The sequence below is a fragment of the Mytilus galloprovincialis genome, chromosome 11 (assembly GCF_965363235.1).
Source record: "Mytilus galloprovincialis chromosome 11, xbMytGall1.hap1.1, whole genome shotgun sequence".
NCBI classification, from domain to species: Eukaryota; Metazoa; Mollusca; class Bivalvia; order Mytilida; family Mytilidae; genus Mytilus; species Mytilus galloprovincialis.
Genome location: NC_134848.1, coordinates 83,567,245 through 83,639,333, shown reverse-complemented (window position 1 = coordinate 83,639,333; position 72,089 = coordinate 83,567,245). Strand labels below are relative to the sequence as shown.

Sequence of the window (72,089 nt, the reverse complement as noted above, 5' to 3'; positions counted from 1 at the left end):
AGATTGCCACCACCTTTTCTAAAATGGCTGCTTTTTCAATTACTAATTTTTTCTCGAAAACGCTTTTGAATTTTTATGATGTCATGAATTCCTTTGATGACATTTTTTAAGGTTATGATACACATATGTTTAACAATTTCGTTGATGCGCAAATTATTTATAAATAAAATAAAACTACAAGGGCACAATGATGCAAAGTGTAGTTCGTCTAACAGATGATGATTTTAATTTCTGAAATATATCGTGGTTTTTCATTCCACTAAGCATCTAGGCTCTTCTGTTCGAGTATAAAGTGTTACTTCTGTGATGCCACTATCTAAAAACACGTCATTTCAGTTGTAATGTAAAAGGTTAGTGAACTTTATAAATATCGGGCAAACATCAATGTTATCTGCAGATAAACCCTTTGGTATTGGTTAAGCAATTTCAGTTGAAATGGCAAGATTCGTACAGATAACATTTGTTTATCGTCATGTTTGGTGGGTTGTTCATGAAATGGCTTGTTTTAAAATTCTAAGTGATATATTGCGTGATAGTGGATGCACATGTGCCCTCACTGAAACCGATATTGCAACACCTAGAATGGCCGATGATTTTCATTATGTTCAAATGTAATTAGGATTAGACACGCGTATCAGAGAGCTGCATGTGTTATGCATGGTATGCTTGAATTGATAATGCCAGTCGTTATGAAAGCGTAAACACAGAAACTATAATGCATAACTCTGTGAAGTTCAAGTATGTGGTCAACGGGTGTAAGTCAAGAGAATCATATCGACCACAATTTAATTTCTGGCGTTGAATTATGAATCAAGAACTTCATGTGCTTTTGGTAGTGCGCTCATTTCACGAATCAGATATCGTACTTTAGTTTTTTGGTGGGGTTCGTGTTGTTCATTCTTTAGTTTTCTATGTTGTGTCGTGTGTGCTGTTATTTGTTTGTCTTTTTCATTTTTAGCCGTGGCATTGTCAGTTTGTTTTAGATTTACTAGAACACACCCTTGATATCGCGGGTCCGTGACTGAGTTAAAGTATATAACTGTGCGCAAGCCTTATCTTAGTATTAGTACTGTCATCTGATAAAGTCATGCCGATTATAAGATACACAATTTTCTCTGCTTTCAAATCTTTCTGTTTCAACCCGTCGAACTGGAACTGATCAATTATTGGTAATATTAAATATTTGGAAAACAAAAGGTCCTGGAATGGAGTATTGTTTAATCAACAGCATTGTCCTATAATAGTTATAAATAAAGTTGAATTCTTTGATTCGCTGTTTTACGTCATGCCCGCTAACAAATTGAAACTTATTTTTAGTCCAGATTTTTAGTATTCGTATTGTTATCTTAGAAAGTCTTACGGATTAAAATACTACAATAGGTAACAATTTGACAATTTAGTAGTGTCAACCCTGTGATTATGACTCGTTTATATAGCATATTAATCCTGAATACACCGTTTGGAGGTGCGCCTGTCAGATGCGGAACGTACAGATAAGGTAATAGGTAACAGGTGATTATACTATTGGTATCGGTATCGGACTCGACCCGGAACTTCCTAATTATTGGCGATATTAATTACGTGGAAAACAAAAGGGCCTGGAGTGGTGTAATTTTTAATCTACACCTTTGTACTATATTAGATGTATATAAAATTGAATTCTTTGATTCGTCGTTTTTACGTGATGACGGCTGACAAATTGGACCTTGTAATTTTAGTATTATAGATGAGTTTGACTGTCCCTTTCGTATCTTTCGTCCCTCTTTTACAAGCAGTCCATATCAAGCATGATACCAATCATGGTCTTGATCGTGAAAATTATTCTCGATGGTTACCAATCCATCTACAATATATGGCTTCCCGTCACGAACATCACCCACAAGTGGCTATGGCATTTGCAAATGGTAATTTTTACTGTACGTTAGAGTAGAGTCATTCTACAACAGATGAACAACCTCAAGAAGATTTTACGAAAACACAAAAAGATTAGTGACCCACTGTACAGGTTCATATATCGTCTTTTATGATGTGAAACAAAGGGAACGCCCTTTGAAGGAGCTTTATATACTTTAAAAACATAAAAAATATTGCAATGTACTATTCCAAATGTTTGTTCCACTTTGTTTCGTGATGTTGTTGCTAAGTGTTTTAACAGCAGCTTTGGTATGATTTACGAAAAAACGAAACTATCTAAAAGATACAAGTATGTTTTCGTGATCGATTTCTTTTTTCGTTTGCCTTGTTTAGCATGCACACGACTTACTTAAAGTAGTACAGTGTATAAACTGTTATTATGTAATAATTAATACCGGGTATGTAACCGTTATCGACTAAGTGCTGCGCAAGTTAGTTATGATATTGTGGTCTCTGGCGGACGTGTCTCATTTGCAATCACATCTCAGTTCATGTTAAACCAAATGTATAATTGATGCAGACACACGTTTTAATTTATACAAAAAAAGTAAAATCACAAAAATACTGAACTCAAAGGAAAATTCAATAGAAAAATTCATAATCATATGGCAAAATTAAATGACAAATCACATCAACAACGAATGGACAAGAACTGTCATATTTATTGAAAAACTTAAATTGTCATTTTATGGATAGTGTCATTCTACTCAGTTAAACACTGCTCTCCTACAAATTACAATTGTAATCTTATTAATAACAAACCAAAGTTAAACATTTAATTATTTCTTAATTCGAAAGACACAGTCAATATATAAGACAGTAAGTCTGCAGGTTATGAACAACCTCTAATGTATTTGGTAACATATGATAAAACACACTTTTATATCCATATTATTTTATTCTGAAACTGTAAAACAGTATATGTTGAAACTCATACGTTTTGTTTCCTGAGCAAGCCTATTATGAAGCGCAATGTAAAACATGTAATGGATTATAACGAGACACATCTACGACGACGTAACAAATGTCATTGCAGCCTCAACGATTGGCTAATTATAAGAGGAGTGAAATATAGCTAAGTAATGTGTATATACTAGCATAGCATTTTAGAAAATTATTTTTTCCAGGGTTACCAAAGGCATGATAGTATTCGTGAAACATTATAACTGTTGTAACTGTAAAAATAGTGTACTAGAATATGCCTGTGAAATGCCGGTACAAATGGGCAAGTTTTGAAACTATGAGTTTTTTTCCGACTGAGTAAGCGCATAAGCGTATACGAAATGACCACTTTCATAAAAATGGGTGTTTTCGAAGGAAAATATAATATTTCAAAAACAAATTGAGGAACTAAAAAGCACAAATGTATTCGTCATATTACAAATATTTCCTACTTTGTATGCGACTCAATGAAATCATTTTCTTCTTTCAGTAGTATAGATATGCGTGTAACAGTTGCTGATGCTACTACACATTCAAACTCGTCTTTTAACAAGTTGTTCTTAGCTTTCGAACTACAAATATCTGTGTGTAGTCTTGGAAATTTTCGGACTTTGTCCCTTTCATTTATCACTTGAAATAATAAATGCAGTAAACTAATCTCTTTGCACAAAAAAAAAAAAACAGTACAGAAGTATAGCATAGAGTCATAAAAAACTGTTGGCGTTATTTTCTGTTTGTTTAAAAGCGATAAAATCATGTATAGAAATAGATACATACTTAATAACCTATCTTTCCCTTTCCGTGTCGACCTCCGTATCGACCGCCGTCTCCTCCACTGATTCCTCTGCCAAATCATCCGCCTATTCTACCACTTACTCCTAATCCATATCAACCGACTAACCCACCGAATATTCCACCGACATATCCACTACCATGTCCACTTTCATATCTACTGCCGAACATTGACTTATGATATATTGATCAAGAAGGAATCTTTTTTATCCTGAACTATTAGATAATTTTCCAGTAATTAGACAGTAGACAGTGTGGGGTAAAAAATCGTGTTCAACAGGTAAACATTGACTTTTCGTCACATTTAAACATTTTAAAATTAAACTTTTGTTTACATTTGAGTTTTTCTACATGATATATATATATATAGTAATACAGAAGAATGATTATGCGCAATAATCAATATGGTTATTATCTTTTTTTATAAAAACACCATTCAAACATCTACCTGTTGTCTTATCAAGAAGTTTCATATTTTCATAATGTTGTTTAAATGCTAATTTAAATATTCTATAGACATCAACATTTTTTTGTTTAACTCTGATGGACATGTAGCCTTATGAATAGAGAATAATAATACAGTGAGAAATAGATTGATGTCATAATAGTTTTTATCATATATTTTGTAGTCTAGTATTAGATTTTTGAAGGTGATTATCTGTGTTCCCATTTTTATTTTACCAAGGAGTATTTTGACTTTTTCCCAATTTTTCTTTAAAAGTATTTGCATAGAATGAACAAAGGTTCATAGTTTTCTGATCGGTAGCAGATATGGCACTGGTCATCACTTTTCAGTTGCCAGATGTACAATAGTTGTTTACAAGGAAGTATATAATGAATTAACTTCCACCTGAATATTTTTAGTTTGTTCACTTGTAAACTATTAAATATAAAGTTAAGCATTTTATATAAATGGCTTGATGAATCTAATTTAAATTGTGTTTTCCATTTTAGAAAGCCAATTGGTGTTTTTTCTTGTATACAACATGAGTTAATGCTTTTATAAATTTCTTTTGATGGAAGGTTTTCAATGCTGATCAATTTTGTATTATTTTGTGTTTTTAAGTATAGCTTTTTATCTGTTTTAACTTGAGTATAACATGAGTTATCTGATTTCATTATCATTTGCCATTTTTTTTTTGGTATTGCAGCTATTATTCTAGATAGTTTTGATATCCAGTTAGATTTGAGAGTCAATTTATCTAATACTGCCTTTTGTGATATATTTCCTGCTTCATCTATTATGTCATTAATGAATAGTATTCCATTTGTTATCCAATGTGAAAATACTAAATATTTGTTTTGAAATTATATGTTTATTGCCTCAAATGTATTGTTGTCTTATATTAATAAGATTTGTACTGTTCATTTTTATTTCAGAGATATCTTTTTTTTTATCTTAAGCCAATTTTTGACTATTTCTAAATAGAAAAAAGGGAGAGTTTTACTAAGTTTTGGGATTGCTTTTATGCTACCTGGTTTCATGTTAAATAAAGAAAAGTTTTCTCCAAATTTATTAAAAAAGAAAGGGGGAATGACTTTCCAGTTTGCAAAGTTTGTTGATGTTAAACGTTTGACCCAGGATAATTGTATAGCTGATATAAAATCATCAATCTTGATCGTTTTAAGGCCTCCTTCCAAACAATCTTTACAAAGCGTGATCCGTTTAACTTTTTCTTTTTTCTTTGTTGTTACCCCAGATGAACTCATTTAAAAATTATTTGCAAATAGCTGCAACTGATGCCAAAAATTGATTTGGTAAGTTGAGAGATTTAATTAATAATCTACCTATCATTGTGAGATTTCTTCTGTTCAAGCTATTAATTGTATTTTGAGACTTTCTTAGAATTTTTTAAGTATTTAATTCGTCACATTCATTTTTGTCAAGTCCAAAGTATACACCCAGGCTTTTAATAGGTTCTTTATTCCAGTTGATATTTTCATATTTATCTTTACAAATTTTAAGTCTGCCTAGCCATATTCCATCTGTTTTCGATCGGTTGAGTTTAAACCTGAGAGTGTTCCAAATATTTCAATAATATTTCAAGCATAGCTAATTTCCTGCTTGCATTTAAAAAAAAAAGAGTTGTGTCATCGGTCAATTGTGAGATTTTCAGACTATGTGTTTTAGAATCTAATTTTATTTCAAATCCCTTAATACCAGTATTTTGTCTTATTTCTACTGCTATTGTAAAAATTAGAGAGCGGCAAGGACAGCCTTGACGCATCCCACGAGATACATTATAAGTTTCTGAAATCCACCCATCATTTAGCATGCAGCCTTCAAAATTCTTATATACTGTTTAATCCCATTTAATAAATGAGTTTGGTAGACCAAATTCTATAAGGGCTTCATACATAAAATTCCATTATAATGAATCAAAAGCTTTTGAAAAGTCAAAAAAGAGTACTCCACCATCTATGTTAAAAGTTTCAGCTTAGTCTATAATGTCTTGGATTTGGCGTATATTAAAACCAATATATCTTTTTTTGATATATCCATTTTGATCTCCATGAATTATTTTCAGCAGTATTGGTTTTAAGCGCTGGGCTATTGCATATGCAATGAGTTTAGTATCTAAATTTAATAGCGTAATTGGTCTATAGTTATCCAGTGACAAAGAGTCTTTTTTTTGTAAATTAAAGAGCTTATACTATCTTTTGTATGGTTGTTAGTTCTCCTTCTTTATAGCATTTATTAAAAACTTCAACTGTAAATTCTTTTAAATTACTCCAAAAAGTGCGATAAAATTAGCCCATTTATTCCAGGAGATTTATTCAATTTCATGTTGAATATTGCTTTAGTGCATTCTTCTATTGTTAAAGGGCCTCCCAATTAATCACTTTCTTTTTCTGATAGTTTGTGATCAATGTTGGTTTCATTTATATAATTTTTGATATCATTTAAATTTGGAGAAGTGCTTTTATATAAATTTTCATAGTATGATCTTTCTATGTGCAGGATTTCTGCGGAATCTGTTACTATTTTCCCTTGTTTGTATTTGAGCGCTGTAATGCTTTTTTTTTGTTTGTCTTGACTTTTTAAGGCCTAGGAAATATTAAGTATTTTTCTCTCCTTCTTCTAGCCATTGTAATCTGGATCTTTTTTGTGCACCTTTAACTTTATTTAAATAGAGGTGTTCAAGTTCATTTCCAATGGTTTTAATTTCTTTTTTATAATTTGGCTTGCATTTGTTTTCTTATTTAACTTTCTTAATTTTTATTTTCAGATTTTTGTTTGCAGTTAGTAAGAGTTGCCGTTCTTACCTCTGATTTAAACATATCCCAGAATGTTTTTAAATTTTTGGTGAGTATTTGTTTTTTTATAGTTTTTGATTAAGTTATTTATGAGGTCAATATATTTTTGCTCTTTAAGTATACTATTGTTTATTTTAAAGAAACCCCTGCCTCTTTCTTCTGAAGTTTGTCTAACTTGTAGAGAAATGGCTTGGTGATCAGTGTATGAGACCATTGCAGGTCGAATATCTGCTTTCATAACATGCGGTCTTATATCAGGACTAATCAAGAAGAAGTCAATTCTGCTTGCTATTTTTGTATCATTTTTCCTTCTCCATGTGAATTGACTAGTGTTTGGATTAAGTTCTTTCCATATGTCTGTTAAATTATTTTTCTTTATAAGTTTGTTAAAGCTATTTACTGGTTTGTAGTTTCTAGGGATGATATTAGTTCTTCTATCATTAATTGAGAGAGTTTCGTTCATGTCACCTCCTAATATAAGGATACCCAAACGATTGTTTTCAATTATATTTTGAACCTTTCGAAAAAATTATCTCTGTTTTTGTGTAGATTTGGAGCATATACATTTATTAGAGTAAAAATATTGTCATTTATTTCTATGTTTATCAAAATTATTCTACCTTCATTATCCTTTATTTCGTTTATTGTTTTACATTATAAATTATTTTTGACAAAGATTGAAACATCTCTTGATTGTGTATAACCATAACTATGAGACATTTTGTAATGTTTGTTCAATATTTTCAATAAAATGTTACTCTTGAAGGAAAAGAATGTTACATTTTTGATTTTTTGTCTATAATTGTAATCTTTTGCCTTTTTTGCCTAAACCTTGACAGTTTACTGATATTATATGAAGATTTTGACCCATTGTTTAGTTTGTAGTTTAAATGTGTAGTTGATATCAAAACTACATTTATAGAAGGAGATATATTTGTTTCATCTCATATTCACAAAGTACTTTCATTAAATGTTTGGTTTTAAAGTAACACAGTATACTATAAAAACATTGGTACATGTACATCATTATTTGTGATTTAAATATATACAGTACTGGTAAACAAAATATATACACATACTTGACAATGTTGAAGAAAGAAATTGAAATATAACAACACAAACATATATTAGCATGCATACATGTATTTACCCCCCCCCCCCCACCCCCAAGGGTGACTGGGGTGTAGAAATATGGTCACTTGGTCTTCTCCCGACCGGCAGTAAAACGCTTGCCGAAGTGGGGCGTCCGTTTGGCTGTGCGGGATGTATCAAGTTCGCAGTGACGTCCGGTCAGAAGGGGGACGTTAAATCCGATGCCTCGTGTAAAGAGAGTGCCACGCTCTTTGCACGTTAAGAACCCTTGCAACTACTATTTTGAGGGGTCCGTAGGTGCCCTGTTGCAAGGCAAAATTTCTGTCCCTATCCAAAATACCTCATTTTTCAGTGGTAGTCCAAATTTCCCCGACCATCATCCCGGATGGCCTCTATCGTATCAACCTACCTATTGTATTTATTATGGACTTGTTCTTGTCCTGAATATGCATGAAATATTTGCGACTGGACGTTAAGCAACCAACAATCAATCAATCATGTATTTAAACACATATTTTCATTTATTTGTTCCCATACATTAGATTTTACTATTGCTTTTTTGCCATAATTTGAGATTATAAATATATAATAAAAAAAAGATATATTTTTTTTATATCATGTATAATAATTTTATTTTGTTTATTTTTAGGTCTGTTATTTTAACAGTATAATGAGATTGTAGGACCATGTACATGATGTAGGAGTTTACCATGCTTACAATCATTACGGAAACAATCGAAGTAATTATAGTTTGCAGAATCAGTATTTGCATTTTTATACAGAGGAGCATGTTGAATGATGATATTTGACTTGTGAAAGATTGACAAAAGAATTTTATATTGTGGATTAAATTGGACATTTGAAATATTCCTAATTTGTGGATTACATGACATATCCAAAAGTTGTTTACATGATGTAAAATAGGACTATCTATAAGTTCTACTAATATAAGGATTAAAATAGACGGATAATTTGTTATAGAGCAAGGCTGTATCATGGAGAGTTTGTTTCGGTAGCTATTGAGATAAACAGAGAAATTGAATTCAGATATATGTGGATTAATGAATTGATATTTATCAAGGATAGTTTCTTTATGAACTTTAATTTTGTTGGATCTATTTTATTCATTTTATTTTATTTCTGACAGCTATTCTTTTTTTTATAAACAGTTCAAAAATATATTAATTTAATATGTTTATTGTATTGTGATTCTTTATTATTTGCGTCTTAATAAATTTGATTATCAATACAATTTTTCGTATGTATTTTTCTAAAACAGGGAAAACTATGTTTGTGATTGTTTTATGACAACTTGACTTGTTCTCATCTCTTGTTTGTTGGATCGTATATTGAGAGCAGAAACATTTATTCATTGATTTAATGAATGGGGTTATTTGAAAAACAAACAATATTATACACAGTTTATTACATATATATACATTTTCATTAATATTTATTTTAATACTAATTTCAAGGTGTATATAATCTAGAATTATATCACCCTCTGTCTTATTTTTTTTTTTTTTGCATAAAAAGAGATATAGACAAACAAGTAAAAAATATAATACAATATTTACAATTATTCATGGTTGTATTTTTATTTGTGATAGTTAGGAGTTTTCGGATGTTCTTGGTTTTGTTGAGCCAATCTCACGGTCATGCAAAGCATCGGTTGGTGTGGTGGCAGATCGTTTTGTTGTTTTTTGCTGCGGGGTTGTCCCAAGATATTTGTCTATTGGACCATGAGTTGTTTCCTTGGATTTGGATACTTTTTTCTTTTTCTTTTTTTTTTTTTTTTAATCTTGTTCAGACGACTGTTCTATGGCTGCCTCTGACTTCGAATTAGATAGGTTTTGTTTTGGTACATCTACTTTACTGGTAAATTTGGTAAGTTCGTTGATCTTACTGGTTTGTTCATCGTATGGAGTATCATCAGTATGTAAGAGATTTTCAGTCGATTGATATGGAACAATCTCCTTATCTTTCTCCGATTCATTTTCATTTTCTTCATCCGACTCTTCTGTCGAATCCTCTGAGACACTTTGACAGTTTTTATCAAATTCAGAAGTGCAGTTCTTTGAGATGTGTCCATTTGCACCACATGCATTTCCAATCATTGCTACAGTTTGTTTTTTATGACCTTTTTGTAAGCATTTGGTGCATTCAATGTCTGTGTTGTTGTCATTTATTTGTCCCTTCTAAAAAATGAGCCCACGGTACTTGCAAATTTTTACGTTTCTAGGAATTGTATGTAGAAAGGGTTAGCAATGAAAAATTGTGTTACCTGTTTAACAGTTTGTCACCAACCCATCGATCCTTAATCTCTCTTTGTGATAATTGAGTACGTTGAGGTGCCAATTTTGCAGGTATCTTAACAATTGGCCATCATCGGCTGATAGTGATATATTTTTCATCCTTATTCTCGCAGTAGTTGGACTTTGGATATTTTCTACATATTTCTGGTTTCTAGGGTATACCTCAATGCGTTTTTTCCTTACTGTAGTTGAATTAACCAGAAGTGTATCTCTGACTTCCTCATTGTCTGGGTATATGCGCCATACACCTCCAATGACTCTCTGAAGCCCGTTTAGATGGTTATCTGGTAAGGTGAGATCAATACATCTATACAATTCTGTGTGTATTAGGTAGTTGTTTTTATCGGGTTTTGAGCTACCGAAAATGTCTGATTCTAGAATGAATACAGGCTTGATGTTGAAGTATTCAGCATCAGGTTCTGCATTATCTTTGGAAAAGTTGTTGTTGTTTTGCTTCAGTGCCGAGACATAGGAGCCGGCCATCTTGTCATTGTCCGGATTTTCACTGTTTTGATTACTCATGTTGCAAAGTATAAAACTTCTGTGTTTTTTTCTCTAAAGATTATCCGACAGTTTCTGTATGTTAATTAGCGTTTTGTTTATTGTTTAAATGGTTGGAGTGACTTTCACATTTGTACATAACTTTAATTGATGTGTTATTCCCGAAGCTTTGGAAAACAGTGGTCAGCCATTCAAACCGGAAGTCATATCGTTATATATGGTTAACATGATTTATCCTAATGGTTATGCTAAATTACCATATTGGCTGTATATTTGACGACTAACTGAAATGATACATTCGCATATCTTTTTTTTATTATAACTGAATAAAGAAGACGCACTTTAACTAAAGAGAATTGGTCTATCTCTCTCAATTGTTATATGAAATGCGCTAAACAGAAACATCAATGTAACGATTTTGTTTTGTTCAAAATCGTTAAGCAAACATGTCATACAAATCTAAACTTTTTTGTTCCCATATATTTTTTATGTTGATGAAATCTTATGATAACTATTAAAACCTCTCTTTGAACACTAGGCTATTTTATGTACATACCTCCACATAACAAACCACCATAGCTTGCTCCGCCGATACCTGCACCTCCGCCTATAACTGCAACTACGTTAATACATGCACTCCGCCAATCCCACCAGCTCCGCCGTACCAGGAAACTCAAATAAGTATCATCTACTACCACCTTTCCGAACAGCAACGCCGTAACCTAAACCTGCTTCATAGCCTCCGTCAAGTTTGCCGTATCCGTAGACAGTTCTAACAATGGCGACCAAAAGTACAGTAAAAAAATCCTATAGCTTCTTTCTTTAGATTGATCTGACTAGTAGTGAGTATACACCAATGTTAACCACTATTTATATTGTCATGGTGTACAAAAAATGACCAAATGCATACATACTGCATTGATGGATGATAAATAATTGTAAATGATTGTTGTTCTGTGGTTTTAAAAGTGATGATAAGCAAATATATGACAATAGGAGACTTTTTATTAAAAATATATATTTTCAATGACGCATTATTATTAATCTTTTGTGCTTCATAAAAGTTAATTTCGTAAGTTACACCTACCGAATTCGACTATTTACCGGATTTGTAATAACATAAGCAACACGACGGGTGCCACATGTGGAGCAGGATCTGCTTACTCTTCCGGAGCACATGAGATCACCCCAAGTTTTGGGTGGGGTTTTTGTTGCTTAGCGTATAGTTTTCTTTGTTATATCAGGTATACTATTAGTTGTCTGTTTGTCTTTTTCTTTTTAGCCATGACGTTGTCAGTTTATTTTCTATCTATGAGTTTGACTTTCCATCTTGTATCCTTCGTTCCTTTTTTCCATGCGAAAAACAATCGTTCTGTTTCAGTCAATAACATTGATATTGATAGAATTTACTGTTGCAGGGCCAAAGGAATGTTTGAGATATACAGAAGAAAATAACACTTATGCTAAGGGTACGTGGTTCACTCACACAATGTGTTCATATAATGTTGATGTATTTAGTTGAAACAGTTGTAGCTTTAGAAATTGGTGAAGTATTGTTTATCTGTCTTAAAAGTAAAAAAATAAAAATAACGAACTCTTAGAAAAATCCAAAATGAAAGTTCCTAAGCAAATGATAAAATTAAAATCTTAAACACATCAAGCGAATTGATAATATCTGTCATATTTTCAACTTGGTACAGGCCTTTTTGTATGTAGAATATGAGGATACAACCTAGTTGTTAGCTTCCAATTAAGAGGTTATCAGTTGAAAACCTTGTATAAAGATACTATTGTGTATATACTGTGGATTTACTTACCTTTGTGGGTATTAATTTTTATAAATTCCTGCAAACTTGCATTTTCATAAATACTTGAGTTCTAGGTTCTGTACATCTCTGTTTACAAAGTCTATTCAACACATGTTATTCGTTGAACATTTGATCTTGAGGTTCAAATGTATTCAAGAAACTCCGAACATTGGTATCCAATGAATAATAATAAATCAACAGTATGGATATTAATTACTATACACAGCCAAATGATATTCTATTTGTTAGAACACTTTTAAAAGGATCAAATATAATTCAAATTATCTTTAGAATAAAACTAGCTTTTCAATTGTTAAGTATTATTATTTTCACTTTACAAAGCGGCATTTTGAGGGTTGCTCGATGCCTAGTTTTAAAAACTAAGAAATGGAACGCAAAATTTTAAGTATTGACAAATCGGAAACCTAGATCTCTATCACTTATGGTTTACCAATTACAATTTTAGCAGGAGAAATAACTCTTAACCCAGCAACATTTAACTACAGTTCATAATTACACCTGGAAAAAACTACACTGTACATGTAAAATCGTTCTAAATAACTTTTGGCTTCAATATATTGTACATGTATCACTATATAAATACACGCACAGGTATAAATACTGGGAAGGAATTTTGAGTCAAAATCCAGCAATAGTAATCCTCACACACATATGTATTCTTGTAAAAATCTTCAGCATCAATAAATCCAAGAATTTTAGTCTTCATGTAAAACTAGAAAATTTTTCCTATGATCAAATGGTGTTGATTGTATCCGAAGTACCTGCAAAAATAAAATCAAAATTGTTACAACCAACTTCAACCAATACAAAATATAACAATATAAGTGTATTATTAGAACCAATAGAATTTAACAGAACAAAAACAATAAATAGAAATTACATGAGCAAACCATTGCTATTAATAGATGTGGGAAAATCCCTATACAAATTATTTAAAACATGTACACCTTTCCTGAACTGGTTTCCAATTTTAAGGACAGATAAAATATGCATAAAAGATCATGTATTTATTATATGTATAGTTATTACAATCATGTTAAATATAATGTTGTTCTTAATGTATATATGTATTTTTTTATACTATGCATGTTATTGTTCTTGTATATGTTTGTCAAACGTATTTAGTTTTAAATCACTTGCTTTAAGCTGCAAAAAGTATAAGAAAAATGAATAAAACTTTACACATCTGTTCCTTAAATTGTCAAGGACTAGGTCAAAAAGAAAAAAAGAAATAGACTTTATACATGGTTAAAATATCAAAAAACAGATATACTCTTTATCCAAGAAACCCATTTTGTTGTAGAAATAGAAAATAAAGTAAGCAATGAATATGCCGCAGATATTTTTCAGTTTTGGCACAACACAATCAAAAGGTGTGGCTATATTTATTAAAAAAACACTAAATTCAAAGATAATTGATACTTTTACTGATCAAGAAGGTCGCTTAATTCTTGTAAATGTTGAAATAAACAACAACATATTTTCTTTGATAAATTTATATGCACCTAATGAGAAAAAAAAGCGAAACATCTTCTTTAAAAGTGTAAATAAAATAATTGAAGGACACAGTCTTGGAATTTTAGTAGTAGGGGGAGATATGCATGAAACACTGAGTAGTACAGATAGAAAGAATAATAAAAAAAATAGAGAACAAAAAATTACAAATAGTTTGAAAACTTTAATAAAAACAAATAAACTAGAAGATATATGGAGACAATTACATCCGAAACTATATCAATATACATGGAAACGTAAAAATAAGGACGATGAGGCAAGTAGAATAGATTATTTTCTAACCGGTAAGGAATTGAGAACTATGATAAAGTCTACAGATATAAGACCAGCCCTGATTTCTAGTACAGACCATCAGGCAATTTCACTGAAAATTAACATGTCCAATGATAATAAGGGTAAAAGGTTCTTTAAAATAAACAACAGTATACTTACTGACAAATCTTATAAAGATAAAATAGAAAATGTTATAGACTATTTTGTACTTAAAAGCAATTACACTGAAAATCTATCACAATTATGGGACCTGTTTAAAATTGAGGTAAGAGAATCAACAATACAGTTTTGCAAAAATAAATCTAGGCAAAGGAAAAATAAAATTCAAAATTTGGAAAAAAAACTTCAAATATTACAGGAAAGAAAGGATAATAATAAATTAAGTGAAGTGGAAAAGAATGAAATCAATTTATTAGAAAGTGAGATAGAATCTCTTTATAGTTATAAAGCAAAAGGTGCACAGATACGTTCAAGGATAAAATGGATAGAAGAAGGGGAAAAAATTCTAAATTTTTTCTAGGATTAGAGAAAAGTAGACAAACAAGAAAAAATATAATCAATTTAAAAAACGAGAAAGGGGAGATAATTACAAAACAATCAGAAATACTAAATTTAGAAAAGAAATATTATGAAAAACTTTACACTAGCACTAAACCAGATAAAAATTTTATAAACACTTATATTAAAGATACAAATATTAAACAATCATTAAGTAAAGAGGATAGCAATTCTCTAAATGGACTTCTAACAACAGAAGAATGTATAAAATCAATTTTTCAAATGAAATTAAATAAATCCCCAGGCCTAGACGGACTTTCAGTAGAGTTTTATAGAGAATTTTGGGACAAATTAAAGAATTATGCAATTCAAAGCTTTAATTATTGCTATAAAAAAGGAATGTTATCTGAATCACAAAAAATAGGCCTAATTTCTTTAATATTTAAAAAAAGGAGACCCCACTGAATTAGGTAATGACAGACCAATTACACTATTGAATGTCGATGTTAAAATTATTGCATATACATTAGCTCAAAGATTAAAACCTCTGATGTCAAAAATTATCCACAGTGACCAAAATGGATACATTAAAAACCGTTATATAGGTTTTAATATACGTCAGATACAAGACATTATAGATCATGCAGAAAAGTTAAAAATAGATGGAGCTATACTTTTTCTAGATTTCTCTAAAGCCTTTGATTCCCTAGAGTGGGAATTCATGTATCAATCACTAACAAAATTTGTTATTGAAAATTCTATGTTAAGATGGGTCAAAACCTTGTATGCAGATATCAAGGCATGTATCTCAAATAATGGATGGATCTCAAGCCCACTGAAAATTTTTAGAGGAATTCGTCAAGGATGTACTTTAAGCGCCATTTTATTTGTCTTTGCAGTCGAAATATTAGCCTGTAGAATAAGAAACGACAATAATCTTAAGGGAATAAATATAAAGTTAGATGGAAAAACACACAGCCTTATAATAAGCCAGTTAGCTGATGATACTACATTGTTTCTCTGCTCTAAAGATGAAATCTCTCAGTCATTTAATATAATTGAAGTATTTGGTTCTTTATCAGGACTTATTTTAAATCGAAATAAAACTGAAAGATTAGGTTTCGGTAAATTAAAACATATTCAGGACAATTTTGAGAATATTAACTGGAGCAAAGACACTGTTAAAAGCTTAGGTATTCACTTTGGATACAATAAATCTCAATGTATGAATTTAAACATAAAAAACAACTTCACAAATCTGAAAAAATGCTTAACTCATGGAAAAAAAGAAAGTAAACAATGATCGGAAAAGTAACTGTTGTGAAATCTCTAGTTATACCAAATATAACTTATATAGCTTCTGTAACTGATATCGACAAAGATTCTCTATTTAAGTTTAAAAAAATGATTTATGAATTCATTTGGGACCATAAAAAAGAAAAAAATTAAAAGAAAAACAATTAACATGAAAAAAACTGAGGGAGGTCTTAGAATGATAGATATTGACAAGTTTATTGATGCAATAAAAATTAAATGGGTGAAAAGATTAATAGAAGGTGAACAGTCAAATTGGAAAATTATTCCCACATTATACTTTAATCAATATGGATCAAATTTTTTAATATTTCACATGAATCTGGATAATTTAAAATCAATAAATAAAAAAAAACAACAACATCCCTGATTTTTACTTTGAAATACTTAAAACTTGGGTAAGATATGGCGGTGGTCAAACTAACAATCCAGAAAACTTTAGAACCATCAGACAACAAATTATATGGGGTAATAAATACATAAAGTTAAATGGGCACAGTTTAGTTTTTAATCATTGGATAAAAGACAACATAATTTATGTAAATGACATAATTGATGACAAAGGTAGAATATCAAAAGAAAAAATACTCAATAAGTCAAAATGTAAAAGAAATTGGATTGCTGAAATAATACAAATAAGAAAGAGTATGCCAAATCCTTGGAAAGATATATTACAAAAACAGAACTCATCAAAAACTATTGTAAAGTGTAAAAAACAACTATCTTTAAAACAAGGCGCAATTATATATGATTTACAAAAAATTAATAATAAAGATATTTATGTAATTCTATCAAATGTAAGTAAAGAAATTCCTATAGGGTTTACAAAATGGCGGAAAGAACTAAATATAGATAAAAATCAACCAAAAATTAAATACACATTAAATTTTATTTTCAATTATTTAGAAGACAATAAATTAAAAATGATTCGATGGAAATTATTACATTATATATTACCAGTAGGTACACATCTTTTCACATGGAAAATTAAGCACACCAATTTGTGTTCAGTGTGTGGGGTACCAGATACTTATCAACACAATTTCATGGAATGTACTTATTTTAAAGTTTTTTGGAATAAAATTTGTATTTTATTAAATAAGCTTCATATTGGTGAACATATAGTTACTTTAAAACACTTAGTAGTAGGATATAAAATAGAGAAATAACTCTCATATGGAGTTTCCGGACCGCTTCGGAAAAAGTTATTCCTAAGATTCTGAGGATATAACGAGAAAATGTGTAACATTAAATTTCTAATTATATTTTACGGTTGAGACGGAAATGCGTTCACAAGAAAAATAGTGTTTGGGGAAATAACTCTTAAAGTAAAAAGTGTTCGGTTGATTAGGGTCAGTTTCAATGTAAAAAAATGTAAGTGACATCTTGCGAAACGAATAAGCACCGTCAGACAAAAGTGGCGGATGAAGAAAAGAATAATGATCAGAAAAAAACTAATATGTCTATCAACGAAAAAGTGGGAAGCCTAAAAAGATATGAACAAAGTATTAACAACAGCATTTTTCTAGTGTATATGCTAAGATAAAGAAACAGATATCTATTATTTCAAATACAATTTAATCTGGATGTGACCCATGTTTTATATTTTTCAATTCTGGTTGTCGTTTTGTCTATTCAGTTCTTGGATCCAGCATACTTCCCCAATCGATTTTATTATACTTGAATATAAGTATGAATTTATTTCTGCAGTACCATATTATTTTTTATCGTAAGTCTGTCGCCGTCATACTAGGCCACGATCGCATTAATATTTGTGAAATTTGACGATCGAAGTGCGGTCGTGCATTTCGAAGTAAGGTGTTGATAAGGTCGTTTTTAGGTCTTCATGATCTTGATGAGCGTGGCCAACTTTGAACATGTTTAAAACATTTACCATCTTAGCGATTCTAGTCGGGGAGACTGCGCTACGATCTCAGGGCATTTTTATACGACATCACAACGACCATCCGTTCTTACCGCGATCCAAATATGCTTCTACGACGACTATATCACGTTTACAGTACGATTTTAGTACGTCCATGCCATCCTAATCACGTTGTTCTTAAGTTCAAACTACAATCATCATGCTCAATGTCAGTGTCATATAAATATTTAAAGCTCTCTAGCATTTGTTAGTCTTAATGTAATTTAGACCTCTTGTCCTTTAACGCCAACGACTCAATCATTCTTGACACATCTGTGTCATCCTTCCTATCGTTCACAAAAGCATCGTCAATTGATCTTAATGGACCAGCAATAAGTTGTGATTCAGGTTGGATTGATCGGTTCGACATATATCTTCTGGATTAAGATTCGTTACTATCTGATCTTCCTCTGTCTCTACCTCTACCTTTTTTTTATTTACGTAGTTGTTGGTAGCATGACTGTGTTGTTTCAGAGAACATCTACATATCAACGAAAAATAGAAGGAATAATACAGTACTCATATGGAACACGATATTGACGCTATGCTAGGTGCGTAGTAAGATCGATGTATGAACGCGTTATGAACGTAGTATGGAAGTGTTAAAAGCTTGCTATAATAGCAGTAGAAGCGTGGAAAGATCGTGTTGCCATCTGATAAATCTTGGTATGGTCGTATTGGGATGTGATTAACGCAGAAAGATCGTGATAATTGTAGTGAGGTCGCAGTGTAAATGTGGTGAGATGTGGTATAATCGTAGCGGGATCGTTGTAGAAGGTTAATGAGGACGTAGAAGCAACGTGATTGCAACGGAAATTTATATTTTTATGCCGCTCATACTGCGGACTTACAACAATCTGAAATTATTTTAGATGGTGGTGAGCGTGGTGCAATCGTGGTGTAGTGGGACTGGGCTCGTATGTATAGCCAATTTCTTTTTTGTCAACGTAGGTTTGTTCAACGAATGAAAATTAAATGGTTTGATACAGGCATCTCTTTATGTAGAAAATGGTAAATTTTACCTTGGTTTTATAGCTATTAAAATCAATCACTTGTATGACAGTCGCATATAATTGAAACATTAGTTGCCTGTCTTGAATTTTAACTGTATCTCTACTTTTACTTACTGAGCAGTCCGGTGTACCCGCGCACATAAGTCTTATGCCTTCATTTTAATAGATTGATAAAACTAATAATCGGATAATTTTGTGTGAAAATATTTGGAACATACATGTATGTTTATTTCAAATTTCTTCTGTATATGTGGTTTCATCCTTTTAAAAGAGGGACGAAAGATACCAAAGGGACAGTCAAACTCATAAATCCAAAACAAACTGACAACGCCATGGCTAAAAATGAAAAAGACAAACAGAAAAACAATAGTACACACGACACAACATAGAAAACTAAAGAATAAACAACACGAACCCCACCAAAAACTAGGGGTGATCTCAGGTGCTCCGGAAGGGTAAGCAGATCCTGCTCCACATGTGGCACCCGTCGTGTTGCTTATGTGATTACAAATCCTGTAGTTTAAAAGATGTTAAGTAAAATGAGACAAGAATTATTGATAGTAGTTATCAAAGGTACCAGGATTATAATTTAGTACGCCAGACACGGGTTTCGTCTACATAAGACGCATCAGTGACGCTCATATCAAAATATTTATAAAGCCAAACAAGATTTTTTTAAATGTACAGTGATTTTGAGCATGTTTTCTAAAAAAATAGATAATTTTAAAAACAGGAAGGAATTTGAACCGAACATACTGCCAAGGATGCCAAGGATGCAGAGCATTTTGTGTTAATCTGATTAAAATATGACACATTTCTCTAATTATGTATTTTTTTTCTATTAAAATTGGCTAAATTTAGTTGATCACCAGATTGTACTTATAAATTTACTCTTGCACTTGTCACTTTTAATATTTTTTTGTCCCTTCGGAATGCTTAAATAACAACAAAAACGAGTCTATTTCTGTAACTTTGCCGATATCATGAATTCATAAAAAAACTTCTTCAGAATATGTGCGTCTTGATGTATGTTTGATCCGGAAATATGACTTGGTTTTAAGTGTCTCTAGGAAATTTTGTCAAATTTCAATATTCAAATATCAATAAAATTGAGACTGGAAATGGTGAATGTGTTAAAGAGACAACAACCCGACCATAGACAGCACCAGAATGTCACCAACCGGTCTTCAATGCAGCAAGAAACTCAGTGCAACCGCAGCGTCCTTCAGCTGGCCCCTAAACACACACACATATATATATATATATATATATATATATATATATATATATATATATATATATATATATATATATATATATATATATATATATATATATATATAAATACTAGTTCAGTCATAATGAAAGCCATACTAAACTCCAAATTATACACAAGAAACTCAAATTAAAATAATACAAGACTAACAATGGTCAGGTGCTTCTACATTGGGACAGGCGTACAAATGCGGCGGTCTATCGAAATATGATTTTACAAGAAATTAAATGTCTTTATTTTTTTTCTGAATATACTTGAACTAGTCAAGAAGATATGGTTACAGCCTCTCACCATGTTCGTTATTCGTCAATAATCTTAAGTGACATAAACAATGGTATCAAACACGTGGTCTTAACATGACTAATACAAATTCCTATTTTCTAAGTGTGTGTTTTTCTGATCAATTATCTTTTTCTAAGCGTGTGTTTTTCTGATCAATTATCGTTTTCAAACATTTTTGTTTGTATAATATGATTATTTAAAACCACACGTTTTTCTTCACTTTTCTTTGTGGTTGTTCAGTTGTTAAAAAAATACAGATTCATGTATTGAATATTAATTTAACCACAGCTTTATTTTCTTTTGTAACGATTTCTTCTCAATATATCAAGGTTTATTTGGGTTTTAAACTATAAAAATAAAAAAAAAAGTCTTGCATACAATTGTATTAAAGTCAATAATTTGTGCCATACAATGTATGTGTCCTCGGTTTCATTTGTATGCACAATGAACAATTTCATATATACAATGCAATAAAAATACATGATTGTGTATAACAAAATATGTACAATAGTGAAATATTTCAATTAAATTACACCCGGCCAAATAGACATGTTGGTCACTTCATATAGATATTATAGTACAAGATTGTCATCCGGAATTTTATATACATGTCAATTATTTAAATATAAGTGTTGTCGTTGTTTTATTTGTGACTGTTCGAGCTGTTTTTCGAGGATATACTGACAATGATTGATTTAAATTTTCACTGTTATTCAAATTCAATACGGTTTCATTACTTGCAGAGAATAAGTGATTACGTAGTCCATTGTATTATCAATAATATAACCGCTAGACAATTAGCACGAGTTACTGGCAAGATTATTTCTATTATTCCCAGTTTTGGCAACATTTGCAGAATAATGTCCAGATATATGCTCATCCTTATCGCTGCTAGCGATTATTGAGATTTTCATATTCAGTTACTAGTAACCGACGAAGCAATCCTTGAATTAAATTTTTGGAAGAATAATTGCACATCACTTCCCAAGAAATCTTTCTTTCCCGTTTCAGTTATGCCAGATAGAATTGTCTTTACTGATTTAAGCGGCTTCGCTTGTGCGGGGTTTGCTGTTCAAACGTCAATTACAACTTAATATAAAATGTGGACTCCCGACGAGGCGCAGAAAAGCTCTACATTCAGAGAACTTTCATCAGTATTTATAACCTTATTTTCCTTTTTGCCCGACTTTCAAAAGCGTTTGGTGAAATTTTATACAGACCATCAAAATGTAGTTAAAATTGTGCAGGCTGGGAGCATGAGATCAGGATTACAAGAAATCGCTTTGAAAAATTTTAATCTTTGTATTCGCAATTGCATGTCTCTTGAAGTAGAATGGGTTCCCTGAGAGCTTAACACCACTGTAGATTTTAACAGAAAACTGTTTGACTTTAATGACTGGTACGTGAATAATGTGTATTTTAAGTATTTTCATTCTTTATAGGGTCCGTTAGATTGTGATGTTTTTGCCGACTATAACAATCACAAATTACCTATTTTTTTTCGGCATATTGGTGTCCAGATACATGTGGTGTTGATGCCTTCGGGTTTTCGTGGAATACTTATAACTGTTGGTTAGTGCCTCCTGTTCATCTTGCAGGTAGAGCATTCAATAATATGTTAATTTGTGACGGAAAGGGTACTATTGTTGTTCCGAAATGGGCTTCGTCATGTTTTTGGCCTATATTGTGGTCATCATCGAACAACCAATACAAATTTTTTGTAAAGGATTTGTTAGGGTATGTCAAACCATCTCTATTTTTTTTTTTTTTGTCAAGGTTCAGAAAAAAACAGCATTTTCCTCCATCTTCCATTAACATTCAAAGTTCTCGTATTAAAGATTGATTGTAGTTGAACCCGTTAGTTTATCACTCAATATCTATTTATATATATATTTATTTTTTTATTATTTTTGTTTGTATTTTTGTCTGTGTTATACTAGTAGTTTGCGATAAATCCCATTTTGGCATAGCATTAATATGAAAAAAATATTTTGCGGCACGCACTTGTTGAGCATAATTAGAATTGGAGTTGCATTAAATATTCATTTTAAGAGATGCAATCATTTGTACCATCTTCTGCACTTACTTAAGTCCCGTTTTGGCATAACCTTGGTTTATTTATTATATTCTATTCTATTTCAGAGAGATAAGTCCCGATTGGGCCCCTCGTATGCATATATGAGTCCCGTCTTGGGCATTATTTTGATTTATACCGTATTTGTTCTATAATGAAGAGATAAGTCCCGTTTGGGCCCTCTAACACACAAACACAAGTCTTGTTCGGCATTGTATTGTTTTATTTTGAAGAGATAACTCCCAATTTGGCACCTAGCACGCATACATCGAGGTCTTTTTTGAGCATTATTCTGTTTTATTTTGTTCGTTTCGATTCGACAGAGATAAGTCCAGCTTTGGCTTCTAGCACGCATGACTTATGTCCCTTTGCGCGTCAATTTATTTTACTATGTATTGTTGAATTTTACCGTTTTGGTACTCTCAAAATAACATTTAGTTTTAATGTTGTTCTATTTTTATCTTAACACATTTAGTCTGTTAGTATACTTCAAATCAAAATTGAGAGTATTTGAATACATTCTTTTACATATAGTGCTTCCCTATATCATTTTTTAAATCAAATCAATTTCATTTAAATTTATTTTTCAGTTTAGATTCAAACATTCACATTTGGAATCCTTAAAGCATTTTTCTAATTCTGAATTGAAAGATCTAACAGTTTCTTTATGTACAGTAGTAACTGCTTCATAAAGTGAAAATACTTTGACGAAATATAAAGGATATTTTTAAAGATTCAAATACAGGTGCTCAAAGTACAGTCTACCGTTTTTGCCTACCACTTTTTGTACGGTTGCTGTTTATCTTACATATTTGATTCAATCTGGAGTTTCCACTTCAGTTTTAAACGCAGTGTACTATTCAATTAAGTGGGAACATTATCTGGATTCATATGACTGTATATTAAATGAAAAATTACTAGACATGGTATTAAAAGGTGGTATAATATTGTTAGCTAAACCTGTGAAAAGGAAAGAACCCATCACCCCTACGATTTTGAAGAATATTATTGCAAACTTCTACAAAAATGACAACTTGCCCGGACTGAGAATCTGTGCTTTGATGTAGTTAAGGTTTTCCGGGTTTCTAAGATACGATGATTTGGCACACATCTGATCTTCTGATTTAACGTTCAACGATTCTCATCTACAAATAAACATTCAAAAAAGTAAGACTGATAGATATCGGCAGGGTAACACTATTTTGATTTCTACACTGGTACAGACCTTTGTGCAGTTTCTTTGCTACAGAAATATTTTCGCGTTGCAATTTGTCAGTTGGAAACGACAAGTACATCTTTTTTGTTTGTCTTTTTCATTTTTAGCCATGGCGTTGTCAGTTTGTTTTAGATTTATGAGTTTGACAGTCCCTTTGATATCTTCCGTCCCTCTTTTAACAGCTCTGTCATATTTCAAATCTATTGATACGCATAAACAAACCTGTAAGAATATGCCTCTATCTTATCTCGAACTATGGAAATTATTTTAGATGCGCTTTCTGAAATATGCCTATACATGTATATCTCTTTATTTGGCCTACATTTATGGAGCGGTGGTGCTACAGCAGATGTTAGTAATTCTGTTCCCGACATGCTTAAAATTTCTCACAATTTGGGATTTTTATTATGTGATTGGATCATTCTTCCTTCCTTCCTTTGTTTTTGTCGAAACTGACCAGTACAATTTCTCATCCCAAATTGCTTTTTGTTTTATTTATGTATTATTAAGGTAATTATGTTCGTATTAGTAGAGCGAAAAAGAACATAAATCTATAATTAGATATAGGAAGATGTTGTGTGAGTGGCAATGAGACAACTCTTCATCCAAATAACAATTTACAAAAGTAAATCATTATAGGTCAATGTAAGGCCTTCAACACGGTGCCTCGGCTCACACCGAACAACAAGCTATAAAGGGCCCAAAAATTACTAGTGTAAAACCATTCAAACGGGGAAACCAACGATCTAGTCTATATAAAAAAACACGAGAAACGAGAAATACGTATAATTAATGTAGCAGAGTGATTTTTACGATAATTTTATATATTGTAAAAATCATCTATTCAATTACTATATTTATTATAAAGCTTAATTCCATATTTTGAATATTGTATTTTGGTTAAATTATTACTTGCAAAACCTTATTTTTATGTATTGTAATATTCACATTATTTTCTATGAATATTCATAAGGGATTTACTTGAATTTTTGTATTTGATTGGTTGTTTAAATTTCGCGGTCAAGTTCAATTTCCTTTGTTTTGTACCTGTACATTTCCACGGGACGATAGCCATGACAGTCCATTGAATTTATATCTGTTTATCTTGACCACATAGTTTACCTTTAAACCATATATATTTTGGACAACATTATTATAGAATACTGTAAGTTACTTTTTTATTAACATTATTTATATTTCACGTAAATGAGATTCTGGTAAAGTTTCTATTTTGTTTTGTAACGTTCTCCTCATATCGCGTGTATGTTACACAAGTACACGAGATGTACAAGAGAGTATTTTATTAAGCTAGAAGTATATGATTTTATTATCTACGGTTTATTTGCCAAGGTAGAATTGTATTGTTTATTTGCGTACATTACTATTTGATTATTTGTCATGAATAGTCTATATTTTATAAGTGATGGCTTATTAAGTGAAAGACGGAAAAGTGTTTCCATTTATATAAAGTAATAGTTTTGTAGTAAATAGTTTTTATCAAGTACAAATATGAATCAGTAAAGAATATTTGTTACGTTGTATATTTTTATTATTAGAGTCCGTGTATTTATGTTTGTATTTTGGTTTCAGGACTCCATGTAATGTAATTATGTAGAACACCAGATTGTGTGATGTTTATATGATGTGTCGTTAACCGTATCAGTACAACTCACTCCACAAGTGGTAAGAGTATATTTATTTATAGGTTAGCATTGTTTATATTGTATTGTAAACATGAGTTACCTCCCGTTAATTTGGAGCTTTTAACGAATCAATAATATTGACATCATAAATCTTTATGATTATTATATTTGCAACTTTATGATTGTTGTATGATATTATGTAGTTAATTATTATACGTATTATATATTTTAATGAAGTCATTATTAATAAATGTAGATGTAACATTTATTATATACCGTTTGTAAGGTAAACCAGTATTGTATACAAATACACAGATACACGTAAATTACATATCACATTCCGATTTAGTGTATAGACAAAGGTCAAGCTATAGAATAAAGAAAAAAAAAAAAAAAAAAAAACAAAGGTCAAGCTATTGTAAAAGTACACGTGACACCCGATGTCAATTTCATAGAATATAAACATTGAACATTTTCTACTTGCAATACATTTTTCTTGCTACTGAGTTAATAACAGTTAAAGGTATTATTTATTATAATTCTGTATTATATAATCTGTGATATTTTGTAAAAATATATATTTATGTTATACGAAATAGCTTGTTATTTATATATGTTGTATTGCTATTTCAGACTTGTTATTTATATACTAGTACAATAAATCATCAGAACCTTTAGCTCTTGTTGGAGTTATTCGTTATCATAGAAAACTACCTACTACATTAACACAAAAAAAGCGACAACTACTGTACATCAGATTCCTTGCTTAGGACAGGTCCAAACATTTGCAGCTGGATTACACGTTTTGATGGTACGAAACCTTCTCCCTTTTACAATAATATTATATCACAACATAGAAAAACACACGATAACATATCAATTGAAAGGTTTGACTCAATCATAAAACGTTAATTAACACACTATGAACGAATAAATTTGATCTTCGATACCTGCATGCTAATACATAGTTGATAAAATTTTAGGGACAAATATTCAAGGCCAAAAAGCAAACAAACAAGTCCAAACAAAGTCATGGCAAGACACCACCGCGAAATATTTAGCCCTTATAAAAAAATCACTTTTGAAAAAAAAAAACGGTTTAGACTGTATGATGCGCATGCTGTTGTGTTTACAATATTAGGAGGCTCCGCCTCAAGTGAGTCAATTAAACCATTTGAAATTCAAAATACTGACCTTTTCTGAATTTTATTTCATAATTTTTTTTTATCAAATTACTTTTTTGAATTTATTTTTTATAAGTATGTATTGCACTGATGAGAATAATATTAAGTTAAACTTTCAATTATTTATTTAGTAAAACATCAAAATCCTAATTTGGTTAAAAATGTGGCAATTTTTTTGCATTATTAAATCAAATAAGAAATTTTCCAGTGAAGTAAATGCTTATATTTTTTTTTTTAATTTAGAATTCAATATGCATGACATAGTATTTAATTTCATATCAAATGCACAAAGAATTTTAAAGCCCAAAATAGAATTATATTATTTTGTTTTGTTGGTTGTTGTATTAGGTGAGCAATTGAATAAATACATACCCGCCCCAGTAAAATAATAATAAAGAATGATATACAAGCAAACCATGTTGATACATTTCAAGTTTCGTGTTAAATAAAACTATTTAATTTGAAATATAAGTATACAATATAAGTAGAGAAAGAACACAACCTGTTATATACATTTGACAATGTATGTCCTACTAGTAAGGGAGATAACTTGCGTAGCTAACGACAAACGTTATTAATCCCATATTCCGCTAGAGGTGTGCAATTACGTACACTTCGCCTTAACATTAAAAACACAAACTTTTTGTCCTGCAATTCGAACATTGTTGTATGAAACTTTAGTAACTTACAGATAATGTGCCGGAGTTGCGTTACACACATTTATGTTTCAACTTTAGATAATTTATAACACAAACTGTTGTAATTTTTGACATCCTAAATGCCAGACCGCCTTTTCTGTTCTAAATATTTTTTAAGGAGTATAACCATTCATTACTGTTTAAAGGCTGTCTCGGCGTATTTGTATCTGTAAATGTTTTATGACACGTTTGAGTGTCAAGTGCATTTTCTTGTATTCGATATAGTATACACAATTTACCCAATGAAATATGAAAATAACAACTAATTCCCCTTTAGATAATTTATAACACTAAATATTGTGTCTTATTTTACATGCTATACTATATATAGGTTGCTAGAACGTCTTGATCCATTCTAAATGTTGTGTTTTATCATACATGCTGTACTATATATATAGGTTGCTAGAACGTCTTGATCCATTCTAAGTATTGTGTTTTATTTTACATGCTATACTATATAGTAAGGTTGCTAGAGCGTCTTGATCCACGCTAAATGTTGTGTTTTATTTTACATGCTGTACTATATGTATAGGTTGCTAGATCGTCTTGATCCACACTAAATGTTGTGTTTTATTTTACATGCTATACTATATATAGGTTGCTAGAGCGTCTTGATTTGTTCTAAATATTTGTTTAAGGAATATTACGATCCATAACATTATGAAGACTCTCTCAGCGTATTTGTAGCTACATTTTTGAACATGTTATATATAGAGTGCATTTCCTTGTATTTTAATTTAGTGAACACATATGGTTCCAACACATATGAAATCAGAACTTGATAAATGCAACGCGTCCAAAGCGCTTTTCTATATTTGTCTTCATAAGTAACGCTCGGTGCCAAATACTTGATAACCAATGATGTATAAAACAAATTAGTTGCAGAGATACAAATGTAAACGACCAACGAGATCTAACATTGACCACATCAATTGAAGCATTAGTTTTTAAATATTTTAAAAAATCATCAACTGACTATTTTAGATGGGCTTATGTTTTGTTTTAAAAAAAAAGGTAAAACAAAATTTCGGGATGATAAAATAAAGGCCAGTGGATTTGAAAGTGGCATGAACTCATAAATTCTCTGTTTCCTTAAACAAAATGTATTCCTATAAACGTATATGATAGGTCTTCATCATTACGAGTTTTTTTTTTTTTTGTAACTTGACATGCGACAATATTGTCGTTATCAATTAAAATCATTTTAACCTTGTACACATTATGTTAGGTAAGGTAGTGATGTATTAGTTGTCATTATCAATAACCAAATGATATTTAATTGTTTTCACTGATAATCGACAAGTTTTTTTTCCAAACAAACTGATGACTTGTGGTTTAAGTGGTTAAAGTGATCGAGAAAGACTCTACACCACACTTAACGTGTTTACGGTGATATATTACCATTAAGTAGCCCTAAGTATGTATATTATGTAAATACGTTGCAGATAGACTGTATGTCTAATCTTCAATAGACGTATATTGATTGAATACGGTACGCTTTGAACAAAAACATGGCGAAGGAGAGCTCAACTAATTACACTTAAGTTCCTTACTTCTGCTAAATTTCGAGACCACCTTTCTTTTGAAATAATAATCCACCAAATGCAGCAACTATGTTTTCTATGAAACAGTACATTCTACGATATCATTTTAGATATCTATTTTTCTAAATACAGTTACCAAAGGTTTGGGATATGACAGCAACACATTAAGGGCTGTTATTATGTCCTTTTTTGTTAACCTAAAAAAAAATGCCTAATGGGTCAATAGTTGTCAAGTTTTCCGAATTTACTAAAATTATCATATTTAATTTATAAAACACTAAAACGTGTTTTAACAGTAAAACAAACACTAACAGAAACAATGCACAATGGATGAACTTAAGGTTTTTACGAATGTGACCTACTGAGGTATAATAATTCATGCTGCTTAGACATTTTTGTCCATGTTGTATGCTGTGTATTTTTGGTTATCTGTTGGTCTTTTTCTTCTGTAGCAATAGCGTTGGCCGTTTGGAATCTATGAGTTTTGATGTTCCTTTGTTATCGTTCGCCCCTCTTCTTTTTTTATAGATAAAATGGCTTCTAGCGTATTCATTTTTAGTCATGTTATCCTTTAAAGTTTTTAAACATCCCTTGCACTATCTTAACTGTAGAGAGCCTCAAGTGTTAAAAAAGATGCTACATAAAATGTCATTTAAGTCTCTATTAATGTAAACATCTTCTATAAATAAAAAAAAAACAACATCTGACTAAACCAAATAGGTATGTGTGCTTGATCAAGTTAGCGGATAACCTCTTTTAGCATGTTAGTAATGGTGATCAGAGAATCGTTTGGCGTCTGGCGTACTAAAATTATAATCCTTGTACCTTTGATAACTATTTGGTACTGTTGACCCCCAATTGTTGACATGCTTCTACTACAGTAAATGAACCTCTTGCACCAATGTTCATAAATGCTCCTATGATAATAGACGATAACAAACAAGCTAAGGCACAGAGTGTTTTGTGGATATTAACTTCCTCTCTTTGATTATTGCTGTACAATATGATCGATAATGTATTCGTAATATTGCACAGAGGTTAAAATTACAAAGAAGAGCAGCCAGAATCATTCTTAACAAAGCTTATGACACACCGTCAAAACAAAAACGTTATTCAAACAATTAGGATGGTCAACTTTTGAAACAAGAATTACATATTAACACAACTGAGAAATAATGTACATTGTATAAATGTGTAAATAGTCTTGCATCTGATTATCTTTGTTAATTATCTAACAAAAAGCATGAATGTCAATGCAAGATATTATTTGCGTTCATCGGACAATATTTGGCTTTTCATACAACGTCTGATAACAAATTAAAGAAAAAAAAAAACAGTTCAATATTACGGTTCTTTTGAACAGTATTCCTGTAGAAATTAAAGGGATAAAAATAATAAAAACAGTTCAAAAAAAGTTCTTATAATTCTTTGTTTCTAATGAAAATTATCAATTATATTTTAAAAAATCCATATATTTGTCTTGTCTATCTAACATTAGCAACATATGTTCATGAACCTTTTCCTGTATGTTTTTTCCCTTGTTTTTCATAATGTTGTATGCATGCAAATCTATATATTATATTATTGTTATATTCTTAATTATTCAAAGGGCATCGGGAGAGATAGTATTGTACAGATTTTACCCTCTTTAAATACAGAATGTATTATTAATATTAATATTATTGTTTTAAATGGCGTAGTTACATGTACTATATCTATATTTCGAAGAAAAATACCAAAAATCACCATTTGATTATCATATGGATGACTATTCAAAAGATGACATACTTTCTCCTTTAGATTAAACAAAATGAGTTCGCTGCAGTTTGAAGGATCGATTATTTTTTTCTTCATTTTTTTCAAACATTATTGATGAGATACCACCATGATTTACAATGACGTATCCAAAGAAAACAAACACGTTTTTTTTTCCGATTTGATGCTACATTTAAAATGATTTTTCTTTTTATTTATTCTTCCGTGAAACCACTGTGCACCACTTATTGCGGACCTGTTTTTGTATTGCTATGAGTTACAATTTATGACAAAAATCAGCAAAGACCCATCGAATCAACATCTGATACACAAATCTGATAATACTTTTAGATATTTGGATGATATTTTAGCTCTCAATAATGACGACTTCTGTATGTATACTAAAGACATTTATCCTGTTGAACTCACTTTAGATAAAGCTTATACCAACAATGACCACTGCTCTTTCCTCAATCTTGAAATGTATATCATTAACGGAAAGCTTAATACTAAAATCTATGATAAAAGAGATGATTTCTCATTTTCTATCGTTAATTATCCATTTTTAGATAGTGACGTTCCCATTTCACCATCTTACGGTGTTGATATATCTCAACTTGTACGATTTGCTCGTGTATGTAACAATGTTTAAGATTTTAACGCGAGAAATTTATGTATTACTGAAAAATTAATACACCACAAACTATCACAAACTAGTCAAAACATTTACTAAATTTTATCATCTGTATAAGGACATTATTCGTAAATATAGCTCAACATGCAGACTTCTTATACGTTCAGGTATTTCCACATCAAATATTTTATGGAAATATTGTTTATAAAGCACAAAAATGTCAGTATTCACCTCAGAAGCTTACAAAACCTTTAAAGACTTATTAAGAAGGGATATAGTTACGATACTGTTGTCAGGTCATTAAAGATTGCATATTTTGGCGTTAATATTGATTCACTTATAGGGTCTTTGCATCGCAAATTCAATATAAATAAACCAGTTGTTGGCATGGTACGGGTTATGTTCTTCTCATATATGTTATGATGGTATGATACTAAACCCCTCGCGGGGAGGATTGTGCCTGATATTCATATGATGAAGACATACTTTTTCAATCAGTTTAATTGAGGTTCGGAGCTGGCATGTCAGTTAACTACTAGTAGTCTGATGTTATTTATGTATTATTGTCATTCTGTTTATTTTCTTTGGTTACATTTTCTGACATCAGACTCGGACTTCTCTTGAACTGAATTTTAATGTGCGTATTGTTATGCGCTTACTTTTCTGCATTGGCTAGAGGTATAGGGAGAGGGTTGAGATCTCACAAACATATTTAACCCAGCCGTATTTTTGCGCCTGTCCCAAGTCAGGAGCCTCTGATCTTTGTTAGTCTTGTATTATTTTAACTTTGAGTTTCTTGTGTACAAGTATGATGTTCATTATCTCTGAATCAGTATATATTTGTTTAGGGGCCAGCTGAAGGACGCCTCCGGGTGCGAGAATTTCTCGTTGCATTGAAGACCTGTTGGTGACCTTCTGCTATTGTCTGCTCTATGGTCGGGTTGTTGTCTCTTTCGCACATTCCCCATTTCCATTGTCAATTTTATTGTCATGTTGTAATCCAGATGTATCATCAACGATGCTCGAATAAAAGAGGTCAAAAGCCCAAAATTAGTTCACGGTTGAAAACATCAATTGATTGATTGATTGTTGGTTGCTTAACGTCCAGTGGCAAATATTTCATGCATAGTCAGGACGATGAAAACATCAAGAACCATAACTAATTAAAGTTTTGCATAATACAGCTACACTATTTTTTTTGTGGGGTACATGCCTTTGTTGTATTTGAGTAGCATTGATTTAAGGTTGTATTTCTTTGCAACTCAATGTTGAACGTATACATGTAATTAATAACTAAACATGGTGTTCCGGTTGATAACATAGATTCGGTGACGGAGCAGAAATGCACACTAGCAGGTGCCCTGCTGTAGTACAAACAAAATTATCTAAGCTGTACTATCCTGCCGATTGTTTGTTCCTGAGTTTAGCAGTTTTCACTGAGAATAGACTGCCTTTGAGTATAATATGCAACGCAGGATTACGCTCTCGTTTCTTTGTCAATTCATGCGATTCGTTCAGATACTAATAATTGTATTTGTGTTCTTTATCTAAATTGCCTAGGATGTTGACAAACACTTCATGTTTCCAAGACTAGAATAAAAGACATTAACACATCTCATTTAATATACTCGCTTCATAGTCACAGAGGGTTGAACATAATCTGAGTAAATGTTATTAAAGTGGATAAAACAAGCAATTTGGTTTCAGATGTTCATTTATAAGAAACACATATATTTTCTTTTATATATATGTTTGTTTTTTTTGTCGAAAATGAAACGTTTTTACCCGAGTAAGAAAATTTACAAGTCACACTAAAATACGACTGTAATTTATGATAAATAGATCAATACATAATTCAACATTAGTTAGATATGCTTAGAATTATCATATGATTTTAATGTTTTCTAGGGGTTATTGGTGTGAAAAGTAGGATCACTATGATTACCATCAAATGCAAATTGACAGTTCGTAACTAAGAAGTTGACCGTCATATTGACTATTTAAATTGAATACAATTTCAATACGTTCACCATAATCTAAAAAAGAAATAGAACCTTCCTCAAAAACTTCATTTTAATGAGATATTTTTTTTTATGATTTAATTCGTATGTTTTCTTTTGCAATAAGGTAAATTCGCAAAATGAAATTTTGATGCATTTTATTCAAATTGTAGTTTTATACATTTTCGAAGCGTTAATGTCTTGTTTCTGTTTTGTTATATATGCATTCTAATAGGAATAACTGTTTATTTTTAATCTCAATTTCCTAAAAATCCCCCAAAACCCTGCATGTCTGTGTATCAGTTTTGAATAGATCACAGTGAAGGTTACAAAAGTAGTTCCAGAAACATGATTTGTTTAAGTGTAAACCAAGGGAACAATTATAAATTCGAATTCAAGTATATCAAGTACAAGATATAATAAGTATATGTATATTTCGTTGAACACATGAACTTAAATTTACGAAACCCACGGACATTGGTAATTAATGATTAAAAATAATCCATAAGATTCTGGCTCGAATATTCCCACTTTTCTAATTGATTATCTATAGATGGAGGTCAATTTTTAAACAAATGTGTGTCAGTATGTTATTATATATCCTCTGTTGCACTTATAAAACTTGAAAAGTATATACAGTGATCATTGTAAGTATCAAATAATTTTCCTTTCTGTCTTACAATTTCTGTAATCTCATTGCAATCCAAATGCATTCTTTTTTGATATTAAGAATACAACTTATAAAATACTTTTAATTCAAAGTAAGTTTTCTATGTCTGCTTTATAGATTGGTCTGAGAAACCGTACACAATTCGTAGTTTTCGCCTATTAAACAAATATATTTTCATATAATGAATCGGATTGTGCATCATAAAAAAACACCTGGAAGCATATTTTGGTTACGGCAATACATTACAATTATGTCACATGTTTTGCTTGAATCATCGAATTTAAAACCACAAACAAAGGAAAAGTACACAATTATTCATGATTTATCAATGCTTTGTTACACTGTATGGTCATTTTTTTCTAAACTTTGGTGGTATAAATAGAGCTGTTCAAAGGCGTATCATATCAGGTTGAATAAATCCAAAGTAAGTAACCATGGGAGTTTTAACTATACTGTTGGTCGCTGTTGTTGGAACTGTCTACGGATATGGCTATGGAGGCAGTTATGGTGGTGGTAGAGGCGGAGGTGGAGGTGGGGGAGTCATCGCTTTAGGTGGAGGCGGTGGTATTGGAGGCCTCATTGGAGGAGGAGGCGGTGCTGGAGGCCTCATTGGAGGAGGAGGTGTTGCTGGAGGTTTAATTGGAGGAGGAGGCGGATATGGAGGTTTTGTCGGTGGAGGTTAGTTAATACTAATTAATTGGGCTACTTAGTCGAGCATGTATACTATTTTTTGCAAGAATCGAAGGTAACACCATTTCCATGTTAAATTTACCTTAGATCAATTTTAGTATTTTTTCCATGCTGTTTTTGGTAATAATTATTATAGCCGAATATGTGGTCTTATGAAAGTAAATTAGAAAATGTATTTAAACACATGCTAATTATAAAATAACCTGATTGTCGTTGCTGTTAAATAGAATTCTGTTTATTTTTTTAAGACATTTCCAAATTTTTTATTTGTCTACATATTCATATTTTATCATGCTTTCCGTCGGAGGAAAACATATAACATATTATTTGTTATATTATAGCTGGTCGTTGGTGGTGTACCTGCCGTCCAGGTCTTTGCCGTAAAGGGGAGCTTACTTTGGACAAAAAATGCAGACTAACACCATTGTTCCCATGGCAATGGAATACCTGTTGCCAATGGTTTCCATGGTGGGTAACCAGCCGTAACTATGGAGGTGGAATCGGTGGTGTTATTGGCGGCGGTATTGGTGGTGGTATAGGTGGAGGAATCATCGGCGGTGGCATCGGTGGTGGTGGAATCATCGGTGGTGGAATCGTTGGTGGAGTTGGAGGTGGAATCGGTGGTGGATATGGTGGATATGGCAGCGGATATGGAGGTGGAAAGAAGTCATATTAAGCTGAATTGTATGTACAATAGATATTATTCATTCCTCTTTTTTTGTATTTGCCACAGATATGATGTTATTGTACACAAAAGACAAATCATGTACTAAATATCTTGTTTTAAATGATTTTGTAATATATCTTAAACTATATGAAAGAGGAAAAACAAAGGATAGTATGCCAATCGCCATATGCATTACTGTTTATAATCAGAAGGTCAACATACGAGTCATTCTTTTTCTAAATGATTGTTGTTTGGAACAAGTCTTCAACATAAGCGTCTAACGAGGCCAAGACATATTTTTTTTTTTACGAAATTGAATACATTAGGAATATTATTAATATGCACAGAAATAAAAACTGCATCATTCTCAAGACATTTTTTATACGAAATTGTCTGTCAGTAAGAAATGAGCATGTGGTAGCGGAATATTTTCTGACTACAGTATTGGAAATATAACGAACATATGCCTTGATAAAAATACAAAGACAATTACTTTCGCAATACTTGACGGCTTTAATAACATGGTTCAAAAGTGCATTAACTTATGTAGCGACATGATTTTAAAAGGCATTCAAATACCTGTTGAAACGTTTGTTAATTGTTCTCTATCTTTTTATAGGAAACCCAACGAAGAATACAGTATCAGGAATTTTCTTCAATAAAAATTAGTTTGCATATTTACTTTTTCAAGCTTTCCCTGCATAACGGGTATCTTAATTGTTTACTAGTTGCACGTATTATATTTGTTTTACTTTTGTTGATTATTAACTTTCCTACAGATGTTAGATGAAACTTCATACTGATGAGTTAAACTTCGTAACAGTCACCAAGGGTCGCTTCAATCTGACAGTTAGTTTGAAACTTAAAATAATGTCTCTTAGTTTTAACTCGTTCACTTTTTTCCATCAAAACCGTTGTTACGACCCATTGGAACGGTCATTTAAACAATGAGGAACCCATGAAATATTTAATTGAATAATTATATTATTGGCGGATCAAGGGGGGTCTGGGAGTAAGAACTCCCCTTTTTGGGACGATTAGTGAATTTAAATGGTGACATGTAGTTGGAACCCCACTTTGTCCTTGGTTAGGACCCTCTCCTTTTTAAATGGCTAGATCCGCCCCTGCCCTGCCCACGAAATATAGAGTTTTGAAATATTAAATCTGTATCTTTGTTTGCTGATCGCCGGAGTCTAGTTGTCTTTTTTGTATTACAGACACACTTATCCCTTTGTAAGTCCAAATATGAATTTTTATTTATTCTCAAGAAGAGGGGGATTTTTTCCTTTAAAACTGTAAGATAAAAAATATAGTTATGATTACTTTTATTAAACGGATACAGGTAAGTACTTTGGGTTATATTATTGCGTTTATCTATAGTCTCTTCTACCAAATCCAACGCTTGCCATATAATGTCGTCCGTCTCATATCCTTCCATATTGCCAACTACATACAAGGAGCATGATAATTCGAATATGCAAAACAACCTTGACATTGGTAAAATATACTCACTTGTCAAAGGTTGAACGAAGATAACCAAAAAAAATGCTACTTGTGGGGTTTCATGTAACAAAAATATAATCTTATAAATCATGGTTTGATATTGTCGATAAAATATATGGTATCCTGTTTTTTTTTTTTTTCATTTATTAATCAATGTTAACAATATAGAGTTAAGAATGGGATGTAAGATAGTTTTAGAACTCGGGATACCGCGACGGGGTTTCTTATCCAGACACACACCTCCCTCGGTGTATAACTATTACAAAAACTGTTCAGTTTAGTAGTAAAACTAACATGTAGAGATGGGAGTATACATAAAAATTTCACGATAAAATTATTTAATGATTGTGTGATGACAATAAAACTTTTAATGATTAAATGTTTACACGTGAAAGATACAAAGGGGCTATTGGTAATGTAAAGGAAACAACATTAAGTTCCAAAAACATTACTCTTCAAAGATATTTCTGAAGGCAGTATGGTGTTTTGAGTGGAATAAAAAAAAATCTGATTGTACAGGAGATGAAATTTACCCCTTGATTAGAACTACACATTATGGAGTTGGTCATGGAGGCGTCCACAAAATATGTAAGGAGTTACAAATACAATTGGCATATTTCAGCAGAGAAGTTATCAGACTTTTTATACAGGTGTGTGAACAGTTTGTTAGTTTTTACGTTTGAATTGTTTTAAATTGTCATATTGGGGCCTTTGTATAGCTGACTACGCTGTATTGGCTTTGCTCATTGTTGAAGGCCGTACGGTGATTTATAGTTGTTAATGTCTATGTCATGTTGGTCCTTTGTGGACCTTTTTCTCACTGGCAATCAAACCAAAATCTTCTTTTTTATATAAGTCGCTATGAGACCACCAAATTAGTTGTTCGTCCTATTACATCTACAGACTTTAATTTCCGTTGTCAAGTAAACCTTGTTTACTATCAGTCATGTCCAGATGTAGAATATAAGTTTATCTTTCACTACAAGTACCACTTAACCAAACTCAGTGGATTGCGCACTTTAAAATCAGAAAAGAGCAGCTGATGTGGCTTACCAAACGGAATCTGATGGACAGCATCATTGCTTACTAATTCAATGTTGCTAGACCATAATTGAACTTATTGTGTAAAACAAGATGCCATGCTTCCTTGTCTTGTGCAAGCAAATAGGTTTTTTTAATCTAAAAGGCTTGATTTTTGTTTCCAATATATGATATGATGTATGCAACTTTTCGTAATAATGTATGTTTGAAAATAAATGGTTGAAGGGTAACAATTTATTTTTGTGTGTAACGACTATGTCACGTTGCACCAGAAGTTCGTATTTATGTCATGTATGTAGCATCAAGCTGATTAGCCAAATTCGCACAAGGTGTCATGTTAACTAATGTTATTACTTTGCAGCCTTCGTTTGTCTGTGCCCCTCGGTGGATCACTAACCTTGCCGTGCTCGGGGGGGGGGGGGGCTTGCGTGTCTCAGTGACCCCAAGAGCTATGCCAGCTGGAGCTTCGTCTCCTGGTAGGGTTACCCATGCTGGACAGGTCGAAGGGTAGATACCAGACTAAAGTGATCCGAACATCGTGAGATGCTCCATGTTTAGAATAAAATAGGCTCTCCAATCCGTTTGCTGTGGGTTGCTACCCGTGTCGGTGGTTGACGAGATCCTGGTGGATGAGAGATTGTTGTTGGGAGAAGCTTCAGACTCAATACTCTGCTACATACTCGATATCATCTAGACGGGAGGTCTGATTGGCCCGGTCTTATCAATCGGCTGGTCAAGTCAAGTCCTTAAGTCTATCTTTCAATTGAGCTTTCCTTATAACCATGTTGTATTGAATATTAAATATTAGCTTTTTAAACGAGGATAACTGAAGAAGGCGGTGGCTTATGGGTCAATCAAGTAGTACGCTTTCTATTTGCTTTATGGATACGCTCTGCTTGAGTATAGCATTCTTGGAGCATTTGGTGCTTTCGCAGTGGATATAGGGTGCTAATTTTACATTAGCAGCTCTTGACCCCGGATAACCGCAGAAACACAGCATCGCCTTTGTAGGCACTCCGAGGTGGGTGGATGACAAGAATGTTGAACTTTTCTTCCCCTTATTATGGCACTACAAAACCAAAACCAAAAATCAGCTTTAATACATAAAAAAAAAGAAAATGTGATGACACTGAGGCCTGTCAGGAAGATGACAGTTGGCCCCAATTCATTGTCTTAACTGGTACTGTTGACAAGCCTATAGTTAAAATTTCCCCTTTTGTGATCCAAAAAAGTATCCAGAGCATTGCTGGAACTGTTAAAAATATTTCTAAAATGAGATCAGGAAATTTGCTGGTTGAATGTAACAACAAAAGTCAATCAGAAAATTTGCTGAAAATAAAAGCAATAAATGGCTTTGCTGTTTCAACTTCAGCACATGCTAGCTTAAACAGTAGCAAAGGAATCATTCGAGACAGAAGTCAATATCTGTCTGATCTGACTTCTGAAGAAATTTGTGAAGAACTTTCAAATCAAGGTGTAACTGATGTAGTAAGATTTCAAATTAAAAAAAAATAACCAAATAATTAAAATAAATACTTATCTTTTAACTTTCAAAACTCCAACTCCTCCTTCGTCTTTGAAATTGGGATGCTTTGGCATCAAGGTTGACATTTACATCCCTAACCCAATTAGATGTTTCAAATGTCAAAAGTTTGGTCATGGTACCAAACAATGTCATGGTAAGCAGAAATGCTTCAAGTGTTTTGGAGAAGGACACGAGGGAATAACTTGTCAACCTAATTCTTTAAAATGCTCAAATTGTGACGGATCCCATTTGTCATCTTCTCGGGACTGTCCAGTTTACATAAAAGAACAAAATATAATTAAAATTAAAACAGAAAGAAACACCAGTTACACAAAATCTAAACAGATAGCTTCTGTTTCGAGTGATTTCCAACCTACGACTTCGAAAAAGCCATTGTATGCAAGCAAAGTTAGCTGTTCATGCAGTCACGAATCTACACAGACTCGAATGAACTGACCCATTAATGCTGAAACGTATACGATGTTGCCAGTTCAAACTCAACCATCTGACAGAATAATAATAGCAAGAAAACCACATTCTAACACCAGTATACAGTCAACTCAACCTTCAATGCAGAGAGCTCGATGTCATCACCAAAACAAAATGAAAAAAAAAACCACATCAAATAAAAATGATAAAAAAATTCAGGCGATTGGGGCGAAGATTTAATCTGGGACTGGGGTCTTCCCAAAAACGTAGGTAAATCATCTGTTCCAAAAAATCGTCCTTCTACATCAAATAATCAATCTTCTGGTTCCTCAGCTGATGCAAGTAAAAAACCATCAAAAACTCCCTCTCCTCCTCGTTCATTGGAGCGAGATGAAGGTAGGAACACGCAATCTTCCCCTACAAAGTCTCCTCCGAGAAGATCCCGAGGTAGACATCGGGGCGGAGGCACATCAGCTGGGTCTGGTCACGGAGACCGAGGACTCTCCTCACAAAATAGATATTCCACGCTTAGTGATGATTCAGCGATGGATTGCGAAAGTGATTTGCTACCTGAAGGATCACAATCTCAGGTTGATCGTAGTAAAAATGGTCGTAAGCTCGATCACATTCGTCCTCCATTTAACCAACCATGACCAATATCATTCAATGGAATTGCCGAGGTCCTAAAATAAACCTTCTTGAATTAACACTTTTAGTTCAGTCTTTCTTACCTGTTGCATTTTGTCTTCAAGAAACTCATTTGAAAGAAAGTGACAAAGTAACTTTAAAGGATACAACATCTACAGCACATTTTCTAAGGAAGACGAAAGGGCTGCAGGTGGATCAACCATTTTAGTGAAGGACAACGTCATTCATAGTACAGTCCAACTCACTACAGAGCAGTTGCTGTTCGTCTATCATTAGATAAAACAATTACATTATGTTCGATATGTATTCCACCTGATTCAAATATAGATAAAGCTAAACTAAAAAACTTAACTGATCAACTACCTACACCTTTTATACTTATGGGAGACTTCAATGCCCACAATCCCTTGTGGGGAAGCAAGTCTAACAATGCCAAAGGTAAAATCATTGAAGACTTTGTCTCTCAAGAGGGTTTATGTATTTTTCAATCAAAGATGTTTGAGGCTGTACAAGATCCAATTTTAACCTTTAATACTGTTTTAACGTCTATTGCTGACCGCACAATTCCAAAGACCTCGGCAAATCCAAAACACCTTGGCAAACCATGGTATGACGACGCTTGTGATCAAGCCATTGATGACCGTTAAAATTCTGAAAGACGGTTTAATCAACATCCTACACAAGACAATTTAAATAATTTTCGTATTTTTCGCGTTAAGGCAAGGCGGACTTGCAGGCAAGCCCGACGAACATCTTGAAAAAATTTGTCTCGGGGATAACATCTCGCACTCAGATGACAAAAGTTTGGAATATGATACAAAAAAAAGGTAAAAATTCTAAAGCCACTGTTAAACATTTGAAAGACGGCAATGCTTTATCAACATCTGAAAAACATATTGCCAACAAGCTTGGTAAAACTTTTGCGAAATCTTCTTTTTCTAACAACTACAAAGAAGATTTTAAAAAAGTTAAGGAAAAAAAAAGAAAAAAGTAAGCTTAACTTTGAATAAAAAAATGGTGAAAATTATAATAAACTTTTCTCTTTGGAAGAACTTAAAACATCTCTTTCTAAAGCCCATGACACAGCTTGTGGGCCTGATAACATCCATTACCAACTGTTAAAACACTTGCCAGATTCCTCTCTTGCAGCTTATGCATAACATCTGGGAATTTGGTGATTTACCATCAATCTGGAAGTTTGCAACCGTCGTGCCTATTCCAAAACCAAGTAAAGATCACACGTATCCTATTAATTATCGACCAATTGCTCTTACCAGTTGTGTCTGTAAAACACTCGAACCGATGGGCAATGATCGCCTTGTTTGGTTCTTGGAATCAAATGGGATATTAGCCAATATCCAGTGTTGATTTCGACAGGGATGCAGTACTCTTGATCATCTTGTTCGATTAGAATCATTTGTCCGTAATGGTTTTGCGAAAAATCAACATGTGGTGTCGGTCTTTTTCGATCTCCAAAAGGCCTATGACACTACGTGGAAGTATGGTATTTTAAAATATCTTTTTGATATGGGGTTGAAAGGCAACATGCCAAATTTTATTTCTAATTTTCTCTCTAACAGACAATTTAATGTTAGAGTTAATTCAACCATGTCTTATCTGTATGATCAAGAGATGGGTGTCCCTCAGGGCAGTATTTTATCTGTGACATTATTTAGTCTTAAAATTAACAGCCTTGTTGAAGTTTTAAAAAGTAATATTGAAGGCTCATTGTACGTTGATGATTTTTTAATATGTTATAGAGGCAAAAATAGAAAAAAAAGAATCGAGAAATGTGCCTCAGAGAATGGCTTTAAGTTTTCCTCATCTAAAACGGTAGAGATGCATTTCTGTAACAAAAGGGAGATGCATCTTGATCCAGAACCCACTTTATATGGAAACCCAATTAAAATGGTTGATGAAACCAGATTTCTTGGGTTAATTTTCGATAAAAAGTTGACCTTTCTACCCCATATCAAAATGTTAAAATCAAGATGTTTAAAAGCATTAGATATTTTAAAGGTGTTGGTAGTACTGACTGGGGTGCTGATCGCAACATTTTACTTAATTTATATAGATATCTAGTAAGATCGAAACAAGATTATGGCTCTATAGTGTATGGCTCTGCACGGAAGTCCTACATACAGATTCTGATGCTGTGCATCACCAGGGTTTGCGTCTCTGTATTTAAAACCTCACCAGTTGAGAGTCTGTATGTAGAGGCTGATAAGCACTCACTCTCAAACAGACGTTTGAAGCTTGGACTTCAATATGCTGTCAAACTAAAAGCATACCCAGATAATCCTGCCTACAGCTGTGTTTTTAACCCAATTTATGAAGATGTTTTTGCAAAACATGAAAACAAAATTCCTCCGTTAGGTATACGTTTAAAACCACATTTAGCTTCTTTTGATTTGAAATCTGTTCGCGGGTATGTTAAGGCATTTTTTTCAGGGGCAAATAACTATTGTGATGCTCATGAATATTAATTAGTAACGTTGCGCCTCCATAGTGACGACGCTGTCCGCTTCATTTCTCTGGTCGTCAATCGCTCTTGTATTTTGATCTTTTTATTGATAAACTATGCAGAATTAGATAAATAATGATAATTTCTTGAAAATAAAAAAAAATGTCACATTATGTTACAAGAGTTAACTTGTATTGTATGAAAATCCTACTTGTCGATCTCGCAACGGAGGCGTGGCTTATTTTCCTTATTTGGAAAACCGATTCAACAGGAAGCTTAAAACCCTAATGTTTTGAACGGACGGAATGTTTTTGTTGCAAGAGGCGAATAATGGCCTATGTACCCACGGATTTCAGCTTACAAGCCGAATTGTACACCATAACTTGACTATGAGTAAGTATTCTGTCGTCTTTTTTTTATGTTTTCTGTAGCCGACTATCTTCATTTTGACAAAAATCTACCCTTGAAGTTGAAATTCTCCCCCTTTTTTTCATCTGTTTTAGAAATTAACCCTGAACCAAGGAATTGCATAGTATACTATGCCTGAACTGTCTTAATTGCAAGTCCTTTCATGGTCTACAGTGTTTATGTGCAATTTAGGTGAAGTTTTAGAATACCCATGAGCTGTCCAGGAAGTTTGTTATGCTATATAGTTTCACTTGTTGATGTAAAAAAACTTAAGGTCTAGTCTATTCCATGGTTGGTCAGCTGACGGGCAATCTGTTTGAATTCATGAATCATGGATATATTTTTTTTGAGAGCGAGTGATATAAGAACATGAAATTGGCAATTATAAGAACAAGTTGCTGGTCTAAAAATTTTGAATCTGTAGAAGAAGACACTAGACTAAATTTTCAACGAAGACCCCACCTCAATATTATCAATAGGAACTGTAGTGAGCACCTTTATTATCACAGAGTTTATAACTTTGCAGGCAGTGTGTAGGCAAGACACTGCCAGATGTTCTAAAGTTAGCTATGTCATGTATGTACATGTACAAACTACATTTTCCTCAATTTCAAGGCTGCATCATGAATGCAAGGTCAGTTTTTTACGTTCTGAAACAACAAAAATTCTAGATTTTTATTCACATAAAGACTTGAAAGACTTAAGAGTAACTGTACGCTGATTGATGTTTTATTCTTAGGCTGCCGCAGGCCAGATTCTTATTTTCTAGAGAAAATTTTGTATAGTACGTATACTAATTCGTCTGTAGTGTACAAGCAAATGTAGTACTTACTGAATAGAAATTCTGACAGACCTAAAAGAAGTTTTTAAAACCCTGGGCTATTTGTCCTGTACCCAAGTGTAAATCTTATATATACAATATATACCCTTATTTTATTCTGTATGCTTCATGTTTAAGTTCTTTAATATGTATATGAATAAAAGGAGATGTAGGGCATAGCCGTAGCCAGGGGGTTCGGGGGGTTCAGACGACCCCCCCCCCTTGAAAACAAATAAGCACTGTTAAAGTCAATGTTCTATTCGAATTGTGACTGTTAAAGTCGAGTTTGTGAGTCCAACGACCCCCCCCCCCCCCCTTTGGAAATTCCTGGTTATGGGACTGTATGGTGTACATTGTACATTTTGTGTGTACATAATCATATATCATGAGACAGCTACAGAAGTTCTTTCTGTTCAACATTTTATACTACCAGAATAAGGTTCATTCTGTTGCTAAACTAGTTACAGTCTTTATGTAACGTGTATAAAGGCCACAACAATTTAATTCCTTGTTTGACTAACCCGCCCGCACTTATTTTTTTTCAAAACAGAATTTTTTTTTATATATTCCCCCTTCCCGCATCTGGAAATGTAATCATGTCCATTTCCCGCATCATTTTTTGTAAATATTATAAAACGATATTAACACTTGTTTTCAAATCACTGTCTTACCTGTATTTATTGTTTAAAACCTATAAGCACCCGACCACGCTGTATAAATATCTTGTGAATTTTTTTTTTATTAATAATTAAATCTATATACATTGTATCCCAAGTGGGAGTACTCCGATATAAATATATAACCGGAAAAAATGCCTGTACATTGGTTTCCTTCCCCTTACTTACAAAATATGTTCGTTTTCAGAACTTCTAAAGAACAGTTGGCTTCAATTGCAAATATATTGCAAAGATATATTGTATGCCGGCAGAACAAAACAACCCATACTCGCTGCATGTTTATGTACCTGTCAGGATTGATTTGGGGGCCTGTCATTCAGTAGTTTGTTGATGTGGTTCATAGCCTGTTATTTCTCAGTTTGTATATATATATATTAGATTGTTCGTTTTCCTGTTTGAATTGTGCGCAGCGACGTTAAGGGCGTTTCGAAAAAATTCCCATTTTATACACAGGAAAAAGCATATTGAACTCAAAGTTAGTTTTGTTTGCCTATAGGCCAAAAATGCACGTTAAAAGCGTAAACAGAGGAGAAAATATCTATTCTGAATTGCATTCCAATCTTTTATTTATAGAAAAATATAAATACATTGGTGTCACGTGACTTCAAACTGAAAGTAATGACATTTCCCAAATAAGTCAAAAGGGCAGGTGCAAGATGAAATCGGATCGCCCTGGTTTTGGGCTCCCTGTAATCGGGATAACTTATTTTACTAGAAAAGTGCTGTGCCTAGTTTGATAGCAGAGGTTTTGTAAATAAAAAACAATAAAACGTGGAGAATTTTTTCGATTTATTGACTTTTTGGCACTTCGGGTTCTGAAATTTCCTTTAAACGAACGCTATATAACTAGGCACAGCACTTTTTGGAAAATTTGAAATGTCGCCTTTCTACCAATACCAGAATCAAGTGGGTTGGTATAGTTCTTGCACCTGCCCTTTTGAATTAATTTAACATGTCGTAGCATTATCGTCTTGAAAGGCGAGAGAAAAACGTTTGAATGACGCGGCGGAAGTCGGATCGGCTGACGGAAAAACTAAGTGTTTTTTTTGTACTCGCCGTCAAGCGTTTCATAATAAGCCTACGTCTTGTTTGGGCAGATAAACACATATTCTGTTATTGCTTGCTTAATTTATTGAAGTTTCAAATTCATAATTGTTTCTATTTCAGAGAATATTTAATTGTGATAGGCAGGACTTTCATAAAATAGAATATTTACATCTTCTTGCATTCCATCTCTTGTGCAAATGGCAGAGGTGCCACCCGTGGGATTTAGATGGGCTCTGACCCCTTTGTGTGTGAACCCGTTATGTCGCACTTAATTAATAACTTCCATTTTTGTTGGGACACGCACCCCCCTTTTTTTGTCCAAGTCCGGAATCCACATCTCGGGTCCTAGTGATGATCTCATTTTGCAAGTGCAAGTATATTGGGAACTATTATCATTTTAATGAAAAAAGTGGGGTTTTTACAAACTTTATACCAAAATTCAGGATTTATTTTTTGCTCTTTGTCATTAATAATATTTAATTAATAAACATAAACTCCTACCTGCATATAAATATTCAGATTTACTAGTTGAATATCTCCTGTTACTCAAGTGCGCCTGGTATCAATTTGTAAAACATGATAGGAAGGTCTTTTTGAATTTATTCTGTAGGGACAAGGTGATTTTTTTGCATCACTGAATATGAATTTTCACCAGTCGCCAGGGCAGTATTTTGTATGGCTTGCTTTTTTTTTTTAATGATGTCCCTAGTGAATTTCTACATTTTCTTGGACAGAATCTTCCTTTTCATTCCATCTTAAAAAACAATATTTTACTAATTCTAACAGTCTTACAGTTACTTGTTAACTTTTTTTTCTGACCTCCCATTATTAATTTAATTCTGGTTGAAAGCACACAAAAGCATTAACAATTCTGTTTTCCTCGAATGAGTATACGTAAGTTTGAATATTTGCACAAACGTATCTTTTTTGGGGTATTATTAAAGGATTAGAAGCTATGGCGTTGAGTATCTGATACTTAAAAAAAATGTTCCTTGAGCTCTCATGGTTTCCATGTATGCATATACAATGTATAACTAAAAGTAAATTTTAATCGCATCTGTGAAAAAATCCACATCCGATTAGTTTCAGATACTTGTACATGTATATATGTACCTATGATTCAATCAGCAACCTTGAGTGACACATACATTTACATGTATACATTAGCCAAAATTTTTCAACCTGTAGCTAGTATATATTTGTACCAAGAAGTTGGAAACAGTGACCCATTTGTTCTGCCGCTGATTTCATATTAAATTCCTGCCTACCAGCAGGCCAGTGTCAACCAATACAAACGGACAGCCAAGAAAAAACTAAAAGTGCTTACATGTACATGTACGTCTCATTCAGCACAATCATTTTTTTTTTCATTATCAAGTGCCATTATATTTTAAGGTTCATATTAAACATGATAAAATCAGAAAACTGATTTCCCCATCACCTGCTGAGATATATTGGAGGCTACTGAATGGTACTTTTTTTCTGTCAGAATAAAAGAAATTCTATGTACCAGTACATGTACATAATACTTTTTTTGTTCTTCCCTCTCCAGGATTATATAATGTACATTATATATTATATATGTATCATTGTTGAAGGCTGTACGATTACCTAAAATTGTAAATTTCTGTGTCATTTTGGTCTCTTGTGAAGAGTTGTTTCATTGCCATTGGCAATCATACCGCATCTTCTTTTTTAAGTACATGTACATGTATATATAATATACTGGTACACATTCAGAAATCACTAAATTAATCACAGTTCTTACAAAAGTTTCAGGTGAATGAATCATGACATAGGGGATAGGACAAAATAGTCAGCATGGAAATTAAAATGACATACATGTATGAATGCTTTAATGTATAAAACTACTGCCTTCCATGCCTACCAAATATTATTGACAAGGGTACCATCAGTGGTTAATCTTTACCTGACCTAATCACAATCATGACAAAAAGTAAAATTACTTAATTGTTAATCAAAACTTCATTGACAATTATACCACATGCTGTTATCTTTAAATCAAAATTCTAGCTGTATTACAAAAATATGCATGGAATTTCAAAAAAAGAAGAAAGCAATTTCTGTCTGTGTTGGGGTCATGCTGTCTCATTCCCATACATCACATCTTATGCAAAACATGCTATATATAAGAATCTTTAGTCTACTAATACTGTGAATATTCCATCAAGTTTTCAAGTTTATATAATTATAATGTATATCCTTCAAATAGACTCAAAAAAGTGCGAGTAAATTTAGTCCCAAGATAATAATAATTTATATTAAACAATGCCAGGACAACAAACATGATAAATGTGAGATTTATTATTGCAGTTACAGAAAATCCTGGATACAAATAATGCATTGTAATACCATCATTTAAATAAATTTATATTTTTTTATGCCAAACATTTACAATTATCATGTCATTAATTTATGTCATTATATAAATAACCAATTTTAGTTTAGACAAGAACAAGAAATGAAAACATTGCATTTTCTGATTTCCAAGTATAAACAAGCTACATGTATGTACATGAGATACACATCTTCATGTACAATACATATATACATGCATGTACAAAATGGAAATACCCATAATTATTTTGTTCAAAATTAACCATTATGTGGCTGTTATACAGATGTTTTGCTCATTATTGAAGCCCAACATCAATATCATACGACTTTCAGATGAACAACAACTGCATGATTACAACACTGTTTTATGCTTTTGAACTTTTTGTACACCTACAAATGTAGGCCTGTATTCAGTGTTTATATGAAATGAAATAGAAAAATTATAAATCATGATAAAATATGATTTTCTTGTTCTCTCATGTCTCGATCTGCAGGTGGCCAATACATGTATATAAACAACTATTTTTTCCCTGATGGAGAGTTGTTTCATTGGCAATCTGAGTGAATCAATTTTTTTTTATATGTCATATTCTTACTTTTATCATTACATGTACATGTAACTCAAATTAGTGGTGTGTCAGTGAATTGTATGCCTACATGCATATATGTATATCGCATGTATATCTGTAGGTAGGATTTATGTTTAAATCAAATAACTTTATCTTATAATTACTCCCTGTCATGCCTGTAATTGCCAAAAAATAACTAAACACTCATATTAAAGTCTTATAAATAAATATATTTCCTTCTTTCAAATTCATCTGAATGTCATACATGTCATATATGTCATATGTTCATAAACTACTTGGTTAGATATTGCATATTTTTCAAATATTTCACGAAAGAGACCACAAATTAAATCCATGAAACTGTTGCAACACATTTTTTTTTTAAATGTAATCCTTTTTAGAACTCCAATTGTAAGAAATATACAAAGTCTCCAAACTGCCTGTATTTAGAATTCATTTCAACTGAGGAAAAAGCTCTCTCCGATGGTAAACATCAACTTTAATGATCACGATGATGAAAAAGAAGCTAAACTGTTCACTTAAATATTCCTCTGTCTCACTGCATCAAAACACTAAACTCCAATTCACCTGGGTCTTGAAACAGCAAATGCTTTTGCTTAGTACATGATATACATGATATAGAATTGCTGTCTTTTTTCTTCTTTTCATTGAAATATTTGGTGGCTTTCCAAACAAATTTTAATCAGATTTTCGGTATTAAATGGTCATGATGAGTTATAAATAAGTAACTTTCTTCTGCTGTCTCGGTACAGGTGATCATCATTGCTGAAATATGAAAATGCAAATATAATGTACATGTATATATATTTAAATGAAATGTTTAACATGATATTTATGATTAAAGTATTAAAAAGTAAGTGCAAACATATTTCTTCAAGAAGTTACTGTTAAAATGCAAACAACATAATTCCCTGGTCTTTATTTAATAACATGAATAATAAAATTGAGAAAGGAAATGGAGATGTGTTAAAACAACAACAACCCGACAATAGAGCAGACAACAGCCGAAGGCCACCAATGGGTCTTCAATGTAGCGAGAAATTTCATTAAACATTTGAACAAGGATGTAATTTTTCACACACATTTTAATAAGGTGCACTACTTTGATAAAACTTTAAAATAAAATGAGTTATATTTATTGAGATCAGAATGTGAGTTCCATTATTGCAATATTCAAAATGCAAATTTGCTATATAAAACATTACAATAACTTCTGAATATACATCATACATGTACATTAATATTCTTACAATGTAAGAAAACAGAAATTTATTTGCACAAATTAAAAAACACTCACTAGCATATACAGTAGTTGTCTTTTGTTTATGTAATTTATATGTGTTTCTTGTTTTTTTTTATATAGATTAGACTGTTGGACTTGGTTTTACCGTAAGAATGGTTTTACACTAGTAATTCTGGGGCCCTTTATAGCTTTAAGTTCGGTGTGAGCCAAGGTTCCTTGTTGAAGGCCGTACGTTGACATATAATGGTTAACTTTTATAAATTGTTATTTGGATGGAGAGTTGTCTCATTGGCACTCACACCACATCTTCCTATATCTATAGACTATTAACCCCTCCACATTCTGTATGCATGTGCCTGTTATTCAGTGGTTGTCTATGTTGCTGTGTTACATATTAGACTGTTAGTTTTCTCCTTTGAATTGCTAAAAAATACATTTGCAATTTAGGGGCCTTTTGTAGCTGAATATGCAGAATGGGCTTTGCTCATTGTTGAAGGCCATACAGTGACCTATAACTATAGTTGTTAATTTTGGTGTCATTTGGACACTTGAGGAGAGTTGTCTCATTGTACAAAAGTTAGCTGATTGCAGGATAAAACAATTTACCTGTGTATAAAAATAAAACTCTCCAATTTCAAACCATCACTTTATATTTCATCAAACCTGGAATGGCATACTAGTGTATCTTGTAATTAACAGGTAAGCTGAAAGAAAAGGTAATCATTTAATTACAAACAGATACTTTTTTAAATATTAGGAACATAAACATGTGTATAATGATTCAAATAACTGTTAAATAAAAAAATAACGTCTGCCACGTGCACACAACCCTTATTAGATCGCAGGATTTCCTTCATAGATACATGTATAATGCCCATTTTTTCTTGGATTTCTAGAATTATACAAAATAGAGATCTGCCATGAACACCTTGTATCAACCGTACAGCGGATATAGTTACTTACCAGGGGTGGATCCAGCCATTTTAAAAAGGGGGGTTCCTAACCCAGGACAAAGGGGGGGGGGGGGGGTCCAACTACATGTCCCCATTCAAATGCATTGATTGTCCAAAAAAAAGGGGGGGGTCCCCCCCCCCCCCCCCGAATCCGCGCCTGCTTACCAAGCAAGCATGATCGATATTGACCTCACACGGTAACGAAAATCATTGCTTTGTTCACATATAAATATCAATATGTAACTCAATCTAAAAATAATTGTTGATTAAAGAAATGATTTGGTCGTAGGTTGAGGATTAGAGATGTCTCATTATTTTCCCAAAACAAAAACGATTACTAAAGACATGTCCAAATACTTGTCAAAAAAGTTGGCACTCGTCTCATCTGATATAATTCTATATTAATTGCAACTCTCTTTCTGATAGAAGACCACTGTGTGTTTATTAAAAGTATAGTTGTTTCAATAATTGGCATTGAAATTTTTCATGTATATATGGGTTTTTTTTTTATATTTTATTCCGAAAAGAAGCGTTGTGTACGGTGTTTAGCTGACCACATAAATCTGTCTGTATGGTGCACAGTCATTGATAGTTAAGTTGCTGCACACCGACACAAAAATATTATTTTCATACTCGTTTTTTAACCAAAAATGTTCAAGGAATGAGTAATCACAGGTCGGTTTATGATTGGTAACTATTACTTTTGTCCTGTTTTAGCCTTCTTTAAGGTAAAACATGTAAATGTCTCGACAATTATATGGAAATTGAAAGTTGGTGTTGACATACACAACTATTTGCGCATTTACAAGTTAATTGTTCCTATATATATATATTAGAATATAAAATATGTCTTTAATATAAATATGAAAAAATCGATGCGAAAATTATTTTGGAGCAGGAATTTCAGATGTTGAAAACTGTACACTGAATGTTGATAAAACAAAACAAAGATTTCGTTACCATGTCAGTTCAAAAACGATCATGCCCGCTTGGTTAGTAACTATATCAACTGTACGATGATACACAGTGATAATTGGCAAAAAAAAAAATACATGTACATGTATACATGGTATATATGTCTGTTTACAGTTACTCGACTGACCCTAATTTGAGCGCTGACTCAAAGCTATTTTATTCCTGTCATTAAGTGAAAAATTTATAAAACTCGTGTCAAAAGCAAAGTAAGGGTTGCCAATAAATTTAATCAATTGCCTGATACATCCCAATGTTCACAATCGTGAATATGACAGCTGTTCTAAGGAAACTTGCAACTCGTGTCATAAAATAAAAACTTCACCCCCATTTTTCCAACCAATAACCAAGGGAAATAATCCAATCATTAAAAATATGGGTAAACTCGGCCCATGGACAACTGAGACCATGGCACAACTCAAAATCATGCACAAAAAAGGAAAAGAAAAAAAATAGTGAAAGTGAAATACTGACCTACCTACCCTTTATATATTGATGATATACATGTAAGATTGTAACCTTAAACAGACAGACTGACATGGCCATATATACAAGTGTGGTCATTTTAGCTCTTCTTTATACATGTCTTAAATCAATTTTCATGATTAACTAGAAATACTGAAATCACTGCCCGTAATAGCCAGCCCCTCCAAAATATAAAATCTAAAACAAACACCTGAATCTCTGTGAGCTACTGCTCACTAATAATATTCCCATACCCTTAAAGTATAAGGTTAACAGAAAGTTGTTGAGTAATGAATCTGAAAAAGCATGACACAGTATAACTGACTCTGACATGCATGTATAAACTCTGAAGCCAAATTTCAGAAATCCTTGTAACATTCCTGCAAACAGTGCTATGAAAAATATTCATGGGACGGACTGACCTAAGGATGTACAGACAGTAGTAAAACAGTATGCCCCAACTTTTTTAAATACTAAAAGTGGTGCCGGGGTACATGTACAAATATAAAAAAAATTGCCAACAGTGGCACAGTTCATGGATTATTTTTTGAATAATATTAAAATCCCATAAAGAGAATGAGTAAAATCTAAAAATATTCATTGTATAAAAAATCATAAGGGATCATTTCAGCAAATTTTCATGAAAATTTGTTCAAACGTTTTAAAGTCATTATTTGAAAAACGCGATAATTTCGACCCTTTATTACGAATAATGTCCCTATACATGTAGTACTCAAAAACAAGATATAAATTATATGTAATAGAAATGTGAGAATGGAAATGAAAAATGTCACCAATGGGCAGGGGCAGATCCAGTTATTTTAAAAAGGGGGGTTCCTAAACCTGGACAAAAAAAAAAGGGGGGGGGGGTATCTGTGTTCCTGATGCCTGGTTTGTATAACTGTTACAAATGAACACTTTCGTGTTGTATTTTATTTTGTCTCAGCGGCTTATGGTAGACTTACTTTCAGAGCAATAAGAATATGAGACGCCCTTAATCTACAGGTTCCTACAAAGAAATGTCTTTCTCTGTTTAGAATTTAAACAACTTTCTTGCAAGCAGGCTCCCCAAGAAAATTTTATAACTTGATATAGGAAGATGTGGTGTGAGTGCCAATGAGACAACTCTCCATCCAAATAACAATTTAAAAAGTAAACCATTATAATGGTGAAGTTGAAATCATCCCTTCGTAAATTTTACGGACGCCATCACGAGTTGGTTGACCGTTATGGAATAACCGTTTCACAAATGATATCGGATATGTTCCTTACGTCGTAACTACAATCCCCTTCTCTTTCATGAATTTGACCTACCGAATTAGACTATTAACTGGATTTGTAATCACATAAGCAACACGACGGGTGCCGCATGTGGAGCAGGATCTGCTTACCCTTCCGGAGCACCTGAGATCACCCCTAGTTTTTGGTGGGGTTCGTGTTGTTTATTCTTTAGTTTTCTATGTTGTGTCATGTGTACTATTGTTTTTCTGTTTGTCTTTTTCATTTTTAGCCATGGCGTTGTCAGTTTGTTTTAGATTTACGAGTTTGACTGTCCCTTTGGTATCTTTCGTCCCTCTTTTAAAGTACAGCCTTCAACACAGAGCCTTGGCTCACACCGAACAACAAGCTATAAAGGGCCCCAAAATTACTAGTGTAAAACCATTCAAACGGGAAAACCAACGGTCTAATATATAAACAAAACGAGAAACACGTATATATTACATTAACAAACAACAACTAATGTACATCAGATTCCTGACTTAGGACAGGTGCAAACATTTCCAGCGGGATTAAACGTTTTAATGGATCCAAACCTTCTCCCTTTTTCTGAAACAATATATATAGCATCCCTTCTGTTTAACGGGATAAATACATGTATAGCTTAAAAACACGAAATCCCTGGCTTAAAAATACAAAATCTGGAGGTCCGGAAATTCGAAAAAAGAATTCCCGGATCCTGAAAGGGTCAATCCCCAAATCCCAATCTAAAAACACCCGGTCCCAGAGTCCTGATAAAGGTCCTATCCCCCCTCATAATTATTTGGACTATGGGAGGGGTACAACATATGTTAAGCTCCAGATTACGTGTTTCAGGTTCCTTTTGAGCAAGTATGTATGCACCCCTGTGCTCCAAATTAATAGCTCCACGATATCATTATTATTTGGATTAGAGCAATATGTACCCAACCAGGAAATTAATGACAGGTACTGAGGTAGGCAGGACACCTGCGAAACGAAAATTAGAAACGAATTTCGGGGTAAACGATGAGAATGGGCCCTTGGTATAATGCTGGGAACTTGTTTCATTCGATATCTTGTTCATTTATTGACGAGACTCGAAAGATAACTTAAATTTCAGCTATTTGTTGCGGTCTTGTTTTGTTTTGACCACGTGTATGTCATGCTTGCCCTCATTGGACTCGTTTTTATCTAATAGTATACAGTTTTTCGCCATCTGGGGCGAATGAGAAACACAACAAGCAACATATATTTCATAATAAATACATGTCTTGTGGCTCACACTTACTTTTCTGGCTAGATTTTCACGTAGAAGTGAAAATAATTTTCGCTGCAATTTCTTTCCATTCTGGAAACTGCAAACATCTATTTGACGTCGATCGTCTTCTCATTGGTTGATCCGATGGGTCCAAAAGCCGACAATCTCGCCAAGAAAAACAGCTATTGTAACTGTTTTCATAATAATCCAGGCACAAACATACAATATTTGTATTTCGATAAATAAATTACATCATATTAATAGCCGTTTTTAGTTAACAGGCATGTATGTAATTTGATTTCATACATTTTCATCGATAGACGCAGCCTCCGCCATTGATGAATATATGAATAAATAATGAGGTCCTTACGGGGTTATCTGCCCCTGAAAATATCTTGTGTAAATCGCCTTAACATCGCTGCGTGTACTCCAGTTATGTTGGGGTTCCTTATGCCCTTATAGCTTGCTGTTTAGTCTGGGTCATAGCCCTAGTCGGTGTAAAAGGCCGATAAATGACTTGAATTTGTTATTATCAGGTTTGGAAGAACCCTTCTTCAAGTAAGGGGTTATTTTATTGTTATAGAAAAGAAAAATAGAAGAAACCAAGGATTTGTACAGTGCTACTATACAAATCCTTGGAAAAGCTTAGAATTTTTTACTTAAAACGAGGAAAACTACATCATATTTGAAACAACTTTTCTAAAAGAGGGGTCCGCACTTTCTGAATAATATAAAAGTAAATGATATGTGTGGTTGATTAAAGTCCAGAAATATTACAAAATTTGTAGACCAGTTTTGACCATTCAATACCAGATAGCTATATAGTTCTTTCAGAAAATATGAAGCGTTTTGTACTAAAAAGTGGTTTTTTTTTTACAAAATATATATTATAACTTATATGACCCCTCATAAAAGGGATATTCTATAACATTGTGGGGTGGTTCCCAACCTGATTATGACTTGGATGGAGATTTGTCTCTTTGGCACACATACATATATCACATCTAATTATTCAATTATTTATTGGTGTACAGGGAAAAACACACTTCATACATTAAAGAAATGTCAGGGTACAAACTTGTGATAAATCAAGCTTTAATATCATGAATATTGTCAAAATCTAATATTTTATGTTTACAAAAAAAAATTATAATCGTTCGCCTTTATTTTTCATGCTTCACCTAAAAAAATGCAAATTGAATATTTTTTAATTAAAATTTTCAAATCGCTCGCTCGCCCCAATTTTTGGAGTCCAAAAATCCGTAAAACAAGAAACTAAATCATGAATTGGTGTGGCCTAAAAAGGAAAATTAATATTATAATTATTCTGGGCCCACCTTTTCTGGAGGAAATTTATTTGTTGGCCCTTCTTAGGTAGTCAGTGCAGTGGACCCCAACTTATGAAAATTTGTGGATCCACCACTGAGATAGCATCACATTCAAGAAATACATGTATATCCTCACATGAAAACACTGAAAGACCCTGCGGAACGTGAACACTGGGTTGCTACATGTGTATATGGTGTTTAATTAATGCTAATTTGGTATAGGCTTGGAAGTTAGAACATTCACTGTTCTGAAATGTACCTGTACAATCATTTAAAAAAATAAGACATAAAATAGATTTGTCGTTTCGGAATCTTATGCATTCTGGCTAATATTTTCAAAAGCGTTCACCAAAAAGTTGTGATTGGCTTAACACGTACTAAATATTTAAATTCCATCCAATGATGTGGCGTTATTTTCATTTTGGTGTAAGAACAATGAGATTACCATTTACCCATAGTCCTATATATAGATTATGGAAAAAGCGAATTACTACCTGAACCTTTTTGTTTCAAATTGGAGGCTGGAAACAAACATATAATTTAAATTCGTTTTGGTTTGAATTAAATTAAATTAACTAATATAAAAAAAAGATATGGTATAAATGCAAATGAGACAACTCTCCACAAGAGAACAAAATGACACACACATTTACAACTATAGGTCACAGTACGGGACTTCAATAATAAGCAAACACCATACCGCATAGTCAGCTATAAAAGACACCGAAATTACAATGTAAAACAATGTAAAACAATTCAATATGTTCAAACGAGACAGGCACAAATATTTACATACATACATAATGTAGCGGAGTTATTTTAATTTTGCAAAAAGTTGTTATTTTGATAGTTAGTGACTATTTTACAAAAATGTTAGGTGGATATTGTTAAGTTTTTAACACATCTCTTTTCACAGAATTTTTGCATGTAAGTTTGAATTACAATATAATAAGCCTTTCATGTTTATATATATGAAAAATATTTTTTCAGTAATACTGTTATACTGCTTACTAGATGTTTTTTTTTGTGTACACGATTGTCAATTGTTGCTTTTTTATTACAGGTTCAAGATGACAATGATGAGAACAAAAGTGCAAAAGATAAGCCATACATGTACATTGCAATACGTGACTGCAGGATGTATGAACCGAAAACATGGACAACATGTGTTCAGGGCAACATAACTTTTTGAAATGGAATAAAGATAACTTTCCAACCAGACATTCCACAGTGTGATCATGGTGATGTCAAACAGCATGTTAAAAATGATTAAAACAATATAGTAAGACTCAGCTTAAAGCTGAAAGGAGGATCCAATTTTTGACACCCACTTTTTCTTGCCTGTTTTTTCTGGACAGAAAGAAAACACTCCATTTAAATAGAATGCAGAAAGTGACTGTTAAATTGTAAAATTAACAGAACCTACAGATGGAAACAAGTGTAAAGAAAAAACCTCATGTAATCTATAAAGTAATTCAACATCTTGTAGCAGCCTCGTAGAGATCGTTCCACAGCAGTTAAGGATGACCAAAGGTGAACAGTTCTAGTTTGCAACTTGAACACAGACATGTCACACAGAGATTAATCTAAACAAGTACAATTTGATTAAAAAGAATTTGTGCTCATATACATGTACGTTGCACAATTTTGTACCTGTATAATGGAAAAATTACATGGGCAATTTATTACGAACAGAAGACCAACATAAAAGGGCTAAATGTTATAGATATCTGTAAATTTACATTATGTTCATAAGAACAGCTGCAGTATCAACATTTGAACAGTAACATCATCCATTCATTTTTTGTCAAGCGTGTGTATCAAAACATTAATTTGATTAAATATTTCTATTTATGCACTGTACTTGCATTACAATTTCATGAGTAATAAGGCCAGTTTGATTTCAGATTTTTATGAAAGTTCTTTTGATGTTTCATCATGTTCATCACAACTATTTATAGGTTACTGTACAGCTTTCAACAATGAGTAAAACTCTTTATCATTTGCATTTATACATACAATTACATTTGTACATGAGTTATGCTACCTTTAATACACAAATTAACAAATAATGACAGACAGCAACCAAAAAAGAACAACATAAGCTTTAGCTTAAGGATGTTGAGAGACTGGCACATAAAATGTGACTTAGTACATATAAAAAAGAAGATGTGGTATGATTGCCAATGAGACAATAGTCATGTGATCGTAAACATGTTTTTGAGAGTTTTTCTGTGACATTAACATATATCAGATTAAGAAAGGGCATTAACTATCATGTACATGTATGGGTACATACAAAATTAACTTCTCCCAAATAAGGGCAAGCAACTAAATGATGTAAAAGTAAAAAACTAAAGGTCAGTGTTAGGCCTACAACTACGAGCAAATTTCATACAACATAGTCATTTAGCTGAAATGCTCGTCTTGAAAATTGTACTGCCTTTAACAATTGAGGGTGTTGCAGTACAAAATTCAATAAAAAGAAACCAGAAAAAAAATTCAACCTTGAGAAATCCTTAGAAAATTATGTAAATAATGACAAATGAAACACATGAAATATGCAGTGGTGAATACAGGTTCAAAGTTTGAGATGCAGGTTGTTCAATAGAAGGTGGTACCATGTACTTGTAATTCTAATGTTACGGAAAGTTTCATGTACATTCACCAGCTAAATTTAGGATTTGTATATTCTTGCAATATACATTGTATTTAAAAGAATCTACTATAAGGTAAAGAGTGTCGGTCAACATGAATGACATGTAGATATCAATGAATACCAGCAATTGACGAAGTTCAAACTCGGTCATGTCTGTAGACAATGTTGAAAAAAGAAAAAAATATATCAATAGCTCAATCAAACTTGATTGGTGTAAAACACACAAAACATGCACAAGGACTCATAAAGAAATATTTAAAGAAGTTAAAATATAAAAGCAACAATTTGGTACTAAACATGAATCCCAGTAAAAGTTGAACTTGAAGTATGTTCCATTAGACTGTATTTGGACAGAAAACATACTTTCAGTCGTGTTATATATACAGATACATTGTACATGTAATCATAAAATATTGCCATTTCCATTATCAAAATAAGACACAGATGAGACTTCTATCATTGTCTTCGCTTATTTATTTTTCTTCCGTAAAGTTCCATAACACATATCGCCTATTGTAAACCACTCAAATTGTATACATGAAAATTCAGAAATAATTGAATGCGAATAATGTGACTAGGTAAATATCGTAATAATAAGAACTTGCATTCTTAAACATTTGTAACTGAAACATGCACTTTTATGAGGAATTATTAGAAATCTCAATAAATAAACATTTTTTAGTAAAATTGAGAATGGAATTTGGGGAATGTGCATGTCAATGAGACAACCCAACCAAAGAGCAGATAACAGCTAAGGCATCAATTCTTGAATACATGCAATAATAAATGATCTTATAGTATAATAGATGCATGCAAAACTTTCAGTATTTACAGTTTTAAAAAAAAAATTTCACATGTTTTATAAACTGATTTTATTTTAAATAATGAATCATTTTTCAAAAATATATTGAAAATCTACATATATATATATATATGTGAAATCTAATTTGGTTAGGGTTGTTTATATAATTTCTAAGTTTATCCAGATTTTTTAAAGAGGGGCGCGGGTCAACAAGAAACATGTAAGCAATACATGGTCACACAAAGACTTTAATGCAATTTGTCTGTTTTTATATCAAATAAGGAGATGTAGTATGGTTGCCATTGAGACAACTATCCACCAATTGCAAGTTCTAATGAAATAGCTTTATAATTAAGTAATTACACTATAGGCAAATACCTCCTTTAACAATGAGAAAATTCATACTGAATAGTGGGCTAAATATGGCTTGGCCATAAAAAAAATCAATTGAGAAACTTAACAGCCTAATGTATAAAAAAAAAACAGATATGTCGACAGACATGAACCAAATTAAGACTTGCAAGCCACTGTCCCTTTAAAACTGAAAAACACCAATACAAAATATTTTTTTTGGTCACAAAATGAAATGTGATGTTTGATATATACACAAAATACATGATAGATGAAATGTAATTGTATGCGATTACTGACTGGGACATCAATTTTGGAAATGAATATCCTTGCCTATAAGAATTGGAAAAACACAAAATGGAGGGAAAAAGTGAAAGTAATTTTTCACACAGCAACAGCAACAGTGAGCAACCCCCATTAAAAAAATATGTCTGTGTAGCATAGATGATAGAAAACTTTGAAGTTGCCTCACACTGAATAGAAATTATCTTCCATTTAAAATTAAATTGATTCTCTATACTTTTCAAGACTTCTGATTGAATTTGCATTACTGATTTTCAAACATATTTTGCAACTGAATATGTCAGAACTGCTTGTTTTCTTTTATATAATATTTAATGAATACTATTAGCATAAATTTACAAATCCACATTTAATAGAAAGGATTTAAATATGTTGAGATTAAGGATTTATTTAGCAAAAGATCAGTGATTTATATAGCAAGATCTAGCTATACCCAAAATAAAAAGTCTGACATAGTCATTTATCACCTGGGGCTAGAGGAAAATAAATGGTTGACTAACATGACCAAGGTCAACTTATAACATACATTGGCGGATCAGGGGGGAGAGGGTTGGAACCCCCCTTTGTTTGGACGATCAATGCATTTGAATGGGAGCATATGGTTGGAATCCCCCCTTTTACTCTGGGTTGGGACCCCCACCCCTTTTTTTTAAATGGCTGGATCCGCCCCTGACATATATATCTATAACTCAGACAACCAACATATACACTATAAGACTACTTTTCAAAGTTTAAGCGACCAAATTTGCATAGAGATTGGTATTACAAATTATGTATGAAGGTGGAACTGCACATATTTTGTCAGTCTCTTTTCCGGGAAAATTCGATTTTCTACATACAGTTGAAACCTGAAGTAGTGCGGCAAACACGCACAACTTGTTTTACTATCGTCGGTTATTACAAAGGTCGAATGATTTCAACGGATATTGTCAATAAGATCAATTTATGTTGAGGTTTAATAATGTAAATACTCCAGAATCGTTAACTGTGACAACAGAGTTGCGGTTCTTTGATGATTGTTCGGGTCGTCAGTGCGCTTGAATGACATAGACATTTATCGAAACCATAGTTACGAAATCTAAATTCACAAAAAGCGGGTTACCAGAGACGATATTTCTCAAATAAATCAACTGAAATAGAAAGCTATAGTTATTACCTAATGGAAAAGTGCTGCGCGCTTAATGAATATGAAACAGTAATCAAATTAAGAACGAAACTGTGTACAAATTATCGTTATATGCTGCCGGGTAAACTAAAAATATTATTTTAATTTAATATGTTCACTTCTGGAAAATCGCGCAGCACTTTTAAGCAACGGAAGAGCACAAGGATTCGTTTAAAAAAAGTTTGTTGTTTTAATATGTAGTCTAGTAACCCGTTTTTTGCCAATTTGATTAAGGCATTTCACCCCCGTGGAAGTCACGTGACCTAGGCGATCATGACCAAAATTTCGGTTTACTGATAGTTGTTGAATTTATATATTCATGTAGTAAGAATAAGATTGATGAATTGTTGTTAAAACAATTCTATTCTTGAAATATCACATTTTGCCCCTATTTACGTTTAAAAGTGCCCTAACCTACCTGCGTTGCTCATGTTGAGACTAGCAAATGTTCTCCATGGGAACTTCCAAAACCAAAAATAATATTTGATCTCCGTGAACACAAAAAAAATAAAACAAATCCTCTTTTAATTCAGCAACACTATGCTGAAATTAAAGCCAATTATTCAGATTTTTCAACTGTCTATACTGATGGAGCGAAAGATGGTGAAAGAGTTGCATCTGCTGCTGTCTTCAGAGACAGAGTTGCTACTCTCCGTTTGCCATATGAGGCATCCATTTTTACTGCAGAAGCAGAAACAATAATTTTGGCTTTGAAATTTATTGCTTCTTCAGATATATCCAAATGTATTATATGTTCTGATTCACTTTCATGCTTACAAGCTATACAAAATACTAAAATTAAAAACCCAACAATTCTCAAAATTTTATATGTTATGTAGAATTTAAAAATTCTTCTGAAAGAAATAATATTTCTATGGGTTCCGAGTCATGTTGGAATCCTTGGAAACACAGCTGTAGACCTTGAGGCAAAGAATGCCCTGGGTGACCCTTTATCTAACTATGATATATCATATACTGATTTTGAATCTAATATTAGAGAATATGTTTTTAATTTATTGAAAAATGAATGGAGTAAAAAAGATGATCATAAATAACATGAAATTAAACCTAATTTAGGTAAACCTTTTAATAATTTTATGTGCAGAAAAGATCAGTGTGTTATTTCTAGATGTCGTATTGGTCATACTAGAATACTAGAATAACACACGAGTATCTTTTAAATAATGAAGATGAACCACAATGTATACCTTGCAACTGCGATAAGACGTGTCACGGTACTTGTCTATCCCAAATTCATGTATTTGGTTTTGATGTTATATATATATGTTATATTTGTTATTCTCGTGGGATTTTGTCTATATGTGTTACATTTTAGTGTTATGTCGTTGTTCTCCTCTTATATTTAATGCGTTTCCCTCGGTTTTAGTTTGTTATCCCGATTTTGTTTTTTGTCCATGTATTTATGAGTTTTGAACAGCGGTATACTACTGTTGCCTTTATTAATTAATTGTATTGACTTTGCTGATATTCGTAAGAAGCATTTCAATGTCAATAATATGTATGATTTATTTAATAATGCAAATATTGTTGCATTTTTAAAAGAGATTGGAATTTATTATAGAATATAAAAATGTTATTATATTTAAGTCGTTTTTAATTTTTATCACGTTGTCTTACTGTTGATTTTTATTTGTAAATAATCAATTAACTTTAGCCTAGAATTTTAGTATATTGAAGGATTTTTGATAGTCACCAAATTTTGAATTATTTAGTGAAAGAACATCATCTTTATAGCGGAAAGTAGAGTTAAAGGTATATGATAGGTCTTCGTCATAACGAGTTTTTTTTTTTTGTAACTTGACATGCGACAATATTGTCGTTACCAATTGCAATCATTTTAACCTTGTCCACATAATGTTATATTACCAGTAAGGTAGTGATGTATTAGTTGTCATTATCAATTAGCATCAAATGAATTAATATTTAAGTGTTTTCACTGATAAATTACAAGTTTGTTTCAAAACAAACCTGATGAATTGTGGTTTTAGTGGTTAAAGTGAGCGACTCTAAACCTCGATAGACGTTTTACGGTGATATATTATAAACATTACAAACCCGCTAAATGATACACGGTGATATAGTACCATTAAATAGCCCTTAGTATGCATATTATGTAAATGCGTTGCAGACAGACTATATTTTTAATCTTCAATAGACGTATATTGATTAAATACGTCACGCTTTGAACACAAACATGATGAAGGATAGTTCCAAATGCAGCAACTATGTTGTCTTTAAAACCGTGCATTCTACGATATCATTGTATTTATCGATTTTACATGGCCTCACCCATAGCAGCACCTCTAAACCGTCTCGGGCTGATATTGGGGTCTCGGGATCATTACAAGGATGCTATGGAAAAGACCATGTATTAATCTCTATTTAGAGGTATTTAGCGCATCTTTCGGGGATTTAACATGTTATACTTTGTAGTTTATTTGTTTTGTTTTATTATTCTGATTTAATGTTACCTTAAGGTGTTTTGCAATCACCAGGCAGCTATTTAATCAAGATTTCAAAATGGCGAAGTTGTTGTCATCCCATCGTTAATATAAACACGCCATCATGCATTACTTGACCGTTATGGTCACAGATGATATCGGATATGTTCCTAAAGTCGTTACTTCATTCCCGTTCACTTTTTACGAATATGACCTACTGAGGTATAATAATTCATGTTGCTTAGTCTTTTTAATAATTTTGGAATCTATGAGCTTGAGTGTTTCTCTGCTATCGTTCGCCCCTCTTTTTTTAAAGATAAAATGGCTTCTAGCGTATACATTTTTAGTCATGTTATCTTTTTAAGTTTTTAACCATCGCTTCCACTATCTTCACTGTAGAGAGCCTCAAGTGTTAAACAAGATGATACATCAAATGTCATTTAAGTTTTTAGTGAATAAAATGTACCATAGTTTATTGTTACGTAGTGATAATTGACGTGAAACAATCTGTGTAAAGTAACAAAGTTACACATTTTCCGCATGGGTGGTTAGGTTATCTATAAATATATATATATATATAAAATGACTGAATAAATAGTCAACGATCAATCTTACAGGGCGATGGATCATGTAATATGATTCTGTACACTACAAAATATAATATATAACAAGTCAAAAAGGGTACAACATCACCATTAAATAACTATAAAATATACAAATATTAGATATTTCGGATAACAGATATCCTTCTTCAATAATAGCACGATGTCAAATGAATCATGTCAATATATTCAAACTGAGATACTTTTTCAATCTTGAATTTATACAATTTAAGCGAACACCACAGACGCTGATACAATTTTAAAATTTCCAAACACGGCGCAAAGATTACTAAGATATGCCAAATGAAAGTAGTTATTTTCGTTGTGAACTGGCACAACTATAGATTTCCAAAGGTTGTGACAGTTGAGATGTTATAACTGCATTGAGGGCAGTCCTCAAACAAAAAGATCAAAAATGTCCTAACCGATCTAGGATGGTATAAATTAGACAACGGTAGGGCAATTACAACAGAAACTACATATTTAAGCCTCCCAAACGAATAGCAGTCTAATAATGATTGAAAAAATAAGTTTTATATAATGAGGTAAAATAATTGAACGTGGCAACGTACTTATACATCATCCCGAATCAATGGAAACCTGTAATTTAAACTGTTATTTTTTAAAATGTTGATCTTTTTGTTTGAGGACTGCCGTCAATGCAGTTATAACATCTCAACTGTAAAAGTACAAGGGGTGTTCTGTTAGCTGCTTTATTCTTATCTTTGTACTCAAGAAGTTCTTGGCTAGTTTTGTTTGCTCTTTCAAAGATAAGAATAAAGCAGCTAACAGAACACCCCTTGTACTCACTTACCATCCTGATTTTAAAAATGTGTCATCCATTGTTCAGAAGCATTGGAAAATTAAAGAAAATGATTTAAATCTAAAAAAAGTATTTTCTTCACCACCAGTCATGGCCTTCAGAAGACCTAAAAACATCCGTGACAAATTAGTGACATCTGTATTAACCAAGCAGCCTAATCCATCGCCCGGTTGCTACAAACAATGTGGTCGAAGGAATTGTTTCTGTTGTAAAGCTGCCAATACAAGCAGTTCTTTCATCAGCTCCGTTACTAAACAAAATTATACCATCTACTCTAATTCCAACTGTAAAACGGAGAACTCAATTTATATATTAACATGTGACACTTGTGGCATTCAGTATGTGGGAGAAACAATGGACAAATTTAATATTCGGCTCAATAACCATCGTTCATCGTGCAAAACCAACAAAAACTGTCCTCTCACAAGACATCTTCGTTCAACGACACATCCTTTTGGTAATGTCACTTTCCAAATTATAGAAGTCAACACCGAATGGGACACCACGGCGAGAAGGAGAAGAGAAAACTTTTGGATCCGCCAACTCCACACTTTAGAACCTGATGGTCTTAACGAAAAAGACGAAAAAAGATACAGGAAAGATAAAGAATAATTTAAAACAAAGCATCGTCCTTTTTATCCCGTAATATTGGCCAATGGACGTTGCTAACTTCAACTACCAATTATGTATTTTTAAGGTAGCTAAATCCAAGTCCAACATGTACATTGAGCTGCAAAATTTTCTTATTTTCAAAGCAGCTAAATGCAAGAGGTCATATACATTGAGCTGCAAAATTCTCTTATTTTGAAGGCAGTTCAGTGCAACATAGACGTTGAGCTGCAAAAGTTTCTTATCATCTACATCCGATTTCACCTGGATAGATGCACGCTTGATAAAGCTAGTTGGTCTAGCGAAATATTGCGTTTATTTTCATCATTTTGTAAATATTTTAAACATTCTTATATTTACATACTAAATAGTGTGTTAAAATTACATTGTTAGGCAATCTATATATATATATATCTTTATTAAAGTAAACATCTTCTATAAATAAAAAACAACATTTGACTATACAAAATAGGTATGTGTGCTTGATCAAGTTAACGGATAATCTCCTTAAGCATGTTAGTAATGGGGATCAGAGACTCATTTTGGCGTCTGGCGTACTAAATTATAATCCTGGTACCTTTGATAACTATTTGGTACTGTTGACCACCAATTGTTGACATGCTTCAACTACAGTATATGAATCTCTTGCACCAATGCTCATAAATGCTCCTATAATAAAAGAGGGACGAAAGATACCAAAGGAAGAGTCAAACTCATAAATCTAAAACAAACTGACAACGCCATGGCTAAAAATGAAAAGGACAAAACAAACAACAGCACACACGACACAACATAGAAAAGTAAAGAATAAACAACACGAACCCCACCAAAAAACTCGGGATGATCTCAGTTGCTCCGGAAGGGTCAGCAGATCCTGCTCCACATGTGGCACCCGTCGTGTTGCTTATATGATAACAAATCCGATAAATAGTCTAATTCAGTAGGTCACATTCACGAAAGAGAAGGGGGTTGTAGTTACGACGTAAGGAATATATCCGATACAATAGACGATAACAAACAAACTAAGGCACAGAGTGTTTTGTGGATATGTACTTCCTCTCTGTGATTAGCTATACAATATGATCGATAATGTATTCGAAATATGACAAAAAGGTTAACATTGCAAAAAACAGCAGCCAGAATCATTCTTAACAAAGCATATGACACACCGTCAAAACAAAAAACTACTGTATTCAATCAATTAGGATGGTCAAATATTTAAACAAGAATCACATAACACAAAGGAGAAATAATGTCTAAATGTGTAAATAGTCTTGCACCTGATTATCTTTGTTAATTATTTAACAAAAAGCATAAATGTTAATGCATGATATGATTTGCGTTCATCGGACAATATTTGGCTTTTCATACAACGTCGGATAACAAATTAAAGAAAAAAGAAAAAAAAAACATTCCAATATTCCGATACGGTTCTTTTGAACAGTTTTCATGTAGAAATAAAAAAAGGATAAAAATAATAAAAACAGTTCAAAAAAAGTTCTTATAATTCTTTGTTTCTAAACTAAATGTAATAATCAAATGAAATTTGTCAATTATATTTTAAAAAATCCATATATTTGTCTTGTCTATCTAACATTAACAACATATGTTCATGAACCTTTTCCTGTATGTTTTTTCCCTTGTTTTGTATAATGTTGTATGCATGCAAATCTATCTATTATATTATTGTTATATTTTTAATTATTCAGAGGGCATCGGGAGAGATAGTATTGTACAGATTTTACCCTCTTTAAATAAATAATGTATTATTCATATTAATATTATTGTTTTAAATGGCGTAGTTACATGTATTATATCTATATTTCGAATAAAAATACCAAAAATCACCATTTGATTATCACATGGATGACTATTCAAAAGATGACATACTTTCTCCTTTAGATTAAACAAAATGAGTTCGCTGCGGTTTGAAGGATCGATTCTTTTTTTTCTTCATTTTTTTCAAACATTATTGATGAGATACCACCATGATTTACAATGACGTAAGCAAAGAAAACAAACACGTTTTTTTTTTCCGATTTGATACTACATTTAAAATGATTTTTCTTTTTATTTATTCTTCCGTGAAACCACTGTGCACCACTTTTTGCGGACCTGTTTTTGTATTGCTATGAGTTACAATTTATGACAAAAATCAGCAAAGACCCATCGAAACAACAACTGATACACAAATCTAATAATACTTTTAGATATTTGGATGATATTTTAGCTCTCAATAATGACGACTTCTGTATGTATACTAAAGACATTTATCCTGTTGAACTCACTTTAGATAAAGCTTATACCAACAATGACCACTGCCCTTTCCTCGATCTTGATATGTATATCATTAACGGAAAGCTTAATACCAAAATCTATGATCAAAGAGATGATTTCTCATTTTCTATCGTTAATTATCCATTTTTAGATGGTGACGTTCCCATGTCACCATCTTACGATGTTGATATATCTCAACTTGTACGATTCGCTCATGTATGTAACAATGTTTAAGATTTTAACGAGAGAAATTTATGTATTACTGCAAAATTATTACACCAGGGTTTTCGATATCACAAACTAGTCAAAACATTTACTAAATTCTATCATCGGTATAAGGACATTATTCGTAAATATAGCTCAACATGCAGACTTCTTATACGTTCAGGTATTTTCACATCAAATATTTTATGGAAATATTGTTTATAAAGCACAAATGTCAGTATTCACCTCAGAAGCTTACAAAACCTTTAAAGACTTATTATGAAGGGATATAGTTACGATACTGTTGTCAGGTCATTAAAGATTGCATATTTTGGCGTAAATATTGATTCACTTATAGGGTCCTTGCATCGGAACTAACCAAATTCAATATTAATAAACCAGTTGTTGGCATGGTACGGGTTATGTTCTTCTCATATATGTTATGATGGTATGATACTAAACCCCTCGCGGTGAGGATTGTGCCTGATATTCATATGATGAAGACATAATTTTTCAATCAGTTTAATTGAGGTTCGGAGCTGGCATGTCAGTTAACTACTAGTAGTCTGATGTTATTTATGTATTATTGTCATTCTATTTATTTTCTTTGGTTACATTTTCTGACATCAGACTCGGACTTCTCTTGAACTGAATTTTAATGTGCGTATTGTTATGCGTTTACTTTTCTGCATTGGCTAGAGATATAGGGGGAGGGTTGAGATATCACAAACATGTTTAACCCCGCCGCATTTTTTTGCCTGTCCCAAGTCAGGAGCCTCTGACCTTTGTTAGTCTTGTATAATTTTAACTTTGAGTTTCTTGTGTACAATTTGGAGTTTAGTATGAAGTTCATTATCTCTGAATCAGTATATATTTGTTTAGGGGCCAGCTGAAGGACGCCTCCGGGTGTGATAATTTCTCGTTGCATTGAAGACCTGTTGGTGACCTTCTGCTATTGTCTGCTCTATGGTCGAGTTGTTGTCTCTTTGGCACATTCCCCATTTCCATTGTCAATTTTATTGTCATGTTGTATTCCAGATGTATCATCAACGATGCTCGAATAAAAGAGGTCAAAAGGCCAAAAATAGTTCAAGGTTGAAAACATCAATTGATTGATTGATTGTTGGTTGCTTAACGTCCAGTGGCAAATATTTCATGCATATTCAGGACGGTGAAAACATCAAGAACCATAACTAATTAAAGTTTTGCATAATACAGGTACAATATTTTTGTGTGGGGTGCATGCCTTTGTTGTATTTAAAGACATTGATTTAAGGTTGCTTTTCTTTGCAACTCAATGTTGAACGTATACATGTAATTAATAACTTAACATGGTTTTCCGGTTTTCTTGTATTTACTTTCTATCACGTGAGATTGCATATTTCATTTACGATTCACTGAAGAATATTGATAACATAGATTTCTAAAAAACAAATAGAGCAGTAACGCACACTAGCAGGTGCCCTGCTGTAGTACAAACAAAATCATCTAAGCTGTACTATCCTGCCGCTTGTTTGTTCCTAAGTTTAGCAGTTTTCACTGAGAACAGACTGCCTTTGAGTATAATATGCAACGCAGGATAACATTACGCTCTCGTTTCTTTGTCAGTTCATGCGATTCGTTCAGATACTAATAACTGTATGTGTGTTCTTAATCTATATTGTCTAGGATGTTGACGAACACTTCATGTTTCCAAGACTAGAATAAAAGACATTAACACATCTCATTTAATATATTCTCTTCATAGTCACAGAGGTCCTGAACATAATCTGAATAAATGTTATTAAATTGGATAAAACATACAATTTAGTTTCAGATGTTCATTTATAAGAAACACATATATTTTCTTTAATATATATATGTTTGTTTTTTTGTCGAAGATGAAACGTTTTTACCCGAGTAAGAAAATTTACAAGTCACACTAAAATACGACTGTAATTTATGATGAATAAAAAAATACATGATTCAACATTAGTTAGATATGCTTAGAATTATCATATGATTTTAATGTTTTCTAGGGGTTATTGGTGTGAAAAGTAGGATCACTATGATTACCATCAAATGCAAACTGACAGTTCGTAACTAAGAAGTTGACCGTCATATTGACTATTTAAATTGAATACAATTTCGATAAGTTCACCATAATCTAAAAAAAGAAATAGAACCTACCTCAAAAACTTCATTTTAATGAGATATTTCTTTATAATTTAATTTGTATGTTTTGCATATTTCATTTACGATTCATTGAAGAATATTGATAAAATAGATTGATAAAAAAAAAAATTAGAGCAATAACGCATAGTAACAGGTGCCCTGCTGAAGTACAAACAAAATCATCTAAGCTGTACTATCCTGCCGATTGTTTGTTCCTGAGTTTACAAGTTTTCACTCAGAAGAGACTGCCTTTGAGTATAATATGCAACGCAGGATAACATTACGCTCTCGTTTCTTTGTCAATTCATGTGATTCGTTCAGATACTTAAAACTGTATTTGTATTCTTAATCTAAATTGCCTAGGATGTTGACAAACACTTGTTTCGTTTTGCAATAAGGTAAATTCGCAAAATGAAATGTTGATGCATTTTATTCAAGTTGTAGTTTTATACATTTTCGAAGAGTTAATGTCTTGTTTCTGTTTTGTTTTATATGCATTCTAATAGGAAAAACTGTTTATTTTTAATCTCAATTTCCTAAAAATTACCAAAAACCCTGCATGTCTGTGTATCAGTTTTGAATAGATTACAGTGAAGGTTACAAAAAAGTAGTTCCAGAAACATGATATGTTTAAGTGTAAACCAAGGGAACAATTATAAATTCGAATTCAAGTATATCAAGTACAAGATATAATAACTATATGTATATTTCTTTGAAGACATGAATTTAAATTCTACAAACCCCCGAACATTGGTAATTAATGATTGAAAATAATCCATAAGATTTTGGACCGAATATTCCCACTTTTCTTATTGATTATCTATAGATGCAAGTCAATTTTTAAACAAATATGTGTCAGTATGTTATTATATATCCTCTGATACACTTATAAAACTTGAATAGTATATACAGTGATCATTGTATCAAATAATTTTCCTTTCTGTCTTACAATTTCTGTAATTATATTGCAATCCAAATGCATTCTTTTTTGATATTAAGAATACAACTTATTAAATACTTTTTATTCAAAGTAAATTTTCTATGTCTGCTTTATAGCTTGGTCTGAGAAACCGTATACAATTCGTAGTTTTCGCCTATTTAACAAATATATTTTCATATAATGAATCGGATTGTGCATCAAAAAAAAAAAGCACCGGGAAGCATATTTTGGTTACGGCAATACATTACAATTATGTC

The 72,089-nt window shown here is 32.3% G+C and overlaps 1 protein-coding gene and 2 long non-coding RNA genes across 3 annotated transcripts; 2 read left to right on the top strand and 1 right to left on the bottom strand.

Annotated features, from left to right (window-relative positions):
* Positions 1-34,579: 34,579 nt before the first annotated feature.
* LOC143051449 (uncharacterized) lies at positions 34,580-36,190 on the top strand. Its single transcript, XM_076224341.1, has 3 exons — positions 34,580-34,834; positions 35,188-35,530; positions 36,133-36,190. The coding sequence occupies exons 1-2, from the start codon at positions 34,591-34,593 to the stop codon at positions 35,520-35,522; spliced, it is 579 nt and encodes a 192-aa protein (XP_076080456.1). The 5' UTR covers positions 34,580-34,590; the 3' UTR covers positions 35,523-35,530; positions 36,133-36,190.
* A 7,213-nt stretch (positions 36,191-43,403) lies between these two features.
* LOC143052924 (uncharacterized) lies at positions 43,404-58,342 on the top strand. The gene is made up of 2 exons (XR_012971296.1): positions 43,404-43,516; positions 57,545-58,342. It is a non-coding gene; the product is annotated as an uncharacterized LOC143052924 (long non-coding RNA).
* LOC143052923 (uncharacterized) lies at positions 49,296-55,503 on the bottom strand. Its single transcript, XR_012971295.1, has 3 exons — positions 55,184-55,503; positions 50,873-50,970; positions 49,296-49,788 (listed from the first exon to the last, which is right to left on the bottom strand). It is a non-coding gene; the product is annotated as an uncharacterized LOC143052923 (long non-coding RNA).
* Positions 58,343-72,089: the final 13,747 nt, after the last annotated feature.

What these genes read in the sequence shown, in the direction of transcription:
- LOC143051449 (XM_076224341.1), top strand. Translation starts at nt 34,591, where the DNA reads ATGGGAGTTTTAACTATACTGTTGGTCGCTGTTGTTGGAACTGTCTAC. An exon ending in TGGAGGTTTTGTCGGTGGAG is followed by an intron (nt 34,835 to 35,187) that starts GTTAGTTAATAC and finishes GTTATATTATAG; the next exon opens with CTGGTCGTTGGTGGTGTACC.